Here is a 72,089-nt window from a genome sequence, read left to right as displayed (position 1 = left end):
ATAATAATATGACATGTTCTAATGTGATACATATCATTATTGGTACTGACTTTGATACCCATTAAATCATTATAAAAACACATTGTTTTATTATTTATAAAAGAATTTGAAAAGCCATATTTGCCACTATTTACAAAGCTAATTTTGCATTTATAAATGACAGATATGCATATATGTAATAAATTGAATTACAACATAATATTAATATTAAAGTTTAGGTGTTTAAATAATATAATTTGAATAATATTTTTTTAAAATGGAAAACCATTAGACTGGTTGTAGCCACCAAAATAAGGGTGGAATTGATTCAAGCTCAGTTTGGTGTTGGCTTGAGTTTGGATCGAAATCATAATGTTCAATTTAAACTCGTTGGAATTGGTGTATGATATTACTAAAAGATCACTAATAACATGAACAATGTTATCATAAAAGTGAACAAATTTCACTAATGAGATAAAAAATGTTATCGGATGGACAATAAATCGATCTTGAGTTAAACTATTAAACTAGGACTAACTCAAAATCAAATTATTCAATCAAAGTCATGGATTTGACCCAACCTAACCCAACTCAGATTGAATTCACTCCTAGCAAAAGTGCATGTAGGAGTAGTCATTGTAGGCGTTAGTAATTTTTTTCTAGTATTGCTTATGATAACATTGTCAGTGTTTCCATAATTGGTGTTAGCCAATCCCAGCTCAGCCCATTGGGCTAATGGGTCGCGTCGGGCTGGCTTCGGCTTAGCCCATTAGGCTAATGGGTCGGGCCCAATGCCCAAACAGTAATGGGCCTTCGGGTTGGGTCAGCCCATTGAAATATAAAGGCCCAAGGCCTGGCCCATATAATAACGGGTTTTAATTGGGTCGGGCCGGGCTTTAATCGGGTTGGGCTTTAACCGTGCCGGCCCGACCCATTTAATCAATTTTTTAAAAATTTTTTAACATAAATTTTTTTCAATTATTAAAACCGATAATAGTATCTCAAATATTTTATTTATAATCTCTCACTTGTAGTGGAGGAATACCATGGTTATATGATGAAAAATATTATAAATTGATAACATAGTACAAATAAATTAATTTACATACGGTATAAATTATAAAACATAAATAAAATATATCTACTATATAACATTTATCTACTCATCTTCTATATTTAAATCTCTGAATTTTTTAAAGATAAATAATTATTATTTGTGAATTTAGATATTTTATAATATTTTGTAATGATAAAATTAAAATAAAAATGAAATTGTAAATATAAAGAATTATTATTTACGAATTTAGATATTTTTCGAAAGAGAGTTAATGAGATTAAAAATATAATGAAATAATTGAAATTGAGAGAGTAAAAGATTTATAAATAAAAGTGAAAATAAAAGAAAATAGAATAGATTTATTTAAACAAATAAATTAATTAAAAAAAAATTATACAACGGCCAATCTGCCCTTCTGCCAAGTGGCAGAAGCAGAAATCTGCTTCTGCCGCAAGGCAGCAGAAGCAAATTTTCTGCTTCTGCTGCCTTTTACTTATGTCGCCTAGAAAAAAAAATATTTTATAAATAGTGCGGGGCCGAGCTAACCCATGGCCCTAATATTAAAGCCCTAAGCCCCGCCCGATAGGCCCATGGGTTTGACCCGATACTCTACAATGCCGAGCCGGGCTTTATCGTGCCCAGGTTTTTTTTCGTGCTTCCGGCTGGGAGGCCCGACCCAATTGACGTATCTAATTGAATGCCTCATTTTACACTTAATCTATTAATTAAAGGGTTAACACAAATCTAGGTTGCAAATACGACCAAAATTCTTAGTGATTGATTCAACATAATCTATTAGACTTAAATGAAAAGGTCAGAGTTGATTATTTTTAATATTAACGAAGCAAATTTTATACCGTTAGATTATCATGAATAAATTATCTTTTATTTGTGCGAAGAAATGATATTACAACAGTTTAACCCTAAATTAAATATCAAAACTCTAATGGAATACATATATATAACCGAGAGCACAAGTAAATTATAGATTTTTTCAGGCGAAATGTATTTCCCACCTAAGGTTTGATGAAATGACAAATTTTCATCCTTAAGTTTTTAAAATTCAAATTTCCACCCATTATCCATTTTTATTAGTGAATCTATTTGGTTTCTTTTTTGGAAATGATTGTTTTACTCTTTTAAAACTAAAAAATATCAAAACTTTAACAAATTTTAAAATGTTGTAGTTTGACTAATTCTTTAAAGACATAATTATCATTTTTTAAATTATTAAAGGGCATATAAAAATAAAACATTTAAAAAACATCCTCAAAAAATTTCTAAAAATCTCCTAAAAATTTTATCAACAATATCCCTAAATTTTTCAAAAATTACAGTTGTCAACAAATTTTTGAAAAAGTAAAATAGAAAAATAAGGAAAATAAAAATAAAAAGAATAAAGGGAAAAAGAGAATAGAAAAAATAAGAGAAAAAATAGAAATTATAAAAATCTATATATATTGATATTCTTGTTCTTTCATTTAACAAAATTTAATTTCGGAATTGGATGATAGGTTAGAATTTGGTTTTTTGAAACCTAAATGGTTAAATTTTGTTATTTCATCAAAGCTTGGATGTAGATATATCAAATGACCAGTCCAGGACAAAGTACTAAAAATGGCTCGACTCGCACTATAGTGAATCATGGGCCAGCCACGACTTTTCACTTTAAATTTTTAAAAAAATGGACTTTTATAAGTTTTTTGGGCTACAACTATAGCCTATAGCCAAGGCCCAGCCCGAGGCCTCAACGACTACTGGCTTGGCCAGTAGTCATTGAGGTTTGAATTTTTTTTATTTTTTTATATAAATTCATCTCCCCCACTCTCTAAACCACATACATCCAACCTAATTTCTCATTCTCTCTCTACATTCTCTTCTTTCAATCCATTTTGCACTCAACATTTTCTTTATTCAGTTTTAATATATCAATTTCAATCTCAATTTCTCTCTACATTCTATTCATTCAATTTTCGTATTAATTTTTTTTTGTCTTTGATTTAAACAAAATTTTAAATAAATATTTAAATTTACTAATATAAATTTTCTGTTAAAATAAGACAATTGAAGATCATAAATTACAAGTCAATTCTTCAAATCATATTTTGTTTGTACTTTCAAATAATATAAAATCATTTTATATTACTAATTATTATATTTAATTAAAAGAAATTATTTATTTTATCGATTTCATCATAATAGACGTATTTTTTATAACTATATCTTCGTGTCTTATCCTACACTTGAGTTAAAACAATTATATTTCATACACTCCACTAGCAAGAAGAACCGACTAACTCACATATTTGGTCTTTAGACAGTATCACTTGTAATTTTTGCTATATCTGTTATTGCTATTATTCTTCTAATGTTTATTAACAAAATAATTTCTTTTTTGTCTTTTTCTTTAAAATATTATCATAATGAAAAAACTTAATCTGATCTAAACAGAAAAATTTGTGTGAGCAATTGAGACGACTTGACTTTTATAGACTCAATTCATTGGGAATGAGACCAATGTAAACACTGTAGTTGAGACCATGTAAGTTCTATGTTACATGATCTCGTTACAATATTTACACTACACCCATTCCTGATCAATTGATTTTATAAAAGTAAATTCGTCTCAATTATTTGAACACTTTTGTTGTTTAGAATATATTAAAATTTTCATTATCAAAATATTTTAAAGAAAAATAATAATTAGCAAAATTATAACATCAAAATAGGAACTAAGTTGTTAATAGATATTAACATAATGGTGATAGTAGCAGGTATAGAACAAATGTGAAAGTTATTGTTGGGCGACCATTCACACGAGTTATTTGATTCTTCTTAATGGTTGAGCATATGAAAAATAATTGTCCATCTCCGGCTCCATTGCCAACGACCTCTCCCTCTTAAAGTTTCATCTCTTTCCAACGGTCTCTCTCCACTCAGTTGGATGCTCAATCCGTGTCCAATGAAGTGTGGGAGACCTCGGGAGATGAAGACGAAGATCTCGTCTTCGTCTGGGAAAATGAAGAGCTTCATCTTCCTGACGAAGCTCTTTGTCTCGCGTCATCTCCCACGTTTTATTGGATGTTGACAGACATCCGATTGAGTAGAGAGAGAGGCTACTGGCAATGACACTGAAGATCTAGAAACTAAACCCTAAGGGGAACTATCATTTTTTAAAACTTGGGTTAGGGGAAAACTTTTAGTTTTTAAAGTTTAAGGGGAAAAAAGAGATAAATTTTAAGAGGTTAAGATTCCGTTAATTTTAACAACCTATAGGTGGGAACTTTGGGTAGAAACTTGAGATTAGAGGATACTTTGGGTGGGAAATAGTCATTTGGACAAATTAATATATAAACAGGCCAGTTAGACCCTATAAACATAAGGCTAGACTGTGGTTCTTATATATTTATAGGGCTGGTTCGACCTGAAGGCCAACAACTATGTAGGCCTAGGGGCCTCGACATAGCCCCTAGGTCTAGTGGGCTATGTCGAAGCCAACCTAACCCACTATCACCTCTACTTAAACGAAAAATAGTCATTGGACCTTTTTCTAACCTTTTTTCTTATTAGAGTAGTGTTATATGCATAAAAAACGATGTATCATCATGTGATTGAAAAATTTAAAATTAGAAATAAAGCAACACTATCATATAACAACATGCCATTTTTTGTGCAAATAGTTTTATTATTTTTATCAATACTATTTGCTAGCTGAACAAATTCAATGTGTAAAATCTTTAAAGCAAACAATCACTCTAGGCATGTATATTGTGTCTTATAGACAAAAAATTCGCCAGTTCTGACAATAGGTTACTTATTTAGTTATTTATCTAAACTTTGGGATATTAATTAAAATAAGCAGCGGCTTTCCCGCCTAAACGTTTTTTGGCAACAATTCTTACTTTTTACCTTTTTAAGCAAATTGTATTTTTCATTCCAAAAATACCCCTCATTTAATTTCTCAACGTTTACCATAGCATTTCGCTGATTAATTACTTACATTTCACGATACGCATTAAGATTAAGTTTTTTGTAATAAATAAAATCTATAGATTAAAAACCAGATTAATTTTTTATAAAATAATTGATTGTTATATATCGAAAATAATGGATATATCGAAAACGGTGCGTTTTCTTCTCAAATAGATTGTGTGAAGGGGTGCGGGTGCTGGAATGGGTGCGAGAATTTGGAAAGGGATGCGGGAAGGGGTGCGGAAGTTTGGAAAAGGGTGCGGAAATCTGGAAAGTGGTGTAGGAAGGGGCGCGGGTGTGGGAATTTGGAAAGGGGTGTAGGAATCTGGAAAGAGGTGCATGAAGGGAATGGGTGCGAGAATCTAGAAAGGGGTGCATGAAAATATAAATAGGTGCATGAAAATGTAAAAGGGTGCGTGAAAATATAAACGGGTGCGTGAAAATACAAACGAGTGCATAAAATATAAAAATGGTGCATAAATTATAAAAGGAATGCGTGAAAATAATGAACACAAAACGGGTGTGTAAAAATACAAACGGGTGCGTGAAAATACAAACGGATGCGTAAAATATAAAAAGGGTGCGAGAATTATAAAAGGGGTGCGGGAGAAACAAAAAGGGTAAGGGGAAATTATAAAAAAAAGTGCGAGAATATTAATATATAATATATTTATTATATTTATAATATATTATATTATATTAATATATAATATAATATATAATATATTAATATATAATATATTAATATATATTATAAAGGGTGTGGGAGATCCCCCACACCCGCACCCTTTTTGTTTCTCTCGCACCCTTTTTATATTTCTCGCACCCTTTTTATAATTTTCGCACCTTTCTTATATTTTATGCACCCGTTTGTATTTTTACACATCCCTTTCTATTTTCATGCACACGTTTATATTTTTACGCACTTGTTTATATTTTCACATATCCTTTCATATTTTTACGTACCCGTTTTGTGTTTATTATTTTTGACATACCCCTTTTATAATTTCGCACCTGTTTGTATTTTCATGCACCCCTTTACATTTTCACACACCCATTTGTATTTTTACGCACCCGTTCACATTTTCATGCACTCGTTTTGTGTTCATTATTTTGACGCACCCCTTTTATAATTCCCACACCTGTTTGTATTTTCACGCACCCCTTCACATTTTCACACACCCGTTTGTATTTTGACACACCCTTTCACACTTTCACGCACCCGTTTGTATTTTCATGTATCCGTTTGTATTTTTACGCACCCGTTTTGTGTTCATTATTTTCATTCACCCCTTTTACAATTCTCGTACTTGTTTTTATTTTCACGCACCCATTCATATTTTCACACACCCGTTTGTATTTTTACGCACCCTTTCACATTTTCACACACCCGTTTGTATTTTCACGCACCCATTTTGTGTTATTATTTTGACGTACCCTTTTTATAATTCTCCCACCTATTTGTATTTTCACGCACCCGTTCACATTTTCACACACCCGTTTGTATTTTTACGCACCCCTTCACATTTTCACACACCCGTTTGTATTTTCATGCATCCGTTTGTATTTTTATGCATCCGTTTTGTGTTCATTATTTTCACACACCCCTCTTATAATTCCTGTATTTGTTTGTATTTTCACGCATCCCTTCACATTTTCACACACCCGTTTGTATTTTTATGTACCCTTTCACATGTTCACACACCCATTCACATTTTCACACACCTGTTTGTATTTTCATGCACCCTTTTCACATTTTCACGCTCCCATTTTGTGTTTATTATTTTGACGCACCCTTTTTATAATTCCCGCACCCCTTTTATAATTCCCGCACCTGTTTGTATTTTCACGCACCCCTTCGCATTTCCACACACCTGTTTGTATTTTTATGCATCTCTTTCACATTTTCACGCACTCGTTTGTATTTTTACGCACCCATTTTGTGTTCATTATTTTCATGCACCTCTTTTATAATTCCCACAGTTGTTTGTATTTTCACGCACCCCTTCACATTTTCATACACCCGTTTGTATTTTCACGCACCCCTTCACATTTTCACGCACCCATTTTGTATTTATTATTTTGATGCACCCTTTTTATAATTCTCGCACCCCTTTTATAATTTTCACACCTTTTTATATTTTCACGCACCCCTTCACATTTTCACGCACCCTTTCACATTTTCACGCACCTGTTTTATGTTCATTATTTTCACGCACCCCTTTTATAATTCCTGCACCTATTTGTATTTTCACGCACCCCTTCACATTTTTACATACCCGTTTATATTTTCATGCACCCCTTCACATTTTCACGCATCCGTTTGTATTTTTACGCACTCGTTTTGTGTTCATTATTTTCACGCACCCGTTTATATTTTCACGCACCTCTTTACATTTTCGCACACTAATTTGTATTTTCACGCACCCGTTTATATTTTCATTCACGTCTTCTCGTACCCGTTTGTATTTTCTTATAAAAGTATATAAGAATCAATTATTTTATAAAAATTAATTTGTTTTTCATTTGTAGATTTTATTTATTACAAAAAATTTAATCTTAATACGTATCGTCTAAAATGTAAGCAATTAATCGGTGAAAAGCTATGATAAACGCTGAGAAATTAAATGAAGGTTATTTTTGAAATAAAAGTATAATTTGCTTAAAAAGGTAAAAAGTAAGAATTACTAACGAAAAAAGTTTACGTGACAAACCGGTTGCCTATTTTAATTAATTTCCCCTAAACTTTCATATCTTCTTCATGTATAATTTGGCTTACAGAATATACAACATAACTAATCAGCAAAACTCTAATCACACCAAACTCTAACATAATCATAATTTAACTAATTATAATTACTAGTACCTTAACACACACTCAAATCAACACTAATTATAAGATTTTCACACTAATCAAATCAATCTTCCTTAACCCACAATCAATACGGCCTCTCACCAACATAATTCCCAGGCGGATCATAATTACAAGTCATAAACACATCCCCATCGTCGCAAACAACACGAGCACTCCCAATTCTTCGCGTATTCCTTCACACAATTTGCGTATAATGGCCGCACATTTCCCCGGCCTGGCAGCTGTTGGTGGCGTACGAATAATATACGACAGAAATTCTTAATGATTAATTCAACATAATCTAATGGACTTAGATAAAACGGTTAGAGTTGATTGCTTTTAATATTAACTAAGCAAATTTTATGCCATTAGATTATCACACCAGACACAGCAAAAAAGGCAAAAGAAATAAATTATCTTCAATTTGTGTGAAGAAATTGTGTTACAACAGTTTAACCCTAAATTAAATATCTCTAATGGAATACATATAATTAAGAGCACAAGCAAAATATAGATTTTTTAAAGCCAAATGACTATTTCCCACCCAAGGTTTGATGAAATCACAAATCCCCACCCTTAAGTTGCAAAAAGTCAATATCCACCCATCATCCACTATCGTTAGTGAGTTTGTTTTGTTTTGTTACAAATGATTATTTTACCCTTTTAAAACTAAAAAATATCAAAATTTTAATCAACTTTAAAATATTATAATTCGACTATTTTTTTATAGATACAACTATCATTTTATAACTATTAAGAGACATATTAAAATTAAAAATTTTTAAAAACATCCTCAAACTTTCTTAAATTTATAAAAATCTCCTAAAAATTTCATCAACTTCCCTAAATTTTTAAACGTTATAGTTCACCCCAAACTTTTAAAAGGTAAAATAGAAAAATTTGAGGGAAACTCAAAATGAAAAGATTACAAAGAAAAAGAAAATAAAAAAATAAGAGAAAAAATAGAAATTAGAAAAATCTGTGTATACTAATCTCTTGCCCTTTCACTTAACGAAATTCAATAATGAAAGTGGATAACATGTGAAAATTTGGTTTTTTAAAACTTAAAGGGTTAGAAATTTTCATTTCTTCAAACCTTGGATGGGAAATATGTTAGTGTATGCCCTAGAAACCATTTGTGCTATCGGTTTCAGAGCCATCGTAATCTTATCTGTACATTTATGTGAATTATTAATAAAAAAAAGTAGTCTTTTTGTTCATATGTATAAGTTATTTCCTTTATTTGCGATGTTAAAAAGTATATATGTGAACTGTATGAATGACTCATTTAATATACAAACTGAGTCGTCGAATTATTCTCTGCCAACGTGACACAACTTGGCCAACTATATCACATAGTAAGTATATCGAATATCTTTGTTGAATGTTATGAGATGATATTAGTATGAGTGACTATGATGGGCATGTTATTATGGTATTGGTATGGGTTAATAGTTAAAGAACTGTTTTTCAAGCATGACTAAATAACAATAAGTCACACTGTTATTAAATCATAGTCAATGACTTATCATAAGATCGTACTAGTGTATGAAGTAATCATTTAACCTGAGACATCATGGTCAGATTCGATACAGATACGTGTGATTCATATAGTTTACACATACGGGGTTAACCACATATTGTAAGATAAGTTATAATGGTCATGTGTTATTTGTATGTGGAGAAGAATGATAGTCAAGATATGATCCATTGACTCGAAAAGTATTGGATTCTGAATATCTATTGATTTAATCCAAATTTAAGTTCTAAAGTGAACATCGATAAATATTGGAAGTCTAATCTCTGGCCAGAGTATAATGTAAGTCATACGAAAGATGTTCGTTATGATATGTTCTGAATATTTAAATCAATAATTCGTAAAGAATCAAAATTAAGACTTTGACAATTTATGAGTCTGAAATTGATCTAGATTAGACAACAAAAAGATATTACTTACATGAAATATACGATCGAAGAAATTAGGTTTGATGGAGTATTATTTCATCGTGATTTAGGAGCTATGACATATTACCAGATGTTTACCACAGTCATTGAGTTTTCGGTGCTCTTTCAGGTAGTCCAAAAAAGGACTCATGACTATGCTATGATAAATCTAAAGGGTCGCACCAATAAATCAAGCTTTTGAAATGAAGGATTAATTATCCAAGGATGGCTAGTACCTTCCGAAGGATAATGAAAATAATATAAAATGTTATATGGGTGTATAAATAACATTTTAAAAGTTAAGATATTAATGAAATGAAATTAAGGTGGCTAAGGTATATATTTGATATACATGTATGGTAAGACTTCAAATTATGAATTCATTAGGCCAAATAAGAATTTTGAAATTGCAAAATAGGTCATCATTATATAAAGTGCATTTTAGTTTATTTTGAACTAACATAACCATTATTGCACTTTACTTTCTCTCACAAAACAAATTAAAAGCTCTCCGCTCTCTTTAAGATTTGGCTTAGAAGGTGCACTCCTTTGAAGGTTCTCTAAATGAGGAGCTTAATATATCATCTTATATTCCTATAGAAGATAAAGGAGTAGGTAAAAGTTTCATCATTTTTTATATGTCTTAATCATGTTTTGATTGTTGTTCTACTTACATAAATGATATTCTTTGCATCTTCTTCTTCACGTATCATTTTCAAAATAGTCATTTGACCTTTGTTTTATTAATTCTATTTTCTAGCTGAATGAATTCGACAGCGTGAAAAATCATGAAAGCAAACAATTACACTAGACCCATGTATACTGCGCCTTATAGACAAAGAAGTAGCTAGTTATTTATTTAGTTATTTATCTGAGCTTTCATATCTTCTTCATACATGTTGGCTTACAAAATATACATCATAACTAATCAGCAAAACTCTAATCACACCAAACTCAAACATAATCATACATGAACTAATTATAATTATTAGTACCTTAAGACACACTCAAATTAACACTAATTATAAGATTTTCACACTAATTAAATCAATTAATCTTCCTTAACCCACAATTAATACGGCCTCTCACCAACATAATTCCCCGGCGGATCATAATTACAAGTCATAAACACATCCCCATTGTCGCAAACAACACGAGCACACCCAATTCTTCGCGTATTCCTCCACACAATTTGTGTATAATGGCCGCACATTTCCCCGGCCTGGCAGCTGTTGGTGGCGTACGAATAATATTTCTCTTCCCCAGACCATACAGAAACGGCGTCGCTTGGCGTCCACGTTGAGCCGCTGCCCCAAAAGATGTTCTCGCCCAGCTTGAAATTGTCTTCCGGGAAGGAGTGTTGCAGCTTGCAATCTGCTTTTCTTTGGCCCGCCCACCACCTGGCGTACTTCTCGAGCTCGAAATCCCACATCAGAGGGAGCTCCCACTTTCTGGCTCTCACTAAATTGTGGGCGAACAGGAACTGGAGGGCCTCGCCGATGCAGCCCCAGCAGAGTTGCTTCGACACTTTGTAGATGGTGGCGTTGTCCGGTGGTTTTGCATGGGGAGTTTGTGGTGTGGGAGATGATTTTGCTAATGAGAGAAACAAAGCGAGGATGAAGAGGAAGAGGAGTTGGGGTTTCATTTTTTTCGTTTTTTCAGTTTTTGTTGGTGGAGAATGGAGCAAGAACGAGAGACAATTATAGTGGTGGCTTGGCTCTGGTTTTGTGGCACGAAATTTGAAGGATCTGTTGTTTATGTAAGTCCAAGAAGAATTTGATGGCTTGGCTTCATTTGAGAAGAAGAAACAAAAACTGCATTATTGAAAGACAATCATGGGTGTATCACGGGACATTTTTGTGCCTGTTTAATCACATTACATTTCTCATTTATAAAAATTTATCAATTTGATTTACTATTGACGTGACCTTAAATATAAAAATGGTAAAATTCGTTGGCCTAATTGATAAGGCCAATAATTGTTACTATTTTGATTTATAATTCCCTTGTGTTGTGTGGAAATTTGATTTAATCTAATGGAATTGCTTATCTTTTTGCTTTTAGGAAGCTTTGAGCAATTTTGGAATAAATAGGGCCAAAAAGAGGAAAAACTGGAGCAGATATATTAAACTGGAAATTTCGTAATGCAGACTAGGCGTGGGCACGTGAAAAATGAGAGCAGAATCCGGAAAGCAGATCTGAACGTCCAGATTTGTTGCAAGAGTCCAGAAAATATTAAGATTTGCTTCCAAGGAAAGGGATAATCACCAGCTGGAAAAGAGGATTAATTGAGCTAAATAAGGAATGATATTTTTGGAAAAAGGATTTATATTAAAAATACATATCTTTTCCTTTCTTTTTGGGAAGATATGGATCACTTTGCTTGATTGGATTAGGAGATTAGGATTGATTTCAATTTCCAGATTTTTAGTAGGAAGATAATATATATAAACTCTTATTTTTATTTGAGAAGGATCATCCATTGTATTGAGAGAATTAGAGAGAAAAACATGTTCTACAGTGGCTGAGTAATTTATCTTGGTTGAAGGGATCTGAAACCATGGAACTACAATGATTGTGAGATTTATTTTCGTTTTTTAATGCATCTTTTAATTATTTGAGTATTGGTTATCTTTCTGAATTATTTTCCATGATTGTGTTGGTTGATTTCTAATATGCGCAATTAGTTTATCAATTAATATAATCTATTGCTAGTTTAGGTGCTGAATCCGTAATTGTTCAATCCACCTAATCGAAGTGGCAACTAGGTTTATCGTTTGCTGCGTCAGAAACTTTAAATCCTAGGAAAATAATCAACTAGATTAAATGCAACGTCGTACGTTTGTGTTGTCTTGCTTCGTTGGTCTTTCTAATTCGTAATGCTATTGTTTAATTAAATTCGAGATCGTATCCGAATTATTAATCAATAAGGGTTAATTGGAATACATGTTTTTGGTTAACTAATCGTAAGGAATGACAGGTTAATTCAATACCACAACGAATATTCAATTAATTAATTTGATATTTTGTTTCGATGATCAATCGTAGTTCCAATGGTGGATGTGACCGAAGACCAAGGTTTGTTAAATCAATTTATTCCTTTTAGATTACTTTTCTGAATTTTTATTTATTGTTTTCCATTATAATTTGCATTCAGTTCAAAACCCCCTTTTTATTTATTTGTTTCGATTTATTTGTGACGACATACTAATCAAAGCTCTTCGAGGGATCGATCCCTACTTTCCTTTACTACATTTTTGTTACAGGAATTTAGGATTTAATTTGGGTGTCAACGACAGCACGTACCAAATTTTGGCGCCGTTGCCGGGGAGTTTTTAATTTGTATGTTCGTTACGCGATCTTTGAAACAAGCTAGTTTACAATTTGATCCAGAAATTGAAAAGACTGCAAAAGGGCTGAGAAAAGAAGCGAAAAGGAGACTGCAAGCACACAAATCAGTTCACGAAACAGAGGAAAACATGGCTGAAAATCAGACTTTACGAGAGCTTGCTGCTCCACATTTAAATCAACAACCACACTGCATTACTTTTCCAAATTTAGATGTTAATACCACCTTCGAATTAAAATCTGGACTAATTCATCTTTTACCTATTTTTCGTGGTTCCGCAGGTGAAGATCCTCATAAACATTTAAAGGAATTTCATGTGGTGTGCACCGGAATGAAACCGAATGGAGTAACCGAAGAACAAATCAAGATGAGGGCTTTTCCGTTTTCTTTGAAAGATGATGCGCAAGATTGGTTGTATTATCTACCTGCTGGAAGTATCACTACTTGGCATGAGATGAAAAGATTATTTCTGCAGAAATTTTTTCCAGCATCAAGAGCAGCCAGCATAAGGAAAGAAATTTGTGGCATTAGGCAGCATACTGGAGAGTCTTTATACGAATATTGGGAGCGTTTTAAAAAACTTTGTGCAAGCTGTCCACATCACCAAATTAGTGACCAGCTGCTTATTCAATATTTCTACGAAGGACTTCTATCGAATGAGAGAAATATGATTGATGCAGCAAGTGGTGGAGCATTGGCTGACAAAACACCTGAAGCAGCCCGAAATTTAATTGCAAATATGGCGTCGAATTCACAACAATTTGGAAATAGATTAGACCATTCGTCTCGGCACGTCAATGAGGTAAATGTATCTTCTCTTGAAAGACGACTTGATGATCTAACTACTCTTGTACGTCAAATGGCTGTAGGAAAAACAGAGATAGCGAAAGTTTGCGGAATCTGTTCGGTAGGAGGACATCCAACTGATATGTGCCCAACACTTCAGGAGGACTGCTCTGAACATGCTAATGCAGTGGGCGGATTTTTAGGACAGCAGCAGCGAAATCATAATTTTAATCCCTATTCGAATACTTACAATTCAGGTTGGAGAGATCATCCTAATTTTCGTTATGGAAATGCACATGTGGATCAGCCTTCAAATAATTTTCAGCCATACCAACAGCATTATATTCCTAGACAGCAGCAACCAACTCAAAATTCTAATTCAGGTACATCTCTTGAAGATATTGTTAAAAGTTTGGCTACTAACACTATGAAATTTCAGCAGGAAACCAGAACCAGCATTCAAAATCTGGAAAATCAAATGAGCCAGATGGCTACTGCAATCAATAGACTGGAAGCACAAAATTCAAGCAAACTGCCGTCACAAACTGTGATGAACCCAAAGGAGAATGTTAGTGCCATAATGTTTAGGAGTGGAAAGGAGCTGAAGATGCCAATTAAAGCACAACCTGCACCAGCACAACCAACAGAAAATAGAGAAAAATTGGCAGCAGAAAATAATTCTTTCGAAAAGGTAGCGACAGGTAAATATCCTTCTTTCAGCGAATACAAACCTGTTCCTCCTTTTCCTGAAGCTTTAAAACTGAAATGCGAAAGCAATGCGGATTTATATGAGACCTTTCGAGAGTGTGAAGTCAATATTCCACTGTTTGATGCAATAAAACAAGTGCCTCGATATGCTAAATTTTTGAAAGAGCTGTGTACATTGAAAAGAAAGCAAAAACTCAAAAGGTATGAAAAAATCAAGGTAGGAGAAAATGTTTCAGCCATAATTCGCAAAAATCTTCCTGAAAAATGCAAAGATCCAGGTATGTTTTGCATCCCTTGCACCATAGGAGGAACAAAAATTGAAAAAGCCATGTTAGATTTAGGAGCATCTATTAATGTAATGCCATATTCCATTTATTCTGCTCTTAATCTTGGACCTTTAGAAAAAACTGGCACAGTTATTCAGTTGGCTGATAAATCAAATGTATATCCCAAGGGGTTAATGGAAGATGTTCTTGTTCAGGTTAATGATAAATTAATTTTTCCAGCTGATTTTTATGTTCTTGACATGGAAAATAATGACCAATCTGCACCTATTTTGCTAGGAAGACCCTTTCTGAAAACAGCTAAAACGAAAATTGATGTTCACAAAGGCACATTGACCATGGAGTTTGATGGTGAAGCTGTCCAATTTAATATTTATGATGCTATGAAATATTCTGATGTGGATTTTCCTGTGTATTCAGTTGATTTAATTGATTCTCTAGCGCAGGATATACTTGATGGTGATGATAAGTTAAAGGTGGCTAACCATAAAAATATATTGAAAGAAAGAGATGAATTTAAATTAATTTCAGATGTGCAGAATGCAGGGACAGAGATGAATGAGCTCAGAGAGCTGAAAAATACAGGTAATTTATTTTATATTGAGCTGCCAGTGCCTAATGAAAAATCGTTGCCTTCTATTTTGCAGGTACCAGAGCTGGAGCTGAAATCTCTTCCAAATCACCTTAAATATGTGTACCTAGGAGATGGGAAAACCTTACCAGTGATCATTTCCAGCAAGTTAAATGAGCAGCAAGAAGAGAAACTAGTGCAAATTCCGAAAAAGCTAGAGATTCAAAGCGCAGCGATATCAAAAGTATTTCAAGTTAATGGCCATAGACTCAAACTGTTTTACAAAGGAGTGCCAGCTGAAAACATCAGAAAAGTGGAGTTGAAAGATCCTGGATAAATAAATGAAGGCATTACGTCGAGCCGACGACTGTAAACAAAGGCGCTACTTGGGAGGCAACCCAAGCTTTCAATCTTATTTTGATTAATGCTGCAATTTTAATTTTCTAGACATTTGCTTTTAATTTTGGTTTATGTTTTCCAATTTTAGTTTTAAATTTTAGTTTATAATTTTTAGATATTTAATTAGCAATTATTTTATGATTTTTGCTTAGGTTTATTTTAATTTATTTTCATGTTACTGTTCAATCGTCTTCTTCCTCCTGCAGGTTCTAGTGAGCTGTCTGTAAATGTTCATGGGGGAGAAATCTGCATTTTGGTATTCTGGAACTAGGTCATGTGCTTCCGTCAAAAGTCTAGCTTCTGCTTTGCTATTTTCTTAAATTCAAGGGGGTCATATGATTTAGTGTAATTATAAGGCTGGGTTTATATGCTTCCAGAGACCATATTTGCCAAACCTACGCCTCACAATTTCTTTCCAACTAAAATAAAAACCTAGCAGCCCCTTTTCCTCATTCTGCAACGCCATGGTCAGAACCCGTTCACAAGCATCAAAGAGCAGCAAAAACCCACCTATCGGAGGCCTCCTACACCAGAGCTGTTATCAAAATCTGAAGAATCCTCCATCAATTGCAACTCTCCAAAAATTTGAACTACTGTTCATCCTTTTCCACAAAACCAGAGAAGTTTCCCCTTCCTTTTTCTTTTAAATTTCAGTTTTTATTATTATTCTGTTTATTTAAACATTGAGGACAATGTTTGGTTTAAGTGTGGGGGACGGTTTATTTGTGTTTTATTTTTCTGCTGTTTATTTTTCTGTTGTGTACTATTCTGTCCTTCAGTTTTATTTTATTTTTTTTCTGCTCTGTTTTGTTTACTTGTTCTGTTCTTCTCTGCTCTAGTCTTCTCTGTTCTGTTTTGTTTCTCTGTCAGTTTTTTTTTTTTTTTTTCTGTCTTCTTTGTGTTATGCTTATTCTGTTATGCCTAAATTTTTTTGTTTTGTTTTGTCTATGTTGCTGCTCCTTGCTGGATAGAGTTTGATTTTTATTTTTATGGCAGCTGGTGTATCCTTCCCTGTTTTTAATCAGCTAAACAGTCCATTAATCTCACTTTGAATGAATTAATTTGTATGCATGCCTTAGAATTTAGCCGATTCAATAGGAGAGCGGTGTACACTGATTTGTTAGATTAATTAGGGGTGTGCATTTAAACAAATTTTGATAATTAAGTGCTTGAGTGTGTTTGAAGTTAAGGTGAATTTAATTAACCCGTGAGTTTTGAGCCGAAAAAGATTGAACCATTCATATCAATCTATGTTTTCTTTGATGAGTGATATTCTTCCATGTGAATATATCTCTAGAACTTGCTTTGAACCGTTTTGAGACCACATTGGTATGTGCATGCATGAAAATGATAAAGGCATTCTTGTTTAAAACCTTTAGCTTAAAAAACCAACCTATTTTAATTTCCCTAGTTAGCCCCTTGAGCCTTACAAAACCCTTGATTCTTTGTGCTAAAACCATATTACAAACCCAAGCCTTCAAGTAAAAAATCCTCACCCAACCATGAAAATTAGCAGGGTATTTAAACTAAAAATTTGTTCCTGGGTAAATTTGCTATCTTGAAGAATTTTAAGTGTGGGGGAAAAGGGGACTTAAATTCTCTTAGTTATTGCCTTATGTTGTTATTGTTACTGCCCTATGTTGCTAGCTTTATTGTCAATTCTCTTAGTTATGCAAGAAAACAAAAAAAAAAAAAAAAGAAAAGAAAAAAGAGAAAAACAAATGCTGGAAAAGAAAACAGAAAAGAAAAAAAAAAAGGGAAAAGAAAACAAAAAAAAAAAAAAAAAGTTGAAAAAGAGAGAAGAAAAAAGGCAATAGCAAGTGGCAAAGAAATGTGGTGAATGTGGTGGCTTTAGCTTTACATTTTTGTTCCCCTTGTGTGTTTAAATGTTTTGTTAATATTCATGGTTTTAACCTTTTGTATCCATTAATCCTCACCTTTACCCAAAGCCCCATTACAACCTAAAATAAAGTCCTTTTGATTTATGCATGTATATAATCTAAGTGGTGGAGATTTGGTGCATGAGCAAGCTTATGGTAGAATGTTTGCATTGGAAGAATTTGAGCGAAACACCGAACCATTAAACACATGAGTGATATGAGTGATAACCGTGAGGATGATTCACCAAAGCTGCATACATGCTTTAGAATGTGATTATCTTGATTTGTCTTTATGCATACTTCCTTGTAAAGTTTGATAATGATGTGTGTTGATGCTTGAATCTTGGTTGGTTTGAATTTTAAGGTATGCACACTTTTTGGTATCGTGAGAAAAGAGATTGATGGAACATTTTTGTGTTTGTTTTGTTTTGTTTTTGTTTTACTCGAGGACGAGCAAAAGATAAGTGTGGGGGAATTTGATAAGGCCAATAATTGTTACTATTTTGATTTATAATTCCCTTGTGTTGTGTGGAAATTTGATTTAATCTAATGGAATTGCTTATCTTTTTGCTTTTAGGAAGCTTTGAGCAATTTTGGAATAAATAGGGCCAAAAAGAGGAAAAACTGGAGCAGATATATTAAACTGGAAATTTCGTAATGCAGACTAGGCGTGGGCACGTGAAAAATGAGAGCAGAATCCGGAAAGCAGATCTGAACGTCCAGATTTGTTGCAAGAGTCCAGAAAATATTAAGATTTGCTTCCAAGGAAAGGGATAATCACCAGCTGGAAAAGAGGATTAATTGAGCTAAATAAGGAATGATATTTTTGGAAAAAGGATTTATATTAAAAATACATATCTTTTCCTTTCTTTTTGGGAAGATATGGATCACTTTGCTTGATTGGATTAGGAGATTAGGATTGATTTCAATTTCCAGATTTTTAGTAGGAAGATAATATATATAAACTCTTATTTTTATTTGAGAAGGATCATCCATTGTATTGAGAGAATTAGAGAGAAAAACATGTTCTACAGTGGCTGAGTAATTTATCTTGGTTGAAGGGATCTGAAACCATGGAACTACAATGATTGTGAGATTTATTTTCGTTTTTTAATGCATCTTTTAATTATTTGAGTATTGGTTATCTTTCTGAATTATTTTCCATGATTGTGTTGGTTGATTTCTAATATGCGCAATTAGTTTATCAATTAATATAATCTATTGCTAGTTTAGGTGCTGAATCCGTAATTGTTCAATCCACCTAATCGAAGTGGCAACTAGGTTTATCGTTTGCTGCGTCAGAAACTTTAAATCCTAGGAAAATAATCAACTAGATTAAATGCAACGTCGTACGTTTGTGTTGTCTTGCTTCGTTGGTCTTTCTAATTCGTAATGCTATTGTTTAATTAAATTCGAGATCGTATCCGAATTATTAATCAATAAGGGTTAATTGGAATACATGTTTTTGGTTAACTAATCGTAAGGAATGACAGGTTAATTCAATACCACAACGAATATTCAATTAATTAATTTGATATTTTGTTTCGATGATCAATCGTAGTTCCAATGGTGGATGTGACCGAAGACCAAGGTTTGTTAAATCAATTTATTCCTTTTAGATTACTTTTCTGAATTTTTATTTATTGTTTTCCATTATAATTTGCATTCAGTTCAAAACCCCCTTTTTATTTATTTGTTTCGATTTATTTGTGACGACATACTAATCAAAGCTCTTCGAGGGATCGATCCCTACTTTCCTTTACTACATTTTTGTTACAGGAATTTAGGATTTAATTTGGGTGTCAACGACAGCACGTACCACTAATGCAACGGGTAATCAAACCTTAAAATACACATCAAAATGAAACAATGTCTTGAGAGCTACTTGTGGATCAGTTTGTGTTGAATTAGATTAGAATTGATTGTTGTGGAATTAAGTTTAAGGTCACTGTTGTTTACTTCCTTGAGTTTATAAATTTGTTGTTTGTCTTGAGTATATAAACACTTTAAAATTTAAAATCTAACACTTATAAATTTATAAAGATAATTGATAAATATATAAATTATGATATTTAACTAATTATGTAAGTGGAGATCAAATTCTCGCTTTCACTCTCGAACTTCACATAAAAACTCATTTGTGGTTAGATGGTATTCATCATCTTAAAGACCTTCTAATCCAACATTAGAAAACAAAACTTACAAACAGGTGTTGATGTCAAGACTTTCAAGAAATGTTATGTATACCTAATTTTAAATATCTAATGAAATATTTAAATAATGTATTATCATACAATTATATATTTTTAAATTAAAGATAAAAGAACACTTAACTATATAATAATACATTATCTGAATGCTTAATTAAATATTAAAATCTAAATTCATATAAGTTTATTGGAATAAGTAGCATATGATGGTTTAGTGGGGCGGAGATTTGTGCATGGCGAAATCAAAGAAAGAAGAGAATCTCGTGAGCTGGTTTTGTGACTTTCATGTTGCGCCCGTGAACTCTATGTTGTTGGTATTAGCGGACAATGGTGTCCGCCATTGATCATTCCACAGAATATGAAGAACATTAAACTGGCATCAATAATTATTTGACATGTGTCTATCCAAAGTTTGGATCTTCCGGTTCCATAATTTTCAGTTCACATTCACAGGGTGTTTTCTCAATCATTGTACCAACTTTTTCAATTAAATTACAAACTGTGGAGTAGATCGCTTCTGGAATAGTCTTAGTTTGTCCACATATATTTATTTATAATTCGAAGGGGGTCAAATTGATTTCAAACAAAATCGAATGTGAAAGTACCACTAGAGTTTTGAAAAAAGTTGGCTTTGAATGGCTTGAGGATGATTAATTAATTTTAAATAACCTCCAAACTAGGAAATAGATAACTATTTTAGATTAGTGCAAGACTTGATCCAGACTAAGCCCTAACAAGCTCCAGTTTTAGATTAATATGTTGAAATTTGAATTCACTTTAAAAATGATTTAATTTTACTATCGCTCTAAGTTGACTTAAATTTAAATATTCAAATCAATTTAAACATGGTTCTTTTATGCAAAAAAAACTCAATTATTGGCTCAAACTCAACTTGTTCACTTTATAGAAGTATCTAGTGTGTCCCTTCCCAAATAGGAAAGAGATTTCTTGAAAAGAATGAAGTCGAGGATGACTAAAATCTCTACAATTGAGAAAGAAGATAGATATATTTTTAACTTGTTTCCTCCTCGACCCGTCTTTTTTCTAGTTCATTCTCTCCTTTGGATATCCCTTTAAACCCTTATATATTGAATTACTCTTAAAAATTTTGAATTATTACAAATATATCATTATATTTAATAAATATTTCATTATTTTTCTTCTAAAAATAAGAAAGGGAAAGAGACAGAGAAGGGAAAGGGAGAGAAATTTTAATCCCACAGAGAAAAAGAGGATTCCTCATTATCTTCATATCAAAGATAGAGCAAGGATGAAGAAATGTTTGCCTACGGGTAGGATGATGAAGACTAGAATTAGGGTATTCATCCCCTACCTAAACCATTGTCATCCTTAGTTCAATCCGAATTTGAATTTGAGGTAGAAAAGATCATATAGAATCCAATCATACCTTGAACTTATGCAAGAGCTATTGACATTGATTCTTGAGTTTTGTTGAACAAAATATGATACCATGAGATTGAATGCAATAAATATAACAAATTACTTATTTTTGTGATCACATTGAACTTTTTTTTTTTTTTTGGTTACTAGAAATCTTATTTGATAGTATTTGACTATCGAATCGATAAATTTAAAAAAAAAAAATTAGCTTAATAACCCGCTGCCAAGGCTTTTCACTTTAGTACTATTACATCAGAAAAATATTGGTGTGTATACTCAAATCAATATGTGGGAGACCGACTGAACTTTTTTTAGTTTATAAATGCTATAATTCGAAATGAATCAACTCTTTGCAAAAATGATTGGCGCCAATGACACAAAGACAAAGATTCGTCAATCTATCAGTTTGCATTAAGAGAGAGTTATTTAATTATTAATTTATTTAATTTTGGGCTTTCACAGCCCAGTATTTTATTGTGTTTGGAAAGATCAGAATCCCGGGATTAAAAATCCAAATGCTGACAAATGTTGTACTGTTTCATTTATCAAAGAGCAGGCCCCATGAAAAGATCAGACAAGCCCAGTTTCTCTGTGAAAGTTCTGTGCCTCAGCATGAGCCATTTATGAAATTGAGAAAAATAACATGAGTTTGCAAACAATTTTATCTGTTTCTCCATTTTCTATTTTTGGATCAGAAACATGATTGATGCTGTAATTCTTACAATTAATTACCTTCACAAGGATTTTACAAAGATGATAAAGCTAGTTAGAAGTTTAGTAATGTGTTAAAATTACTCAATAAGGATAGACCTAAAATTTCAGTATAAATTAAAATTTTCAAAGCTAATATTTTATTTGTATAAATGGGGTCAAAATGTAATAATAAGTATTTTATTGAAAAAAAATTCGTGTGGTCTCCAATAGAGGTGGGCAAAAAAATCAAACCTAAGCTCAAATAAAACTCAAATAGGTCCATAGGGTGGGCCAAGTGATCCAAACCTAAGAAGAGGGTGAACGGATCTAAATAGGGTTGAGTCTCTTAATCTTGAGCCTTAGGATGGGTTGGGTTTAATGATAAATATTAAAAGATAATAAAATATTGTAATGGGTGGTGTTTTTCCACCATGTGAGAGAAAATTCTCATGAGAATACATTAAACAAAGATGGTTTAAGAGCCTTAGACAATTGACTTTGGGAGACAAGATTTTCCTATATAAAGAAGCTCTCCCCAACATTGCAATGTACATATATTCCTCCTTTAATGCAAATCATTCACTTTGCTTATTCTTCTTCCCTCTTGTTATTATCTTTCTCTTCTAACTTTTATTTCTTTGCTTTTTTTTTTTAAATAAATGTTTATAACATGTTATTAGCACCACCTAATAAGATATATTTTAATATTACTAATATTTAAATTATGTTGTTGTCATGTTTGTGTAATGTAAACATAGATATCCCAAATATGATATTATTTTGTTTGTAAAATATAAACCATAGTTGATTTAATTATTATTATTATTATGTCTAATTTTTCCATTATATTTATTTTTACATTTGTGAAAAAAGAACTGTAGTTATGTTGATTTTTATAATTGTTTCACATTTATAAATGTAAATTGTAATTGTATCTCATTTGCAAACTGAAGTTTGCAAAGTCATGAATATGGACCCAAAATTTTAAATATCATTTAAATATTTATTTTTATTATAGTAATTATATTTTATTTGCAACCTAAAGTTTGCAAAATCATGAGAATATATATTTATATATGTGCGCTTGAAGTTCCAAATTTCATCAAAATATTTATTTGTTTTGTAATAACTAAATCTTATTTACAACCTGAAGTTTGCATAAATTGTGAAAAAAAACATGGACTTGAAATCTGTGATATTATTATAATTAAAGTTTTAAATATTATAATATTCTAAATATTAAATACAAAATTAAGAGTTTTGTAAATATGAGATAATATCTAAATCCAAAATCTCAAAAATTAATCCTAATATTTTCTTTATAAAATAAGAAATTTTGTAAATATAAGATAATATTTGAACCTAAAGTTTCTAAAATTGGATGAATAAAATTAAATGATCCAAAACTTTTTATGTTTTCTTATGACCATCTAGGTCACCTATAATCTATTATGATGTGTAGGATTATTGAAAATTCATATAGACATGCACTAGATAATCGCAAGATTTTCTTGTCTAGTAACAAATTCTACATTGTCTATTCCCAAGGGAAATTAGTAGTTATACCATCTTCTTCTAAAGTTGGAGTTGAATCTTTATCATTCCCACAAAGATTCAAGGGGACATATGTGGATCAATTCATCCACCAAGTGAGCCACATGTTTATTTATTACCCACTCGAAATATTTATAGCACCCATATGTAATTCTAAGGGTATTTTAGTCCTTTTCTTTCTAATTTTGGATTTGATGATTTCTTGAATTTCAGTGGTACAAGCCTATGTATATAAATATACATAACCATTTATAGTCAATAGAAAGTTAAACTTTTGGATCAAATCATGATTGCAAAAAAAATGGAAGTTGCCTTAGTTATGCAACTAGACACGTAGTCGTGTATGATCTATACACGTTCGTGTGTCACATCCAAAATTAAAATAAAAATGTGATCAACCTTAATTCTCTCACATGCTTTTATTACCAATCGATCAAAAATGAGAGAGAGGGTGAGAGAAGAGTCTATGGTCACTTGAACAGTTGTCGTTGATCACCAAAAGTAACCAATTTTGAGAGGAGAGCATTGATAAACATAGGAAGACAAGTAAGTGGAGCGAATTCCCTTGTTGAATATGAAATCCTTGAAGTTCATTTGGTATATCCATGATCCAAAGTTAATTAAGCATGAACAAAATGTGTTAAATAATGTATGTGACTATATAATCCATTATGAGAAACTGTATGAATAATTAGTCTCTTGAATGTGTGAATATTATGTGTTTTGGCATGATAGATCAATAAGGTCATAAATGTTGTGTGTATACTAATTACATGGTATGATTTTCAATAAGTAAACTATTTAGGGGACTTAGAGATTCTTTGCATCGGCTTATAGTTATGTTTGAACAAATGTTTATGCAACTGGAACAATGTAGAAACAAGGATGCGATTTCTAGATCGCGACACACGACTATGTATTGTTCTAAAAATTTTAAAAGTTTGCAGACCCTATGCTCGTTCTGAGGGAAGAGATGCACAACTGTGTGGTATGGGACACACTCCTGTGTATGACTTTCTAAAAGTGGATAATATGCTTTAGAAGACACATGGCTCATACACGTGGATCCAAGTGTGCAGGAGTGTGCCTAAGCCACCTTCACATGTGCACCTACTTTATAAATGATCATGTGTTGAGTGTCACATGCCCATATATATAAGCAAGAGACACATGAGCATGGGCAGAGAAGCACACGATTGTGTACACCTAAAAGAAGTGAAAAGACAATGATACCTCTAGGCTATGTGCATAAGAAGGAAGAGTTATATAAAAAAAATAACGAGCTAATAGAGGATAAAAACTTCAATAAGGACATAGATGAGGTGTTCAATTATGTAAATGATAACACAAACTCAAATTGAGTTAAATTCGAGTCGAAAATTCAACAACCTTAAGGTTAGTATCACACAATTAGATAGTCACTAGCTATGTGCATAAATAACAATATTTGTGAGAGCAATAGGGTTGGATACCCATAAGATACATTATGCACTAGCACTATGGTGTATAACCATCCAATTCAGTTTAGATGTGCATGGTAAGGGTATAATTTTTATATATTCCTCATATGATCATGGGATGTACCACATATGTACCTGAGGTAGAAGTTATCTCTAGATAGTTAGTCAATAGTTTCGATCAGATTATATGGTAAGGGAATAAGTTACTAGCAAAGATTTTTTTGTATGATTAGGGTGTTCTAATTAGATAGCACAATAGGTTATTTGGTATGTGCACAAGACATTATAGTAGCTTTCACCAAGGCATCAGATATGCCAATTCCAGCTTGGGTCTTTGCAACTTTTATGGATGATCCATGTTAGGGCATCGAGGTACTATAGTGTGATAATAGTTAGCTTACAAACGAAATGCGAGTTTTATCATTAGATGATTTAATAGACATGGATGTTGAAAGGTCTCTGTTTACTGAATTTTACTCACGCGTTTTCTTTTGTATATTTTACAGGTAAAGGTGAGTAGCGAGACAGGCAAGGATCCAATGGTCTAACGAGCAGTTACATAAAAAGAAAAACATTTATGTCATTCTAATATTGGCAGACATATTTATTTTTGTTATTATTATCATTATTTTCAGACACATTGATTTACTCATGATTTACACTGTTATTTTATAACAAAGATTTTCAAATGGTTATTATTTTATGAGTTTGATTAATAAAGTGGTTACTTTTGTTACATCACGTTTTTGTATGCTTTATAATTATGATCGTGTATTAAAGTTTTCAATTAGTCTAGCTATGCTCATCTTTTTTGGTATATTCCTATCAGGGGTGTGTAATCGCTCGTGCAGCATCAACCGCCCCCGTATGCCTATCACTGTAAGTTGGGTAATTACATCACATAGTAGGCATACTGAATGTCTCTGTTGAATGCCATAAGATTATATTAGTGTGATTGATAATGATAGTCATATCATTAAGATATTAGTATGAATTAATAGATAAAGAACTGTTTTTTAAATACAATTAACAACGATAAGTTGCATGGTTATTAAATCGTAATCAATGACATGTCTTGTGATTATGCTAGTATACAAAGTACTTCTTTGACTTGAGACATTATAGTCAGATCTGATATGGATGCGCATGATTCATGTAGTGCATAAGTATGGGACTAACCATATTTCATACAAAAAACCATATTGGTCATGTATTATTTGTATATGGAGACGAATGATGATCAAAATGAGATCTATTGACTCGAAAAGTATTAGGTTCTAAATATTATTTGACTTGGATTTGAATTCCGGAACAAACGTCAATAATATTAGAAATTGAAATCTTTGCTCAAAGTGTAATGTAAGTTATATGAAAGGATATTCGTGATGATGTGTTCCAAATATTTTAATTGACAATTTGTATATAATCAAAATTAAGGCTTTGATGATCTATGAGTATAAAATTGATATGAATCGGACAACGAAAGGACATCACCTACACAAAACATATGATTAGAGGTATTAAGTTCGATAGAGTATTTCTTCATCATGGTTTAGGGTTATGGCACATTGTCAGATATTTACTATAGTCGTTGAGTTTTCGGATGCACTTTCAGATCATTTGAAAAGGGACTCATGGATATTCCATGTGAACCTAAAGGGTTGCACCAATAAACCAAGCTTTCAAAAATGAGAATTGGTTATCTGGGGTTGGCTAGTACCTTCCGAAGGATAATAAAAATCATATAAAATATCGGGTGTAAAGATAACATTTTAAAAGTTAAGATGCTAGTGAGATGAAATTAGGGTAGCTAAGATATATAATTGAATACATGCATAGCAAAACTCAAATTAAGAATTTGATGGGCCAAAATAGAATGTTGAAATTGCATATTAAGCCACCATTATAAAAGATGGTTTTTAGTTCATTTTGAGCTAGCTAATATCACTTTTAAGCCTTTATTTCTCTTACCAAAGAAAAAACTCTCCTTTCTCTCTAAAACTCTAGGCCAAGAGAGGATTTTTGGTTAGTGGTGCAATCTTTTGGAGGTCTTGCAAGTGGAAGACTTTATCCATCATCCTATATCCATATATGAGGCACAAAAGTAGGTAAAATGGATTAACCTTCTTTCATATTCTTCATACATGTTTTTATTCTTGTTTTCTTCTGCATACATGTTGGTTTTGCATCTTTTTTTTCTTCATTTACTCTTTCATATGCTACATTACATGTTGTAAAGTTAATTTGGGTGCAACCTTCTTCTTATCATCAATATTCTTTTTTACAATTGGGTTTTAATCACCAACTTTTTCTTATCATCAATATTCTCTTTTACAATTGGTTCTTACTCACCAACCTAATCTATTTCATTTGGAAATATTTGGTTACATTGTATTTGTTCCCATTATATCTCCTTAACACACAAAAATGAGACCTTATCGTTATTTGAGAATTTATATTGGATATAATTTACCATTTATTATAACGTATTTGAACCTATTAACAAGTAATCTTTTTACTATAAGTTTTGTAGATTGTCACTTTAATAAGATAACATTTCTAACTTTAAGGGAAAAAATACCTCATAAAGTTAGGCATGAACTTACTTAGCACTTACCTATCATGTCTCATCTTGATCTTTGCATATCCAAAAGCGAAACTAAAGTGTAGGGCATAGTGTATTTACAAATTGTTGCCAACTAAATGTCTAATACATTTACAGATATGACAAAAGTGACAAAATCACATGTAACAACTATCAACACATTAATAAGAATTAATGTGACTCTTGAATAGTCCATTCAAATTATGACTAATCAATCTACGATATGCTAAAAGCATGATAGATTTGTTGGATCAAAGGACATTATCCCTTGAAAACGAAAGATAAAGAATCAAACAAATATCAATCATAATAATTCTAAAATGATTGAAAAATTCACACTTGTTAATATTTTTCCAAAAAAGATTATGGTACCTAAAAAGATCAAGGCCCCTTAAATGGAACAAACTTCTGAAATACAAGAAATTAAGAATATATAAACCGCTATAAATTATGCTTATATAAGAGATATGTAGAGCTGTGAAATGGTTAACATTAATGATGTATTGTCATGCATAGTAGCTAGAATTATGAATGATGATAAGTTTGAACCATGCACCGTGGACAAGTGCAAACAATGATATGATTGGTCTAAGTGGAAAGAAGTAATTCGAGCAGAAATAGTCTCACTTGCAAACGTCAAGTATTTGGGCTTGTAGTCCCAACACCTATGAACATATAACCTATTGAATAAAAATAGATATTTGTGAAAAAAATAAATGAGAAAAATGAGATTGCTAAATATAAAGCAAGACTTGTAGCTTATGACTTTTTCTAAAGGCTAGACATAGACTTCAATGAAACATATGCAACTGTGGTAGATATAATTATATTCAGACATTTGATCAGCTTAACACTCTCAGAATGATTAGATATACATCTAATAAACTTAGTTACCACTTATTTGTATGAAAACTTGAATACTAAGATCCATATGAAACTCCTTAAAGGATTTAAATTATCTAAAGCAAAAAAGGTCAATTTAAAAGGCATGTACTTAATGAAGTTGCAAAGATCATTGTATAGATTAAAACAATATGAAAGAATGTGGTACAATCATCTCATGAATATTTGAAACAAAAAGGTTATGTGAATGACCCTATATGTCAATGTGTCTTTATAAAAAGGTTAGAATCAAGATTTACCATTGTAACAGTTTATACTGATGACATGAATTTAATTAGGACTCTTAAATAACTTTAAAAAATTATTGAATATCTAAAAAGGAAATTCATATGAAAGATTTAGGAAAAACAAAATACTATCTTAGCTTGCAAATAAGCACAATTCAAATAGAATATTTGTCCATCAATTAGTGCATATTGAAAATTTACTAAAATGTTTTAATATAGATAAAGCTCATCCTTTGAGCATTTTAATGGTTGTTTGATCTCTTGATGTAAAAAATGACTCATTTTATCCTAAAGAATAAGATGAAAAAATACTCAATCTTAAGGTATCTTATCTTAGCATCATTGGTGCCCTATAATATTTAGCCCGATGCACTTGACTAGATATATTTTTCACAGTTAATTTATTAGTTTGATTTAGCTTTGCACCAAACCGTCACCACTAGAATGAAATCAAGCATATATATTGTTACTTATATGGAACTATAGATTTGAGATTATTTTATTTTGTCAAATCCTTTAAAAATCCTATTTTGGTTAGATATGCAGATGTCAATCATCTTTTTTACCCTTATAAAGCGTATTCGCAAATAATGACACAATAATATCATGATGCTTCACCAAACAGATTTAGGTTGCAACATTTTCAAATCATTCAAAGATTATAGCTCTCTATGAAACCAATTGAGAATGCATATGATTACGATCTATCATCCATCACATCCAAAATACATGCAATCTTTCATTTACAATAGACAATCCTTTCATATTATATGAAGACAATGTAATAAATATTGCCCAAATTAAAGGTAGATACATTAAAGGAGTCAGAACAAAAAATATTTCACCAAAGTTTTTTTATACTCATGAGCTCCAATAGAGTCGAAAGATTGATGTCAAACAAATATGATCTAGTGACAACCTTGTAGATTTATTCACCAAGACATTACTAATATCAGTATTTGAAAAGTTAGTGTAAAAGATCAATATGCAAAGGCTCAGTAAACAATCAAATTAATTCAACTACAAATAGAGGGAGCAATCATTAGAAGAAGTAATAACACATTGGACAAAATATGCAGTGTACTCTTTTTTTCTTGACTAGGTTTTTTCTTATTAGGTTTTCCTAGTAAGATTTGTAATGAGACAGTTTAAACACATTCAATCTCAGTTTATAAGAAATTATATAATTACATTCCTCTACTTTAGTTTTTATCTCACTAAGTTTTTCTTTAGCAAAGTTAACATAATTATTTATAAGCAGTAAAAATCCAAAGAGGAGTGTTATGAATGGTGTTTTTTCATCACTTGAGAGAAAACTCGCCATAAGAATACATTAAATGAAGATGGGCTAAAAACCTTAGGCAATTGACTTTAATAGGCAACATTTATTGTTTGGTAGAGAAATTTTCCTATATAAAGAAACTCTCCCCCCACATTGCAATGTACAAATATTCCTCCTTTAATGCACACTATACACTTGCTTATTCTTCTTTTGTGTTGTTATTATCTTTCTCTTCTCACTTTCATTTCTTTGCTTTTTTATAAATATTTACAACAAATATTATATTTTTGTCATCAACCAATTTTTTAAAAATATATATTATTTCCTTCAACGGTCAAATTTGAAAAAAAAAAAAGTTAATATAAAAAGGCTAAAAGACTTATTTGCACTCAAGGTTTAGTCTATTCTTATACTCGTATACACTAAATTTAAAAAACCTAAATACTAATCTATAGGTTTTTAAAATTAGCAAAATTCATTAATTTTAGAGGTAAAATTGTCATTTATTTAGTAATATTAAAAAAATAAAAATTTATCTTCTTTTTCCCTTTGAACCTTAAAAACTAATAATTTTCTCTAAACTTAAGTTTTGAAGAGTTATATTTTCCCCTTTCAGGTTTCAATTTTTCAATGACAATTTTTTTTTGCAGACGACTACCTTTTCTGATGCTCTCCCGACGATGTCTTTTCTTTCTTGTCATCTCTTGCAACGCCTTGATCAATTGCGATTCATTTAGATGGTGAACAATTCATCTAGATATGAATCATCCAAACAAAGATGATTCATTTGAATGAATCATTTGCCATACAAACAAATCACAATTGAGTAAGGTATCAAGAGAGATGACCAATAAGGAAAGATAATGCTGGAGAGAGAGAAACATTATAGGGAGAGTGTTGGAGAAGGCAACCTTTGGGAGAACATGTAACTTTTCAAAACTTAAGCTAAGGGGAAAATTGTTAGTTTTTACTATTTATGGGTAGGGCTGGATTCGAGCTGAGTCAAGCTCGACTCGCAGCCAGCTCGAGCTTGGCTTGGTTCATATATGGGCTGCTCGAGTTCGGTTCGAGCTCTACTCGAGCTCGACTAAGGCTAGCTTATTTCGGACTCGAGTTCGGCTCGGTTTAGCTTATTTTTTGTTATCAAAACAACATCGTTTTTAATATATATTGGTCAAAACAACGTCGTTTTGTATAAAAAATTTTTTAAAAAAATCTACCGAGCTAGCTCGAGCTTGATCGAGCTCAGCCAAGCCCAGCTCATTTCAGGCTCGACCGAGCCGAGCTCAAGCTAGCTCGGCTTGAGTCCAACCCTATTTATGGGAAAAAATGAGATAATTTTTTTTTTAATATTACTGATTAAATGACAATTTTAGTCCTAAAATTAAAAAATTTTGTTAACTTTAACAACTCAAAGATGAGTATTTGGGTTTTTAAAACTTAATAAGTGAGAGTTTGAAAATAGACTAAACCTTAGGTAGGAATAAGTCTTTTGGCCATATAAAAATTACAAAATGTAGATTTTGATCCCAAGACTAATCCAAACCTTGTATTCGGAGACAAAACTTTGGCTAGGTTTTGTCATCAAGACTTGAACCCTTTAATGAACTAAGGCCTAAGGCCTGAGTGGGGTTAATTTGACCTTTATTTGTCAAGATCTGGTCACCAATTATCATACCCCAATAATTAGAGGCAAGTAGGTGGATTGGGTTGACATGCTAGACTCGATGAAAAACCCAAGGATGGCATAGTTGGGCATGCCTAGAAAGTGTGAACATAGGTCACAAGCAAAGCTACATATACAGGGTGCATAGGTTTGGTAATGCATGTGTAGGGGAGTGTAGGTGCAAGATAGAAAACATGGGGGGAATGCTAGATAACATGCACATGTAGGAAACAAGTGTCCAAGTAGGTAGCATATGGACATGACCATTAAGACACACTGAGCATAAGACAAGTACGTAGGTTACACAATAACTTAAATTGGGGCATGCATGGGAAAGATATAGACTCTAAGCAATAGCGTGTAAGGCACGAGAAGAAACATAAGTATAGAGGCACTAAACAACAAGTAGTGCGCGTATATGCAAAACTAAGTATGCGTAAGTGCAACACATATGCTTGATAAGTGGGTAATCATATTGTTGCAACAATTCCTTGAAGAGGATAAGTGAGCCAAAGGATTTACGTGATCAAGGAAATAAAGAGCATGGCATGAGCAGGTGATTCGACATATAGGCACATCAATGTAAGATTAGATAGAGATAGAAGGCTGGTTAGAAAAGCACAAGCAAAGTGTGTTGGACATCAAGCATAAGCTCAAGGACTTATGCATGATAAACACCTGAAGGTCGATATGTGGTTGGCTACAAAATGGTTAGGGAGAAGTAATTGGCTAATAAGGGAGTTATTTGGGTAATAGTTAAATGTCCAAAAATTGTCTATCTTATATTGAAAATTAGTAATAACAATTGCTTAAGTTGTAACTGTTATATAGTTTATATATAAGTGATAAATGTGCTCATTTGTAGGTGTCATTATAGGGCTAAGTGTACAAGTGTGTACTAGTGTATGCCTAAGTACGTGAGTAGGTTTTAGTCAGTATTTTGTAATTTTTACATATTTTATTTGAGTGAAATAAATATTATAATTTATTCCTTATACCTTGTGTTTGATATTTATTTGATGGGTTTACCATTTAGTTTGAGTTTGGGTATTGTTTCTGAGATCATTAAGAAAGTTGATTATTGGACTAATAACAACATTTGACAAGGTGTAAGTTGTTGAACCTAGTAGAGGACTTGGCTACATCATGTGGGGCACAAATTTGACTAATTTGACTAACTTTGCCTAGGAAAAGTTACTCTCATGACAACTAGTATTAGAGCCGATTAAAAGCATATTTAAAGACAACTAAAAAGTAAACCAGGTTAGTAACTATGGCTTATGGAAATTTTACTCTAAATGAGCGCATTTCTAAGCTTGAACTTCTGTTAGGAACTCCTGTTAGGAACTTCTTTTGAGAATTTTGAACATAGGAATACTCTTATATCTTGGGGTGAATATCAAATATTGAGGTTGATATTGTGGAGATTAAGTGCTCAATGGTGGAAGAATTAGACATGTTGCGTTAGGAAAATTACGCTTGGATTTGGAAATGATAGTATTGAATTAAGGGAACCCATGCTTTGAAAATCCCAAAACCAAAGCCATTCCATGGGAATTTGAGTGCTAAGGACTTGGAAAATTTTATATAGGATATAGAATAATACTTCGCAATCATGCACATAGTTTATGCAAAGAAATTGGCAATGGCTATGAAGTATCTAATCGAGGATACGGAACTCTGATGGTGCACACGGTCTAGAAAGGATGAAAATGTTTGGACAACAAAGATAAAGATGTGAGAATATCTGAAAAAGGAATTGAAGGAGCAATTCTTACCACACAACACAGTTTAGGTTACACTCTATGTACTAAAACGATTAAGGCAAATAGGGTCAATGTGTAAATATGTGAAAGAGTTCAATTTACTGTTGTTGGATATACACAATATGTTAGAGGATGAAAAACTATTTAATTTCATGTTAGGTTGTAAAACTGGGCACCAACTTAACTAAGGAGGCAAAATATGTGAGATCAGTCAAGTGCAATTATCGCCATTAATAGGTTACTCGACTATAAAGACTATAGTGATAGGATGACACCAAAGTCCAAGCAACTAGTGATGGATGAAAAGAATATAGGCAAGTTTAAGAAGCATGCAAAAGATGGTCGGGTTTATGATTATAAGAAGTGCAAGTCTAATGAGCAGACTATTTTCCAACAGGGTGACAGTTCTAAGAGGACAAAAGGATTCTTCATTTGTGATGGTCCATATCGAAAAGTTGAGGGTTTGAAGAAGGAGCGATTGAATGCCATTTTAGTTAAGGAAAGGTCAAAATAACAAATAGAGGAAATTGTTATCATTAACAATTTTCCAACTATTGAACACAATTTTAATGCAAGAAAATATCGGTAATAGTGTTACTACCGTAACGTAACTTATGCATGTTGAGATGAAAGTGAATGGGTTAGACATTGTGGCTATGGTGGACACTAGTGCCACATATACCTTTATATCTGCAAGGGTGGTGCATGATTATGGGTTGAAAGTGAGCAAGTGTCTAAACTACTTAAAGACAATTACAACAAAATTACAAGCTGTAAATGACATTGCTTATAGAGTTGTAGTGATAGTGGAACGCTACACTTGCAAGGTAATCATTCTAGTCATTAACCTGGATAAGTATAATATGATTTTTGGTGTTAATTTTTGCAAGAAAGCCAAGCTAACACTAATGCCACATATTGATAGGTGATATTATGCAAAAGAGACACTAAAAAATTCACATTGTTCTATCATGTGTTGGATAAAGAAGGCAAAGATTTAAAAACTAAGTTAAATGTTATAGAGGTTAATGCATGTTACTTGAATTCATTAGCTATTGAACTCGAGCAAGACTTATGGGAAGATATTCTTTTAGTGGTACATATCTAGGTGAATAAGAACAAAGTTAGTGGGGAACTCTTGTATAATAGGCAACAACTTGAGGCTATCATTATATATTTGAAGGATCATGAGTTAGGTTATTTTAAGGAAAAGTAGTTTTTGATAATGTTGCTCTGTTTGAATGAATAGAGGCACACGCTGAGGGGTGAACGATTTTAGGTAATTATTGAGCAGGTTGGGAATAACTTATTTACTAGACAAAGGTTATTAAAACTAGGGCATTATTATTAGTTGTAGATGCTTCAGGTGTTTAATTTTGCATGAGCACATATTGGTGACATAAATCTATATTGGGATAGAAGTGAAAAGATACGTGACCTTTCAACAATGACATTAAGTACTATAGGTGGGGGAGGTTTGTCACACCCTTGATAATTTGAGGCAAATAGTTGTGTTAGGTTGGCATGTTGGACTCGACGAAAGACCAAAAGATGGCATGGCTAGAGATAGTGTGAACGTAGGGCAAAAGCAAAGGTACATGTGCAAGGTGCATGGCCTCGATGGTCCATGGGCAGAGGAGCATGGGTGTAAGACAGAAAACACATAAGGAATGCTACATAACGTGAGGGTGTAGGAAACAAGTACGCGAGTAGGTAGCGTATGGACATGACCATTAAGATGCATGGTAACATGAGAGAGGTATGTGAGGTGACACACCAATTTAGACTGAGGCATGCACGGGAAGGACATTGGCATAGTAATGGCATGTGTAGGGCATGAGAAGAAATAGAAACATAAGGGCACCAAGCAACGAGTAAGACATGTAGAGGCGCAATGCTTAGTTAAAAGTGCGTAAGGGCGTGTGGATGCAAAATTAGGTGTACGTGAGGATGGCAAACATGCCTGATAAGCGGACAATCATATTGTTGCAACAATGACTTAAACAAGACAAGGTAAGCCAAGGGGTTCAAGTGATCAAGGAAATTAAAAGCATGGCACAAGTAGGTGACTCGACATACAGATATATCGATGTAGGTGCATGCGAGTGAGACTAGACCAAGATAGAAGATTGGTCAAAATAGCATAAGTAGAGTGTGCTGGACATGAAACATAAGTGTAGGGACTTATGCATGATAAGCGCTAAAGGCCAATATGTGGTTAGCTAAGAAAGGGTTTGTAAGAAGTAGTTGGTTGATAGGGGAGTCATTTAGGCAGCAAGTAAATGTCCAGAAATTACCTATGCTATATTTAAAATTTGTAATAACAACTGCCCAAGTTGTAATTGTTATTTTGTCTATATAAAGGTGGGAGATGGGCTCATTTATGGGTGCCATTGTAGGGTTAAATGTGTTAGGTGTTCAATTGTGTGCTTATGTATACTTAAGAACATGAGTAGGTTTTAATGAGTATTGTAATTTGTACTTGTTTCATTTGAGCGAAATAAAAGTTATAATTTATTCCTTATACCTTGTGTTTGACGTTTACTTGATAGGTTTAACCTTTGGTTTGAGTTTCGAGTGTTGTTTCTAAAATCACTGAGAAGGCTAATTGCTAGACTAGTGACATTTGACAAAGTGCAAGTTGCTAAACCAAGTACAGGACTTGGTTGCATCACGTTGGGCCTAAAATTTGACTAACTTTGCTTAGGAAAACTGACCCTTGTGACACTAACCACCACTCACTATTAATACATTTATCTTTATTAATTGATTTATTTATATTCAAATATTACTTTTAATATGTATTTATTTAATTAAGTACTTAAAATTAGATATATGTAATTTTATTATTCCAACCACTTATAATGGTGTGCTCGAATGCTTAAGTGTATAGTTTGCCTTGGCAAATACAAGGATTGCATTTCCTTGTGATCACATATAAGAAAGTATTTTGCATTTTCAATATGCATACTTATTTTGAGTACATAAATAAGTACACATTTAATACATGTTATTATGTGATTAGATGATTTTAAATTATAGGGAAAGTAATACTTATGTACTTATTTGTGTATTCAAGGTGGGTATGCATAGTATTGCTCACGATTTATTTATATAAGATTTATTTATATATTTAGAATTACTAAAAATTACAATAACAATTACTCAAACAAACTAAGGCCAAAAGACTATTTCTCACCAGAGTTTTAACCTAATCTCAAAAGTACATCTACGATAATTAAAAAACTCTGACACCTTATAACGTAGCTATTGTTACATTTTTTTGTTAAAAGTAAAAATAAAATCATTATTTTATCATTAATATTAAAAAATATAAAATTCATTATTTTTTTCAAATTAGGTTTTAAAAACAAATAACTTCACCCCCCCATCCAAAATTTTTTAACTTTAAAAAGTAACATTTCTTCCCCCCCAAAACCTAGGGTTTATTTTCAACGGCTCTTCGGCCACCGGTGGTCTCCTTTAAACTCAAACTCGTCGTCGTCCCTCCCAAGAGCATCTTGTCATCTGAAATCATCTAGATCAGATGAATCCAAACAATTTTTCTAGATGAGGAAGGCGATGCCTTCATTGTCCAGCTCTAGATCATCTTCTCCAACTTCAGATCATCCAGATCGATGATGCTTCTCAATGAAGCGTCATCTAGATTATGATGTTTCGTGTGGATGATGAAATGTCGTCTTTGGTTTTTTGGATGATGGATGACAATTCGTCATGTAGGCATTGTCTTGTTATCGTTCTAGCCACCGTTGGTTCACTAGATTAGTTGGTTGGAAATAATTTTCAAACCTTTAAAGAGAAATGATAACTTTTAGAACTGAAAATTATGACGAAATTATTAATTTTTTAAAATATAAAAAAGTGATTTAAATTTTTAGGATATGTCTCTAACAGTAACTGAAGTTAGCTTTTGAATAAATTCTCAGATTTTCAAACTACTAAGGGTGTGTTTTTTTATTTTTGGATAAAATCCTTTATCCCACAAACGACCTGAAAACAGCTGTTTCTATTGGCTCCTTTCTCAGTGTTCCTTTTTCAACTCTGTTAACGGCCAATCCTAATAATAATAATAATTCTCCTCCCCTTCACATATCCTCTTCACTTTTTCGCAATCATTTCCTCCGCATGATCGCCTCCACTTCTCCTCTCCACCAAACCACGTCGATCTTCCTGTTTAATCTCAATCTCAGCCGTCCCTTCGATCACCTTTCCAAACCTACACTGACTGCTTCCTCCTCCTCTCCGTTGTCGCTTTCGGTGGATCGGAGTCGGAGTAACGGTAACATGGAGTGGCTTCGGGGGATGAGCAGCGGCTGCGTCAAGGATCGCCGGAGAGAAGACCTTAAAGTGGAGCCTGATAGCGGCGGCGAAAATGTCTTCAGTGCCGCCGCCGATAAGCAGCCTCCAGAACATCTTATTGTTATGGTTAATGGACTAGTTGGCAGGTTCCACTAATTCAAGTTTTTATTCTTTTGGTGAATTAAGTAGTTTATTTTAAAATCTTGACTATTTTTTTTCTAAATTTGATTAAATCCAATATAATGTTGTATATATATATTGCTTATCTTGTAGTGCGGCGGATTGGAGATATGCTGCTGGGCAGTTTGTGAAGAAGATTCCAGATAAAGTGATCGTGCACCGTGAGTGACTTTCATCTCTTGTGTTCGGTTAGTGTACATATTAAGAAGACTGTATGAGTTGAATAGTACATAAAGATTATATATGTGTGTGTGTGTTAAAACGAGTTGGTCGGCAATTTTTAGGAAAATTTTATACACTATTTTAAGACTATAGGATAGAATTTGCCTAAAAAATTGCCTATAGTCATATGTAATATTCAAGAAATGTGGTTGGAAAATTTATAGGAAAATTGCCTATATAAAACAAATTATTGGGCGGTTGCAATGAATCTAGCATGCAGTTTATGCAAGAAACGTGGTTTATACAGATGTATGTGGAATTTGCAGCTTAAGTGGTGTACTAGAAATTCTTGCCTTTATGCTCAATAATTTGGTCAAGCTCTGTCTATATATTCATGTTAGCAACACGAGTTTAGTTGTGCTTATCTAGTCATTGATCAAGTTTAGAATTCATTTTTAGTACTGTTGGTTTGTGTTGGAAAATTTTTTCAGTAGACATTTTATATATGATGCTGGATGTATTTCATGCTTAGCTATCTGTGGACTCTTTCTGTTTTTATTTCAGTTGATTTGGAAACATAATTCTTTCTGATTAAGTATTCTCTGAGCAGGCAGTGAATGCAATTCTTCAAAATTGACTTTTGATGGTGTTGATCTAATGGGTGAAAGGCTAGTTGACGAGGTATTCGGTAATAACAGTTTGATCTTTCAACTTTTGAAGGATGCAATGTTGAACTCCTATGCAGTACAATTACTTAGAATTGTTTGTTTTCGTGAATTAGTCATTAGGGATACCCTTTATGTTATATTTCATGCAAATTTTGAGTTCTTCATCAATATCTAATGCAGGTAAGGCGTGTAGTTAGCCATAGGCCTGAGGTACAAAAGATCTCCTTTGTGGCTCATTCTTTAGGGGGTCTCATTGCTAGATATGCAATTGGGAGGCTATATGAAAATTCTCCTAAATTAGACCCCACAATTATTTCTGGGAATTCCCCAAGTGAAGAGGAGAAAAAATATTCAATGCAACAGTTTGAGCAGCCTTGCGAAGCTAGAATTGCTGGATTGCAACCCATGAACTTCATCACATTTGCAACACCACATCTTGGTTCAAGGGGAAATAAACAGGTCAACTATGCTTTTTTTTACGTGCTATCCATGAATAATGCTTCTGTTTTATGTTTTCAGTTTTTGTTTCATTAAGGGTTTGACTTGTTGATCATAATGTGTTTGACTTGCGACTATAAAATATGCTTAAATTGATAAAGGCAAAGAATACTTAGCACTTCTTGTAACAAGAAAATCTTTGATAACTGATTGGGGAAAATGACTGTTCTTTTGTGAGACATAGTTCACTTTTTCACTTCTTTGGGCTCTGGTGACTTCTGAACTGGGAAGCAGTTGTCTTTGATTTTAAGATGCCTTTTTGCCTTTATTTTTTGGATGTTTTTCTGCTATTTTTAGAATCAGCACTCTTTTAGAGAAAATTTTTATTGTTGGACTATCATACTATGAGTACTTTTCTATTTTGATGGTGGACAACTTGTTCATCTTTGTGTCACTTTTTACAGTCAATAAAGTTGATCTCTGTCTTTTTAAAAAGAAAGAATAAGTATCCATTCTCTGGATACTTATATCATGAAAAGTGAAACTGTATGTTTGACATTTCCTTATTGCCACAGCTGCCATTTCTCTGCGGTCTGCCGTTTCTTGAGAGAAGAGTGTCTCAAACAGCTCATTTGGTTGCTGGGAGGACTGGAAAGCATCTCTTCCTAAATGATGGGGATAATGAAAAACCTCCCCTTCTCCTTCAAATGGTTAAGGATTCGGATGATTTAAAATTCATGTGAGTGTTAATTTATCTATAATTTTTTTTGTTTCAATTTCCAATCAGTAATAATAGATATCTTTGTATTATTCATATAAACACTTTGTGATGTGTAGATCAGCTTTACGTGCATTTAAGCGTCGCGTGGCCTATGCGAATGCTAATTATGATCGTATCCTTGTTGAATAGATAAATTATATAAGTTCTTTTCTTGATCTTTTATGTAAAATCATGCTTACCTTCACTAATCTTGAAGATATGGTTGGGTGGCGAACATCATCAATCCGGCGTCAACATGAACTCCCAAAGGTTAGTTTTGTTTTTCTTATTTGCATTTTCACTTCAAAAGTCTGCTTGGTTTCTAATAGGAAAAAAAGCATTACATATACATTCATTGAAATGTTACTCTAAGCAAAACCATGCCCTTTCTTTCTTCCTCTTCATTTTCAGTCCAGTCTTCTCATGACTGATGAAAAATATCCTCATATTGTTCACATTGAGCGAGCAACTGCGGATAACAATAAAGCATTGTCTGTTGATGGAGAGAAACCGATTGACTTGGAAGGTATGTTAAATTTCTTTAGGCTATCTATCTGGTTAATCTTTTATTAGGATAAAGCAAAATGTCAAAATTGCAGCCCCTGCTGACCCTACAGTTTTTGTGAAGTGTGAAGCAATGACCTTTTGGCCATGTAGGTACCCATGAGGGGATCTGACCCTAGACTTTGTAAGAGAAATTTAACCATTCAATTAATTCCTCATGGGTAACCAGTAGTTGCTATTTCACACACCAGTTTCCCATTATAATGTTGGATCTTCCTGTACATGACGGTTCCACTTGAATTAATTTTTTTAGTCTGTTAATATGTTTCAATAAAAAAAGCTTTGGCTTCTTTCGGGTGTCTAGATTTTTCATTTTGACAAAAGAAATTATAAAAACTATATGGTACCTTATACCTGAAATTAAAGATTTTGTTTTAAATTATTGATAACCATAGCCATTACTTTCTCCAATCAGTCTTTTGGTCCAATTGAATTTCAATTTTTAAGAAATGGGAAATCAATTGAACTCCTGTGCTTTTAATTAGAAGTATTTTGATGGCTTTGATACATAGAAAGTTATCTCTGAAATATCACTGGTATCCAAACACCGGGGTGTGGTATCAGATCTAGGATTGAAGTCATTGACATGAAACAACCTGTAAACATACACACATATGGACATGAGATACCAAGTGAAATCTTATAAGCCAAAAACATAGACTGGATTCAATGCGTAGTTTTTAATTTCAATGAAGTTTTTAATATAATGTTTGACCTTTTTGCACATAACTGCTGTCACTCTTTTTCAAATAATATTTCACTAATCATGCTATTGTCTATATGATGAACATTGTATTTTTATGTGAAGAAATGTTGCAATAAAAAATTTTTCGAATTTGCTCTATGTTTCTTGTTGACTGGATGATTTTTGTTGATCTATCATGGTATCTCCTGTGGCTGTAGTGTGAATTTATGAGCATAAGATTTTTTTTTTTTTTTTCTTGGATAGTTGGAGAAAAGAAATATCTCTATTATAGGAATATTGCTAAACAGATTTTATTTTTGGATGCAATTAATTCTCATATTTCATTTATTTATTTATTTTATTTGCTGCTGCCTGTTCTGCAATTAGAGATTACCATGCCATGTTTTGTTGTCATGTTGTGCTTCTTTCTTACATCTATTCTACAATCATTGTATTTGATCTTTATATTCCTTTCAACTTTGTTTTATTGTATTCTTCTTAACAATTTAAGTTTTTCATCTTAATTTGGTTACTATAAGCGTTCTATTTGTAATTGTAGAGGAGATGATTAGAGGCCTCACTCAAGTACCTTGGGAGCGTGTGGATGTTAGCTTTCGCAAAAGCAGGCAGCGGTACATTGCTCATACCACCATTCAGGCAAGTTCCATTTCCAGTTGGCTTTTCTACTCACTCCATGCATTTTCCCCCTACTTAAATACAGTTTTCTGAATCTGACAATTGGACAACCTGCCTTTGAAAATATAACAATTAAATCATAATAATTGTCACTATGTACAAATTATTTAACAGAGCTAAAATGTTGTTGATAATTTAAAATGGCATTAGAGCTTGACCAAGTAATCTTGTGTTGAAATCCTTCTGTTGTATTAACTAAATTTTTATTAGTTGTGTTTGTTGTAAGTTGCAGCCTTGTAGGTTGAGTGGTAATTTGAAATGACATCAAGCTTGACCTGGCAGTCGTATTAATCCTCCCATTTATTTACTTACATCGTGGTGTTGTTATGCTTCATGTTATGCTTGTCGTTGTGTTCAATTCATTTACCTTACACTTCGGAGGATGATGTTAGAGTTTAAATACTATTCTGTTGGATATTTTTATAACTACATAAAGTTGCGATTGGGTGGCAGCTTAACCTCCTTGAAGGTGAAAATTTCAACTTGCATGATATGCTTAGGAATTTAGTGGAACATGTGTAAAGATTTCCCAGGAATTAGACGTCCACTTTTGTGTAGATGTAACTTGCTATATAGTTTAGAGGTGATATCTGTTTTCTTTAAGCAATCTCATAGGATTCAACTGGTAATTGCAGTCAAAACACGGCAAAACACACAAACGGAAAGCAATTGGTTTTGGAAAATCTTATCATATTTATCAACTCAAGGAGAATCCCTCTATTTACACTCAATTGCTACAACCAGATGAATAGAGAGAACAAAATTGAAATGGAAAATTGGATAATTCCAGCAATTTGAGGGGCTGGAGACCTTCCTAGCACCAAGCCACCTAAGCAATATCCCTCACTAACTAATCAGCCCCCCTTCCAAATAAATCCCCTCTCTCATATCTCTCTTTCTTCCAATCAGCTACTACCACATTGCCCAATCACCTTTCTCTGAATACAAAACAGTTTCAGTCCTTTTCTTCTGTTTGTGCTACTCTATTCCTCCTAATATAGGCCTTGTCTAAAACAATCTGTTATAAAAAAATATAACCACTAATTTCTGTCTTCTTTCATTCTGAGGATAAAATAATATTTTTCTTGTTCTGATGGTTTGTGTTTTTTGGTCTTTACAAAGTTAGAGTCTGCCAATTAATGGTAACTGACTCAATGTTTTGCTGTTGTAGGTTTCTCATTTTTGTAATTTGCATGTGTATTCAGGTGAAAAGCTATTGGTTGAATTCAGACGGTGCTGATGTGGTCTTCCATATGATAGATAACTTCCTTCTGTAGTCGTTTGCAAGTTTGGAGTCCTATGATAGATATCATCAGGGTCCCAATGTGGTTTGTTTACTTCATTCCGTGTATAATATCATTGTCAAGCATGAAGATGCTGCTGTGTACATTTTTGTGTTATTGTAGGGCCATAATGATTCTGCAGAGTACCTCTGTTTTGTTTATTTTATTTTTTTTTCATATCTTATGTACATTAATCTATTTTATAAAATGGAACTTGATTTTTCCATATATTGTGTTTAGTGCTTATATTTAGTGAAATTTGATATCTCATATGTTGCTAAATTTAAACAACTCAATTGGTGTTTTGTTATATCTAACAACTGTTCTAATGAATGCTTGATGAGTGAAAAAAGACCATCATCACAGCATATGGTTTAAAAATATATGATAATCCTGAGCTTACGATGGTTCTGATTTCCATTGATTTCTAATTATATAGACAGATGACAATTGTTATTGATACTCCATATCCGGAACTTAGGAATCAGTGAGGATGAGTCTAAATTCGCTTGTCAACTGCTTTACTGCTTAAGATTTAGCAATTCATGTCTAATCAAAATCTCCCTCGAGATTTAAGGTTTAACTTTCTAAATTTCAGGTGAAGATGGCAATATGGGAGACCCCGAAGTTTGTATAAGGTAAGGCATTCCTAAGCTAATTGATTTCCTCTTATCTCTCACCTCCTTTGCCTTTTAGTAAGTCTAATGAAAGGTGAAAATGTTAGGAATTTGACTGGCTTTTTCCTCAAATTCTCTGATCCGGGCATGATGGTTTTGGTTGTAAAGATGAAATGAATTACTGCCTCTTTCTGTCATTATGTTTGGTCATGCTATATTTATATCCTTTTCTCCCTGTATTTTTTATAATCTGGTTTTTTATCTTTGTGGCAAAAGAGAAGGTAATGCTACTCATAATCTATGACCATGCTTCAGCTCATTTTATGCAGTAAATCCATCTCTCGTTTAGTGCATCATTGACTGGCTGGGAGCTCGATTCTTGCTTTGTAACTTATTCAACAAATGGTCACACCTATTTGTGTGAGGGCATACATAAAAACATATAAATTGTTTCTGGCTAAAAGTGGTTAAGCTTATAAGTATACCGGATGAATAGAAAGCAAAGGACCTGATTGGGCCAGAGAGAGGATATGATTTTATCCTGGTTTTATTCTTAGGAACAAGTGGAACAGGGGAATTTGGTGCTACTTAATTGGATTCCCCCAATCCATATTAATGTTCATAAAATTTTGGAAGATAAACAGGCTTCAAACCGTTCTAAATTTCCAATGAGGTAGGTAGATGATATATATATTTTTTGGTAAGTAAATGTATGAATTAACAGGTAGATGATATTTGTTGGTGCAAAAAAATCTATGGAGTGGGGTGAATTTCATAAATCCGTCTTATCGGATTGACCAATGGATGTACAGTTAATGAAGTTTTACGCAGCTTATGTTATCTCTTTAAAAAAATTTATATTAAGTATCAAAATGATTTATATTGTTCTTTGCCTTAAATAAGTATAGACTTGTAGTAGATTATTAATATCTTTACACTTTATATAGATCTTTGAGAAGATCTGGTGAATGATTCAATTTTCTATCACTATAGTTAAATATGTTAAATTAATTTTATAATGCCAGAGTTGTACAATGAGTTTGAACAGCTTGTCATCGCTCTTATTGTTTGTTTGGAATATATGTGCCTATACTTAATTTCCATAAATTAATTTCCAGTTTCTTCAAGATTGAGTCATATTTTTTAGATCTAATAAACAAATATGTTGACCTGTAGATGAGGTTTTAATTAGTTTACTGTTTCAGGAAGGGAAAATAGGAAATGCATGGATCAACTAGTGCTCCTGTGAATTAAATAATAGGAGAATATGGCTATTTTAATGCTTTAATTACTTAGATGGCTTCAAAACAGTTGGCATTGAGATGCAAAGTTCATGTTTTCGACACCTGATGCAGGGATTGTTTATTTGAAATTTGATTTGAGACTTGATTCGGCTTTAGAGAAAAAGCAAATAAATTCTATTTCTGTCTGACTGCCAGGAAATATTCCTTTCCTCATAATGAATACATACTATACACAAAAGGGAAAATGTGCTGAAACAGGAAAACAAAATATGCTGAAACAGTTTTTGAAGTGAGATACTTTTGGTATCTCTTTACATATCATTTATTTTTCAGCGAAAAAAAAAAAAAAAAGAAAAACTTCAATCTGTAATTTACATCTTGGAGAAGGAAGGTGAAAAAGAATGACGAGAAATACATCTGAAGTGAGCTAGTAGTCTTGTGAGATTTTGTTGACTTTGTTTGGATGCCAGCATAGGTGGTACCACCCTTAAGACGATGAATAACCTCGGTTGTCTTTATTGTGTACATAGTTTTTGTCTTCAGAGCTGCATATTGGAAAACAGTTTATGAGGCTGCAGTTAATTATATGCTATATTTACCGTTGCAAATTTGGTTTCGGATTTACCATTCTATGTTCTGTGTACTTCTGCTGGTGACACGGACTTCCTTAGAATCTTGCACTTGAGGTGATGCATCAGAATTCTCTGTTAGCAGACTCGATAAACTTTTGCAGAACTGATCATTAATAATCATAGGTCAGTAAAAATTTATTCATTCACAGATATGATCAACTCTTGGAGAAATCTTCATACCTCTTTGTAAACTCTTAACTCTCCGGCAGATTTTGATATTTCTATGACACAATTAGTTGGAGCAACCTCAATAACCTGACATTTGACAGATACAGTGGTAAGGCTCTGTTCTATTTATCTTGCTGTAAGAGAATATAACAATTGTTTACCTCTGCTGATAGGTCATAATATGATCTTGAACACCTAGTCATCTTCTGGTCCAGTTTCGGATGCATTTTTATCTGAAATGGTCGGGTAAAAAGTAAGTAGTTGCACAGGAACAGAAATGTCTTTATTCAGTAAGAAATAGGAATAGAAATAGATTTTACCTTGAATTTGTTCATCCTCTCAATTGACAGACTAACATCCATTGCTGCAGCCTCTATTTTTTTAAAGGTTTCTGTGACTGGAAGCTTAGACCCAAGCCTTGTTGTTGTCTTCATGTCATCCTGAGCCAAAAGGTTTTGCTAAGATTATACACAATAAAACCAATGAAGATTTGTAGGAAAATAAATTTTTAGGTTCTGATTTTGTAAACATGCCTGTCCTTCAAAGAGACCTGATAAATCTAGATCATGTGACATCGCTATCAACTGAAAAGCGTTTATAAAGCTTGGTGATTTGGGCATCTTAGACTCTGAATCATTCTCCTGCTCAAAGAATTTCAGTCATTTAGATAAAGTTACCCTTGTCTCGATAATTTCAGAAATCTAGATAAAATTATGAAACCGTCTAGCTACCAAATAGAGGGCTTACCTCAATTGAATCAAAAGCAGCATTAACGTCATCCAAGTAGATTTTATCATCTGATTGATATCCACAAGAAGGTTCATAATCCGTTTGAAACCATGAATCTTCAGTGATCTCTAGCAATGTTATTCGCTGTAGTGGTTTAGGAAGAAATTAAAATGGTGTTTACTCTAGTTAAAAAAGTTCACATAGAATTAGTTTGTTTTGGTAGTATACCATCTTTGGATTTGGATTTAGTATCCTTGAGATTAGATTCTTTTGACCCTCTGTAAACCAACGAGGAAATTTGTATTCTGCTCTGGCTATCTTTATACAGAAATAGATATCAGTAGAGATGAATGTTTGGATGAATAACAAGTCACATTCTATGCATAATGGCATACCTTTCTATACAGAACCATTAAGTTCCGATCATCAAATGGTAGATAACCAGCTAGTAGTTCAAAAAGGATTACTCCACATGACCAAACATCAGCAGCTGCTCCATCATAACCCTTGTTTGCGAGCAGCTATTCACGAGAAGATGTTGAACCATCGGTCATGAGGTTGAAGCAATTCAGGTATGGTTTTATGTTTAACAAGGTTTAATTATTATTTTTCTGTTTGCATTGCACTTTTCTTACCTCCGGTGCTACATAGCATGGGGAGCCACAGGCTGTTGTTAGTATGTCTCCTGGCTGTAAATAATTAGATTTTCAGCCACTTATTAGTGAAAACATCACCGGTTTAGTTTAATAATACATGAATTTCAGGAAACTAGAAAATAATGTTTTTACCTTCCGCAATGCACTAAGTCCAAAATCAGATACTTTGAGATTTCCTTGACTCTCCAGAAGCAAGTTATCTGGCTGTAGAAATTTAGCAAGATTATCATTTGTCAATACCAACCCTTACGGAGAGAATGTCTGGTAGAGAAAATTAGTTATATGAACCTTTAGATCTCTATGATAAACTCCTCTGTTATGGCAATAGTCAACTGCATCAATCAGCTGTTGGAAAATTTTTCTTGCCTCTGGTTCATTCAGCTTCTTGACATAAGACTATTTAGAGCATCAAAGATTAAAAATGTCATTAGAAATCATCTCTTGAATAGAGTGTGTGAATCGGATTTTCAATTTGATGATTCTTACCAACTTGTCTGAGAGTTGTCCTCCTGATACATATTCCATTACTATATAAATCTTCTTCTTTGTGCCAATTACCTGTATCAAACCCAATTTAGGCATAAGAAGGGAAGATTTCAGGGATAATCAAGAATTATTATTAATCTGAAAGCATAAAACATACCTCATATATACGAACAATATTGGGATGATGCAAAAGCTTCATTGTGGTTATCTCTCTTTGTACCTGTAGGTTGAATTTTGACCTGTTAGAAGCAATCATTTTTCTCTACAAGGGGCCGGAAAAGAACAATAAAAAAGAAGAATGAAAAAAGACAAGGTTGAGAAATTCGCCTGACACTTGAGATCAGTTTCCAAGACCATATGTTTATCAATGATCTTGATTGCAACATGTTGTCCATTCGTGGTGTCTACTCCGAGCTTCACCTTCGCAAAAGTACCCTCTCCGATTGTTCGTCCAAGATTGTACTTCCCTATGTAGTTAGCATGCCCCATCCTTCAAGATTAACAAACTCTAAATCTCAGGTTCTTCTTCTTATTGTTTTTGTTGCTGCGTTCTTCTTTGTCTTCTTTGAACAACGAAACTAATTCTGCTTTTCTAAACACCTTGCAAATGCTCTTTATATCCTTTTTGCAATAAATCTCTGTCAAAATTTGCCCCGATCAGGTTACTCTGGGTTGACATCTTGTGGCTTGTCTGTGCAACCGCCATACATACGGTTCTCATGTTTATAAGAGTGAAAACAAGATCTATTGTTTTGTGTGGGTAACATTTTGCAACCATGTGTATATATATACACAAAATATATGAATTTCTTTAAAGGGCTTTATTAAGCAGTTTTCTGTGTCGTCTATCCTTTGCAGATATGGAAACGATGACCAGTTGGCTCTTTGGCTAGTTGGTGAGCGAGGGAGTTTTAGTTTTGAATGGAAGTTGGATGCGGTACCGAAGAAACGGTCATTTAAGTGAGAGTCTAGTACATCTCGACCCCCGAGGTTTTTAAAATCACCACCTTCCCCCAGGCAGCAAAACTAACAATTTACCCCTTCTTATCTTTAATATGTTATTCCTATGAATTAATTAATATATGAGTAATATTATATGTATTTAATTTTAAGTATCTAATTGAGTGTTCAATTATCATATTATATGTATTTTATCTTTAATTTAAAATAATATCTAGTTATATAATTATTTAGTATCTAAGTATTCATTTTGATATTCAAAATTGAGTGTATATAATGTTATTGCTAATTTATTTTATATTTAATCTGCAATATCAAATAAGGGAAACCCTGATGGGATACTGACAGAAGGGGGGTAAATTGTTAGTTTTGATGCTTTATGAGAGAAAATTCTTTAATGAAATTTCAAGGGGGAAATTGATATGCGCCGTTTGATTTGGGTTCCACATAATCCGATCGAATACTGCCACGTCTGCTCACGCGGCTAGGCCTCTGGCTTTTTTATTTTATAAATTTGCCGTTATTGATTGGCCCACATTTTCATCCAATGGATACCATTAATAACAAACAAATAATAGTACTGGGAGTGTTACCAGAATCAATAATGTGAATCTTGATTTATCAGGTGGGGCATTACAACTTGTAAAGTGATAGTTAGGGTTTGAGTTTTTATTATGTTTGTGAAATCTTGATTTATTTGGTATAGTGATTTTAGATTCAATTATTATGTCTTAAGTTTATCTATCTAATAAATACAGACAGACTTTCGATTATCAAAAAATAATAATATGTATAATTTTAAGTATAAATAATAATATATTATTTTATAATTAAATAATTTTAAATAAAATGTTAAATAATGTTTAACTATATTATAACATGTTATTATTTATTTATAAATTATTTGTATATATAATTTTATTGTAATAATAATAACATCTGATTTTCACAAGTTTGGCCGGTGTTCCTTTTTTTCCTTTCTAATAATAGTAATAGCTGCCACATAAATATGAGCTCTATCCCCACCAGACAAACAAAAGAAATTCAGAAGATTATAAAGAAAAATTTAAGGCTCCTTTGATATAACATTTTTAGTTTTTGAAAACAAGGAACAACAAACTCTACAAAAATGCATTTATTTAAAATGTAAAAATGTAGTTCATATTCTGATTTTTTAATGTTATTTTTGGATTACAAATATACAGGATCATTTTGTATTTTTCCCTATTTTTATAAAATAGAAGTATTTTTTTTTGTTAACTTTTTTTTTTGGATTACAAATATACAGGATCATTTTGTATTTTTGTTACAGCTCTACATGAGCAAGCAGGGAGGATTTGACCATGTGATTTACATGGATCTAAAAGAAGAATTGACCAAACTATCTAGTTTGCCATCGGTTCTCACATCGCATTCATATTATTTATTTATTTAATTTTGTGTCAGTCGATTTAATTATTGTGCCTTGGAAAGTCCATTGCATAGGCCTTTGATATGGATGTGGGTAGCTGCAATTACTTTATCGATGAGCAACTGGTCTTACCGCACCAGCTACCACAGAGTGTTGGTTCCACTTATAAACCACTGCAATTATATAAGATACTCTAGTTTTACCGCATTCATTGACTTTCGGTTTTGGAGTACTATACACTTCCAAGAACAATTTTTTTTTTTTCCCTAAATTTTGAATAGGATTAATTTTGCATCTCTCTTATATGTCTCTTGTCTTTCGGGTTTGTTTATACTCTTGCCTGATGCATGCATGTGTAAACATTATATGTATGCTTATCTAGCAGTTTATGTTATTAAATTATATTTATATTGTGTTAATTCATATTTTAAATTAAAAACTCTTAACCCTAATTTGACACGAATTAAAAATGTATCAAAAATTTTCATTCTAATCTAATTTGAATTAACCCTAATTATATAATAAATCATATCATCTCAATATACAATCATTTAACTTGTTTAACATAAAACAACATATTTTGCCATAAAACAAAATGTTTTGACGTGAAATGTCATATTTTATCAAAGCAAAATTCTTCTATTATAGCTTAAAAGTCTGTTTATTGGGTCATCATCTGCTCATAAAGATTTTAAATAAAGCACATATAAATAATAAAAAAATGTAAACATATAAATGTATCAATGAGCATTAAGAAAAGGGAAATTAAATCAATTAGACCAAACAATAGGAGCCTAAGTGAAATTGCCTCAAAAGTTAAAAATTAAGTAAAAATGCTCTATTTAACTATAATGACCAAAATGCTCTTGTATATAAACAAAAAAAAAATTTATATCTCCACCTATTTTCCCTTGAATTCACTATTAAAATTTAGATTGAGGAAATCTAGAGTCTCCCACGGTTCAATGTCTGTTCCAACTCTTGAAATTTTTTTGACATTTTTTGTATTTTTCAACAACGAAAATGGAAAAGAAAGTTTATTATCCCTACTCTTGTTTAAATCATTTTATTGTTATGATTATTTCAATTTAATGAAGATTTTGAGCACTAAATGTTTAGGGTATCAGTTTTGAATAATGCATAAAATATGTTAATTTTTACTTGTTTTGGTTGAATTTTTTTAGGGATATTGTGTTATAGAGTGTGTAGATTCAATTTTTGTTTAAATTGGAGATTGAAAGGACAATATTTTGCCAGCAAATGGCTTAGTTTGGTCAATGATCCACCCAAGGGTGAATAAAATCTCCCTTGGGTTGGAACAAGCTAGGTGGGAGGGGGAGAATGCAATTTTTGAAATAGTAAGGACCCGGGAGAGGGGTATTTTGAACAGTAATCCTAGGGGGTGTTCTAGGGAACCCAAGGGAATTCAGGGGGTATTTTTGAAATAGTCATCCACCTCGATGCATCAATGTTTGGCCTCCCAATTGTATTTCATGGTATAATTGTTTTGTGTGTAAAAAATGTGGTAAAATTGTGTAGGCAGGCCAAAATGTGACCCTTTTTTCCTATTTAGGAGGTTTTTATCAATAATTTTCAGTTAGGCATTTTCTCTGGCTCTTGTGTATAAATAGTCATCAAGTTTACAACTTAAAGCACATGTAACACCACTTAAGCAATAGAACTCTTGAAACTCTCTGCGTTCTTTATGTGTTACTTCCATACTTAGCTCCAACTATCATCATATATCACTTCAGTTGCATACGTGAGATGAGGAGACTAACTTTAACTCTGGGGATTAAGGAGTGTCGTAAAAGTAACTGTGGCTTGTGACATCAGACTTGTGAACCTGTGTGTGGAATGAGTCTGTTCATATGTGTGCATTGAATATTATGATCACTTAAAATTGAGACTTTTGATGTGAAAACGCCATACCCTCATCTAAAGGTCATAAAATTTGAACCAAGGTATGAAACAATTAATTGCAGTTGCTTTCTATCTCTTGACTTTCACCCTTAATGAGAATGTACCTACACCCACACCCACACCCACACCCATACCCTTTCGCCTTATAACCATACTAATTAAAAAACTATGGTTCTCTTTCAAAGTTCAGCACTGGCACGTTGTGCACAAGTCATTACTTGCGCAAGCATCTAAAATATGTTTCATCTGTTCAAAGATTAGTATATTTGGTTGGGTACCAAAACCCTCTAAAAATTGCATTTTAAATTGGTACACATTATATGTGCATTACTCTTTTTTATTTCATTTATAGTCAAACATGTGTTCATATGCTATTTATTACATGAAAAGAAAATTGTCAATCTTGTGAGGGAAAAAAAGCATATGACTAGAGGCGTACACGATCCGATTTGAAAGTTTTTTCAAATCAAACTGAATAAAATGATTTAAATTTTTTCCAAACCAAACCAAATAATTTTAAATTTTAAATCAACTCAAATTAAAAAAATACAGTTTAGTTTTGTTTGGATTACAGTTTGAATCGATTAAAATTATTCACTTATAAATATATATTATTTAATAAATATGAAATATATATACAATAAACATCTAAAAAAATGATAAAATAAATATTAAAAACAAGTTATACACTTAATTACATACTAAAAAATTCTATCAAATATAGATCTATATATGTATTTTAAAAAAATATGGTTTACAATTTGGTTCATTTTAAAAAATCGTTTAAACTATAACCCAAACTAAAAAAATAGTTTGAAAATTTTCTAACTCAAATTAAACAATTTTACAAACAAACCAAATTAAACCATAATTTTTAAATAATTCAATTTGATTTTACTATGTAAACTGAACTGTACACAATATATATATATATATTATTAAATTTTTATGTCATATCAATTTAGATTTTATGTCAAATATCTAAACCCTAATTTAATTTGAAATAAAATCATATCAAAATTTTTTAATTGTAAATCGAACTAAAATATTTTCGAATTGATCCATCTACCCTAATTAATACAAACTATATAACAAGTAAACTCATAGCAAAACATAATATGTAACAACACGATTTGTTATAAAACAATATATTTTATCAAATATCAAGGAATAATACAATTTGTTACAAAATAATATACAAAAAGATATTTTGACTCGAAACGACATTTTATCAAAACAAAATTATGCAATTTCAAGTTAATGCTAAGAATTTGTTTATTGTCTTTTTATACGATCAATTGTAAAGATAAAAAACAAATAGAATATCATAACAAAAAACACAAATAAGTCTACAACTTCAACTTTAAAATAATATAATTAATAATTAATGAGATTAATAACTACTTATCAAAGATTTAAGAAATTTAATTTTTAATTTATATGATGAATGTGACATATTATAAATATTAAAATCATTAATAAATATATAAATATGACATACCAAACATAACAAGTTTAAATCTATAATACTTATAATGCACCAACAAATAAAATAAATTACAAATAGTTTTTTACAAGTCTATCAAAAAGAATTATCAAATTAAAATAAATGTCTTTGGGGGATGTAAATTTGGTGTATGATAGTGCAATGCCGATTTTTTTTGTTGATTTGATTTAAAGAAAAGTAATTTTGTACATTGAAACTTTTTGTCAAATTAAGAAAATAAAAGATACCAAAGATTTTTTATTATTATAATGTTATATAATATTTTATTTAAAATTTTTATATTATTTCGGATTGATTTGAAATGGGTTCGTATTAATTCAAACACAATCCAATTTTTTTAAAATTAATTCAAGTCTAATCCGAACTAATTTTTATGTCAAAAATCATGACATTAACCTAATTATTTTGTTTTTTATTATATTAAATTAATAGATTATATCAAATTTTGTCCCTTTAACAATAATTTTTTTATTAAATTTCGAATCCTTTGAAGACTTGTTGCGCATCCCTGTAGCGATCTTCGGATTTATTGATTTAATTTAAAATATAAAGATATTTAATAAACTAATTAAATTTTTTTATCTTAATTTACTGATTGTAATAAACTAGTTAACAAGCAAATGGGGTTTTATTGTTTTGTGTTTTTTTCATAGAGATATTTTTTGCGATAATTTTTTTACTTTCTACCCCAACATAACAAAGTACACAAAGATAAGTCCTTTGTTTAAAACAATTATTGGAAGTAGCTAGAGCTAGTGTTAATTACTTGTAAAACTAGTTGAAAAACAGGCTGTTGGATTTGAATTTTTGTAAATTTAAATGTCTTTGTGTAATTATGGTAAGCAAGCAAAGGTGAGATTTATTAATTGAATAATAATATAATTATAAAGGAATTATATAAATTTATACATATTTGATTGAATGAATTCAACATTGGAAGAAAAATAAATAATTATATCATTTAAACATAAATTATAATCTCAATTTGTTAGATAAATTAATGAGATTTATTTGTTAATGTAATTTTATTTTTATTGGATTACGGTCCTAAGTTGTTAATGTTATGAATTAAATAATAATAAAATTATGTATATCTAATTCTGAGAAATTAATTAGATATTTAAATAAGAGTAATATTATATATATAATTCTATATACAAATAACGATATATCATTATATGATTGAATAGTTAAAAATTAAAAATAAACTAATATCTAATAATATGATGATACATCATTATTTATATATAAAATTATACACAAAAGTTATATAAATAATTTTATTATTTAAATAATGTATTATTATATGATTGAATAATTTTAGATTAAAAATAAAATAATATTAATCACGTAATAAAACTTATCTAGATAATTAATATATTTTCAAAATTAAATGTACATAACTTTTGTGAGTTTCACATAGCTAAATTCCAACTTAATTCAAGTTGTAGTAGCCAGATTTTAATTAGAACTTGTGAGTTTCACATAGCCAAATGAGTAATTAATCATAACCACCCAAAAAAAAAAAAATTATTATTCAATTCTACAGCTCATGCAGTGGCTCTGCATTACTAAATTTTGAAATAATTTCACGACAAAATTGCCGACAATGGATGCAAGTTAGTACTCCTGTAGCTAAAGCGTCTCAATTTTTTGTTTGTTTTCTCTGCGGACTTTTCAAAATTTATCAGCCTACATACCTTCACCTATTCAAACTATGGGTCCAATTTTTTATTTTAATTTTTAAATTCATTTTATTATAAGAAAGGTCGTTTTATTATAAAAATTTTTTAAATTTAATTTTTAAAAAAAATCTCAAATCGTATCAAATCAAAATGTGCACATCTTTAATTATACAATTGATTATATAAAACGATCATAAACAAATGATTATTATTAACTTGAAATAGAGTAATTTTATTTTGTTAAAATGTCATTTTGTATTAAAATATTTTATGAGTATTTTAATTTGATAAGTATGTGTTTTTATATATTATTTTATAATAAACTGTGTTATTTCTAGATATTTGATAAAGTGTATTGTTTCACTATAAATAATATAATTAACTATAGTGTTTTGACACGATTTTATTTGTTATATAGTTGTGTTATTTTAGATCGTGTTAGGTCAATGTAAAAATATTTTGGTTTAATTTAGGGTTAAAAAATTTTTATACAATTTTATTTTGAATCAAGTTAGGGTTTAAGGTCTTCAATTCAAAATCTGAATTAACATAATATAAATAAGATCCGATTATACGAATTATTAGATGTAAATTTTATAGCTTAGTTCGAAAGTGTTTAATTTTTTTAAATTACAGTTTATTAAAAAAAAAACACAAATTGTTAGAACATTGGGATTCGACAATTACAAATATAATATAATTTTATACTAAAATTGGAATTTCCTCTAAAAAATAATTAATTAATTATCTAGAAATAGCAATAATTAAAAAAATAAAAAAAGATATTCACTTGCCTGAACTGGTAGTTCATATCTCCCATGTTATTGGGCCACAAATAAATTTAAATTAAATTCCATAATTTTGAAAAATTTATGTCTCCTGATCTATCGCTATTTTGCTTCACATGTGGTCAGATAAGATATATATTTTTTTTTTAATTATAACTTTTCTCATTTATTTATTTGTTTGTTTGGATTTATCCCATTTTTATATGATTATAATAACATAACATGATTATGATGTTCTATTTATAACAATGGTATATTTAATTATAGAATAATCATAAACATAAATATATCAATTATAATATTTTAATAATGTAATGTTATTTAGTAGTGGTAATTTTCAATATAACTCATTAATATAATACAAGATGATACGGAAAATATATGGTTAGAGTTGAGTTTTTGATATAAAATTTGTTTCAGATTAATCGACACAACTAAAAGATTCACACAAAAGAAACTAATACAATCTGAAGCAATTCGAATATTTTAAAAAAATGTTACTTTAATAGAATTTATTAGAGATAAATTATAGAAATATTAAAAGATAATATCAGTAGCAATTAAAATTTTTATAGATTGTAATTAGTTGTGTTTTTGTATAATTATAATTACTCATATTATTTTTTTATTTAAATATTTTATTTTTTATTAAGTAGTAAAAATTTGATTTAATTTGTCAAATTATTGTTGTGTTTTAAAAGTTTGAATATGTAAATTTTTAAACTATTTATCAATAAAACAAATATTATAATTTTATCGTTCAAATAATATATTATTATGTGATTACATAATTTTAAATTAAAAATAATATCAATCACATAATAAAAATCATCTAGATAATTATTATATAATCAATATTAAATTAAATGTACATAAAATTACCATCGCAATTCAAGTTGTAATAAGCAGATTTCAATTAGAACTTGTGAGCTTCACATGGCTAAATGAATAATTAATTAGCTCATAATTAATCATAACCAGCACAAAAAAACAATTAATTATTATTCAATTCTACAGCTCATGCGGTGGCCCTACACTGCTAAATTTTGAAATAATTTCTCAACAAGTCTCTCAACTTCTTTTAGCTAAAGCGTCTCCATATTTTGTTTGTTTTTTCTGTGGACTTTTCAAAATTTATCAACCTATTTACCTTCACCTACTCAAACTATGGGTCCAATTTTTTATTTTAATTTTTAAATTCATTTTATTATAAGAAAGGTCACAAGACTATTTTTCATCAAAGGCTTCAAAAGACAACAAATTTACACCCTTCAAAATTTACAAGGTCAAATTTTCATTCATCATTCACTAGTAAATTTGTTTTTTTTTTTTTAAATGATTATTTTACTATTTTATTAAAATTACAAATCTATCACTAACATTTAATATAAAAATTTAATTATCAATAGATCCTTATTAGATCAAAATTTGGTCAATTAATTAAAACAAACTAATTTTATATGGTTAAACAATATTAGCCACAATTCAATGAATTATATGGGTATATTCAAGACTTCTATGAATATATGCTTATTCTCATTTCCAATCTTAGAAATCTTAGAACTTTTTGGTAGAATTAAAGTAAAAATGATAGGAGTGTTTAATCCTACATTATTATTTTGTTAATACTTGTTTTATAATTAATTTTTTATTTAATAATGTTTTATTTACTTCAAATGAATATTATTACGAAAGATTAATTTGATTTTAATTTGTCAAAAAATTGATCAAAACCGAATATCAGTGTGTTTTGGGTAGAGTAGGCATAATAGATTTAGAACATATCTTTATTAATTATTTTTATATCTAAATGTAGTATTTAAAAATTTCAATCTTTTTTTTAGGATTGAATTAAAACAACCTTCATAACATTTTTCAAAATTTAATCATGTCATTTCAATGATTTTTTAATTGTGTGATCTCGTTTCTCTTTTTTTTTTTTTTAAGTATATATGAAAAACCGAAACCAGAACCTCTAAGAAACAAAGGGATTCTCAAATCAAGAAACCAAAGTGAGCCTCAAAACAATTTTTTGCCACACATTTTATTACTTAAATATTTATACTATAAAATCTAGCATAATATCTAGAGTATCCTTATATTTAATCATAAAAACACAATTCTTAGCCAATCTTTGAATACCAAATAGCAAATATTTTGCAAAACAATAAAACTATGTGTACTCATTTTGGATACACAAATGTATACACATTTATATGTGTCATCATGTGATTGGATTATTTTGAATTAAGAATAAAATAATAACCAATCATATGATGACACATATGAGTGTGTATACATTTGTGTACCCAAAGTGGGTACATATAGTATTGCTCTTTGCAAAAATCTTACATAGAATTCATTCTAATCTAGGTCAATATTGATCCATGTCTCTTATATTATGTATTTTTTCATAATTAAAAACTAAATAATATATAGTAGACAAACTCTATAATTTATGGGAAATGAGAATTTATTCTTTAATGTTGTTATTTATCAGTTAAATTAGTTAGAATATTGATAATACAACTAGAAAAATAAAACTTGATTAAGGGAAGTGATTGTTTATGATGTGTTAGGTGTGAAAATCAGGCAGAAAATATACCTGAAGAAAATCGATAGGTAAGAGATATTTTCTAGGGTATGCGATATCTCCTAGGATAGGAAAGATCTCCTATCATTCCTTCTAGACCTCCAATTTAATTTAATAATTTAAATCCCTAATTAAAATTAATTGTGAATTTAAATTATTAAAGATATCTCCTATCCCACAAGATATCATCTATCCATTGATTTTCTTCAGATACTTTTTCTATGTGATTTTCAACCCAAATACATTGTAAACAATCATTCCAGCTAATACATTTTTATTTTTCTGATTGTACTATCAATACTCTAACTAATTTCTTGTAAAGTTACCTATTAAATTTTCTATAATGATGGAGTTTAAAAAAAAATATATATATATATATATATAAAACTAAGACACCTATACAAAATACAAATGCATTCACAATAATATATCTTGTAAATACTTAATTGAATACTTAAAATTAAATTTATATAGTTTTATTTTAATATTAAATAAACAAAATACTAAGAATAGATATAATTGGATACCATGTCTACATAATATTTTTGTCATTATATAGGAATATTATATTTTTAGAGATGAGCAACTAGGGTTAATTTTATTAGACTTGCCAAAATTTGAAATGACCTATTAATCTGATATGATACAGTACAAAAAAAATAAGGTTAGGGTTATGATTTTTAACACAAAAGTAGTTCAATTCGAGTTCTAGTTGACCTTTAAAAAATTGGGTTGGGCTAGGGTTGACACAAAGCTAACTTAAATTAACTAGAACATTTTAAACAATATATTGCATAACATCATAACAGTAAAAAATTTATAATATCTTTTATCTTTTTCATTTGATTGAAAGAGTTTCAATCCACAAAATTTTTATTTGAATTTATTATGTTTAATGTGTTATATATTTGTTAATAGTTTTAATATTTATGATAGTCATATTCATCGCATGGATTGAAAATTAAATTTAAATATTTAATAAGTGGTTGTTAATCTCGTTGGTTATCAATTACATTATTTTAAAGTTGAAGTTATAAACTTATTTGAATTCTTGATTATAATATTCTATTATTTTATCCCCTATTAGAGGTGTGTATAATTTAGTTCAAATCGTAAAACTTGATTGAACTATTTAAAAATTATGGTTTAGTTTGTAAAATTATTTGATTTTGGTTGATAAATTTTTTAAAAATAGTTTTTAGTTTGTGTTATGGTATAAGGGATTTTCAAATCAAATCAACCTGTAAATACATATATATAATTATATTTGATAAATTTTTTAATAAACAATTATGTGGACAACTTTTTTTAATATTTATTTTACATATTAATATTATGTTTTAGAAAACTATAATTCAATTAATTTTATAAAATAATATATTATTTATAAATGAATGGTTTTAATAGATTCAAATAGTAATCTAAACCAGACTAAACCTTATTTTTTCAGTTTAAGTTGAAACCTAATATGGTTTGGTTTCGTTTGAAAATTTTTCAAAATGTTTTTTTAATTTGATATGAAAAAGCTCTCAAATCGCATCAAATCAGATTGTGTACACCCTTAATTCTACAATTGATCATAAAAACGATAATAAACAAATAATTACTGTTAACTTAAATAGAGTAATTTTGTTTTGACAGAATATCGTTTTATGTTAAAATATTTTTTATGTATTTTAATTTGGTAAGTATGTGTTTTTATATATTATTTTATAACAAATTGTGTTATTTCTTAATATTTAACAAAATGTATTGTTTCGCTATAAATCATATCATTACCTGTAATGTTTAGACATGACTTTACTTGTTACATAATTTAGGTTATTTTGGGTAGAGTTAAGTTAATATGAAAATATTTTGGTTCGGTTTAAAATTGAAAAATTTTGATATGATTTTATTTTGAGTCGAGTTAGGGATTAAGATTTTCAATTTGAAACTTAAATTAATATGATACAATTATAATTTGATGATATAAATGATGAGGTCTATATTTTATAGCTTAGTTTGAAAGTGTTTAATTTTTTTTAAACTATAGTTTATTACAAAAAAACACAAATCGTTAGAACACTGGGATTCGACAATTACAAATATAATATAATTTTATACTAAAACTGGAATTTCCCGTAAAAAATAATTAATTAATTATCTAGAAATAGCAATAATTAAAAAAATAAAAAAAGATATTCACTTGCCGGAACTGGTAGTTCATATCTCCCATGCTAATTAAAAAAATAAAAAAAGAAATAGCCACTAATAAATTTAAATTAAATTTCATAATTTTGAAAAATTTATGTTTCCTGAACTATCGCTATTTTGCTTCACATTTATTTATTTGTTTCTTTGTTTGTTTGGATTTATCCCATTTTTATATGATTATAATAATATAACATGACTATGATGTTCTATTTATAATAATGATATATTTAATTATTGAATAATCATAAATATAAATATATCAATTATAATATATTAATAATGTAATTTTATCTAGAGTTGGTAATATTCAACATGTGCCTTAATATAATATAACACAACTCGAAAAATATCAGATTAGAGTTATATTCTTTACACGAAATTTATTTAGGGTTAATACAACACAATTCGAAATTATTAGGGTTAACACGAAAATAATCTAGTACAACTGGAAGTGACTAGAATATTTAAAAAAATATTACTTTAATAGAATTGATTAGACATAAAGTATAAAAATGTTGAAAGATAATATCAGTAGCAATTGAATTTTTTGTAGATTGTAATTATTTGTATTTTTGTATAATTAGAATTACTCATATTATTTTTTATTTTTATTTAACTATTTATTTTATTATTAAGTAGTAAGAATTTGATTTGGTTTATCAAATTATTGATGTATTTTAAAAGTCTTAGTATGTAAATTTTAAGATCATTTGTCAATAAAACAAAATATTATATTGTGTGTTTTATTAATAGTATGTTAGGGTAATTTGGTAAAAAAATTAATACGATAAAAACATTTTGAAGAGTGAAAATAATAAATAATTTTTGGTCAGTTTGGGTTGAGTCAGGCTAACTTGAATATTAGGGTTAAAAAATTTCAATACAATTTTAATTTAAATTGAGTTAAAATTAAAGGTTTCTAACATAAACCTCTAATTAACACAATACGAATAAGGCCTAATGACACAAATCCCCATATCTAATTTTATCACATTTTTATATGATTATTTTACTAATTATTCGAATAATAATCATAATTATATTAAATATATAAAATTTGAATAGCGTATTGCCAATAATTCTTATTATTATAATCAAATAATTATAAACCATGTAAAGCATGCTTTTATATTCAGAATTTTTTCTTAATTTATATTTAACGGTTAATAAAAATAGAAAATAAATCTCATAAAGATATATGTATCATGAGATTTATAAAACCTATAAGAGAATCCCAATTCTAAATGGTTACTGTCATTGTCATCTAAACTAAGAGTTTTTTCCTTCTATTTTTTTAATTCGACAAATAATTATTTCTTTTTTTTATTTTAAACGAAAATCATAAATATATTAACCCTAAAGTTAAATTTATTATATAAAAAGACTGAAACAATATAAATAATAAAAATAAAAGGTGATAAGATGATTAAAAACTTGTGTAAATTTATAGAAACATTAATTTTAAAGGATCTAAACTTTTTTAATTTCTAAATGCATTCAAAAGATTAAGCCAACCCTTGATTCTACTAAATTTGTTTTTTTTTTTTAATTCAAATTCCAAATGCATATTAAACATAAAAAAAAAAAAATTATTTCTATCTCTATCAAATATTAAATTTGGCTTTCCAAAATAAGTAAAAAATAATCAATTAATTAATTTTGATAAGAACTTGACAAAGGATATGTGACAATTAATTGGACCGAATTTTTTGTTTTTATTTAATTCTAACTTTGTTTGATCAAGACTTTAAAAATATTCTAGAAATTATTAAAGTGTTGAATTAAAACAACCTTCATAATACTTTTCAGATTTTAATCATGCAATTTCTAAATTAAATACTCTTTGAAACTAAAATTTGAAAGTAACAAAAATTCATAAAACATAAATATGAAAAATTATACAAAGTGGGTGTATTTAATAATTTTAAAAGCTTTCTAAATGCATTCAAAAGATTAAACCAACTCTTGATTCTACTAAATTTAATATATTTTTTAAAATTTAAATTTCAAATGCATAAGAAACATCAAAAAATAATTTCATTTCTATCTCTAGCAAATATCAAATTTGGCTTTCCAGAATAAGTTAGAAATAATCAATTAATTAATTTTGATAAGATCTTGTCAAAGGATAAGTGACAAATAATTGGACCGAAGCTTTTGTTTTTATTTGATTGTAACTTTGTTTGATCAAGACTTGAAAAATATTCTAAGCATTATTAACTATTTTAATATGATTTCTTGAGAAGATTAAAAGTTATTATCTTATTATACACTTATTTATAGGAAGAGTAGTTTTTCAAGTTTCAACATAGATTTTATAACTTCAAAAGGTTATTTTCATGAATCTCTTGAATTTCATATGAAGTCATTATTTTATTTAAGAGGGTTAAAAATCATAGTAATATTTACAAGGAAAAAAAAAGTTAAATGCGATTGATCACATAGAAAAATTTATAATAAAAACCGCCAATGAAACTATATGCATCTAATTTTGAATATTTAATTAGATACTAAAATAATGTATTATACTTAATCTTAATTCAAAATTTCATTTCTCCTGTTACTTTTTTATGTTAATCATTATGTATTTAAGTGTTATTTTATCTTTTTTATTGTTACATGATCTAATCTTTATTTTATCCGGAAAAGCCATCTTTTTCTCAACAACGAAAAAAATCCATGAGATAATAAACTATTAGTTCTAAATCATCTGTGATGATTAATCAACAATTTGAAGTGTTTTTCTTGCGTATTATTAATAAATTGATGTTCAGATATAGATGTAGGAGAATTAGTTTGGAAAGTAAAAAGTCCATAGGACATCTCTTTATATGCAAAATAGTCTCAATGTGAAAACATGTAGACAAAGGGCTAACCTTTATCCAATTATATAATAATATATGAGTTAAATATCTAATTAAGTACTTAAAATTAAGTATATATAGTATTGCTTTGAAAATGTTACTTCCAATAAACTTATTGTAGGATTATGAGTCTTTATTTAAACTTTTGTAATCTTTCTAAACTTATTGTATGTATAAATTAGGTCTTTTTAACAATATTTTGATCCAGATTTTAAGTAAACGTTAAGAATTTTCATAATCAATAAAACTATATGTACCTATTTTGGGTACACAAATATATACACATTTATATGTGTCATCATGTGATTGATAATTTTGAATTGAGAATAAAACAATAACCAATCATATGATGACACATATGAGTGTGTATATATTTGTGTACTCAAAGTAGGTACACATAGTATTACTCTTTCATAATATGTTATGCATTAAAAGAGAATAAAAATTATTATTTGGCCCAAAAAACTTTGCCAAAAGGCCAGAAAAAGAGAAATATGAGCCTTAAACACTTGAATAATACTATTTCACGTTGGCATTTAACACCAAATTGAGAGCGACCAAATTTTTGATGAAATATAATTATGAATTCCAACCATATGGTCAACCACCACGTGTATCATAAATTACCTTTCATTTTAAAAATAAATATAGTGTTTTTTTTTTTTCTTTCTTGATTTTTTTTTTTCCATTTGGAATGTGCTGTCAATTTCAATTATTTAACGCGATTGTTGCATTGCCATGCAATGTACACTTTATTAATCAATCACAAAGAAATTTATTAACCGGCGATCTCTTGCATTAATCCAACCATTGCATCAAGATATGTCAATAGACTAAGCCAAGTTGTGCCATGTTGAGCTTGGCTTGGCACATCGGGTTGATAGATCATGTCAGGCCAAAATCCACTACAATGCAAGTCTTGTGGGTCAAGTTGACCTGTCATATATTGATGGCTCATATTTTAGCAAACCATGTCACGTTGGACCCTTAATGGGTCAACCTATTAATGTAATAATAAAATTTTTTATTAAATAATTAAATAATTGAATAAAATTAATTTATATTCACTTTTAAATTAAATAAAACCAAAGACATTATCTTGAAAATTTTATTAATAATCATTCATTTGTTATAGAGGAATATCGTGGTTATATGATTAAAAATATAAAAAATAATACAATTTTATTTATTTATACAATATAAAAATACGTGTTTTAATCCTTATTAATATAATTTCTATTTATCTTCAACATTTAAATTCTTAAAATCTTCAAATATATCCTCTATTATCTTGTTCTTTAATTTGAATTTAACAATTACTCAATATTTTATACACATTATCGCCTGTAACACCCACAAATACGTTTTAAAGGTAAGATAGTCTTTTTGAATGAGTTGACATAATTTGAAAGTCAAAATATGAGTTCTGAGTGATACATGACCATGTATAATAAGTTAATTTCGTGTGTCATTGCCATATCGGCTAGATAAGATTGATTATATGTAAATTCAAAATTAAGTGACACACAACCGTGTGCCTTAAACACACGCCCGTATATGTGTAACGCATTTTCAGTTTATATATGACATGTCATTACGTTTTTGGGATTATTATCTCAAAATCCCTAAATACACGATTTCTCCATAAATTAAGTGTGAGAAAAAGCCTGATCATCTGGCTTTCGTTTGGCAACTCTAGTGATGCTTCTCGTCAACCCAATTGATGACAATTATAGAAAAAAGAAGGTCTGTTTGAACACTGTTTTTTGCGGAGTTAAGGTAAGTAGGCACGCTCTCTTTTGCTCCTTGTTGAGTTACAGTTCAATTAAGTATGAAATTACATGATTTTGTTATGATCTTTATGGTTATTAAGATATGTTATAGGAGTGTGACACTCTTATTGTGATGTTGTTGCCTTAATTGATAAGTTAAGGTGATTTATATGTGCGTGTACTTATATATGTTATGTAAATAACTGTCGATTTGATAATGGTTCTGTTATTAAGGAAATTGTATGCCTTGTGAGTGTAAAATAGTTAGAAATACAATTAAGTACGGGGAAATCAGAGGGGAAAAGTTGTTGTGTATTAAAATTTTGTTATAAAAAGCTTGATGATTTGAGTTTGTGGTTTAGTTTATGATTCTTAAGCTTTTGGTCGTGTGTTATTTAAGTTGTATTGATGTCGTAGTCATAACATGCATGCCAAGGGAGTGGCTAGATAGCATTCTAGTGATTGAAATCAAATTAAAGATCAAAATTAAGGCACTCAGTGTGATTTTTGGGTTTCCCACATGGTTGTGTGGTATGGGACACACGATCATGCGTGTGATCCCCAAAATTCAAGCCAGGTTTTCATGGCATTCTGACTACTATAGGATGTTATTGACCAGCTAGTGGTTAACTAGGACACATGGACTTCCCATGTGTCACAATAGCACGATCATGTGTTGGGTGAAATGACTAGAGAACCCTTAAGAAATAGTGCAATTGAGGAGAGTTCGAAAAAGGAAATTAAAATATATAGTTGAAGAGGCACACGCTCACATGTGTAGGAAAATTAACACATAGGGAAATGCCATGAGGAGTAGTCATGTGCTTAGGAAAAAAGATACACAACCTTATGTGTCTATAAACACACACTTGTGTGTATACAACAAAATAGAGAAAAAAGAAAAAGAATTAGGTGAGAATTTAACGGTCATCCTAAGTAATAGTATAGAAAGCTTGGGTATGTAGTAGTATCTCATGTGCCTAAGAGTTCAATCATAGTGAAACACGAGATATACTGTTAAGTCGAAGGGAGAACGAGCTAAGTTAAGTAAAGGCTTCAAATGCATGCATGCTAGACATCGTAGGATTGTTTTGATGGGACACCATGAGTATACAGTCACTACACCATCTACAGTAGGATATCAAACCTGTAATAAGGTACCTACTTGCAATAGAGCCTAGTTAAAATATAGTTGGTGTAGTGAAATAGAAAGATAGCTCACATGGCCAAGGTGTTTCACTTACAATTTTAGATTCATATGTTTCAACTGAATTTGGTACGGTTACACTAGATAGGAATCTAAGGAAGTGGTTTTTTAGTGACCGAGAGGGATATAGTTCAATTTGAGAGTTACAACATACATCTTAGATAGTTCCTAGCATATGTCTCTAGATAATTGAAAGATTTCAAAACCAAATACCCCACTGATGACTTAGAGTTAGTAGCATAGTGTTTGCCCTTAAGATTTGGAGACACTAGAGAGAGATTTAGTCAGACATGGATTGAAAACATATTAAGTTAGTAATTTAGGCTCTAGCCATATTAAAGATCAAATCCATGTTAGTGAAGGAAATCAAGATAGCTCAACTATAGGATAATTAGTGTAAGTAGAAGATTCAAAGAATTCACGATGGACTTGAGTCAGATTTTTAAGAGATAGATAATGTCCTCAAGTTCAGAGACAGAGTGCTTATTCCTTTAATGAATGAGTTAAGGCAGAGAATTCTTTTAGAAGCTCACAATTCTCTTTACACGACTCATCTTAGGGGTGTAAAGATGTATTAAGATTTAAAGAGGAGTTTCTGATAGCCCAACATGAAGAAAAATATGGGTTAGTATGTGGCCAAGTGTTTCACCTATCAAAAGATTAAGGTTGAACACTAAATACTGTCAAGATTGCTTCAACCTTTAAATGTACCCGAGTGAAAGTAGGAGCATATTTTCATAAACTTCATTATTGGATTCTCGAGAGTTCGGAATGGAATTAATGCACTTTAGGTAATAGTAGACAGGTTGACTAAGGCAACGCATTTCCTACCTATTAAGGGCACTAACCCTATAAATCAACTAAGAAAATTATATGTACAAGAGATCATTAGACTATCTGGTATGCCCAAACCGATAATATCAAATAAAGACATGAGGTCTGAGTTTGCATAGATCATTGGTCACTAATTTGGTCTTTAGTATAGTTTATCACCTGTAGACAGATGGTCAGATAGAGAAGACTAACCAAGTGTTAGAGGACATATTGAGAGCTTGTTGTTTGGACCATAGGGTAAGTTGGGTTGAGATGCTACCTCTAGTAAAGTTCAACTATACTAACAATTATTAAGTGATGATTCAGATGGTACCCTATGAAGCACTTTACAATAGGAGGGGTCATTCTCCTCTATACTAGAATGAATTGGGTGAAAGAGATGCCTTAGTACAATTACTTAGACTAAAGCTAACCTAGAAAATGATTAAGGACGTTCAATTGATTAAACAAAGAATGAAATAGGTCTAGGATTGATAGAAGATCTATGTCGATCAAAGACGTTGAAATTTAGGGTTTAGTGGGGGTGACAGAGTTTTCATTAAAGTAGCTTCATTTAAGTATATGATGAGGTTGAAGAGAAATGGTAAGTTAGCTCTTAAGCATATTAGCCCATATGAGAAAGTGGAGAGGGTCGATAAGGTAGCTTATAGGCTTGCATTACCAGCAAACATGAATTGTATTTATGATATATTCTATGTTTTGTTATTACGCAAGTATATTGATGATATTTCGCATGTGTTAAAAACCAAGGAGATTCAATTATTAGAGGATTTAAGTTATGAGGAGAGACCAATTTAGATCTTAGATAGGACAGTCAAACAGTTGAGGAACCAACAAATTTCTTTGGTCAAGGTTTTTTAAAGGAATTACAAGATTGAAGAGGTTACGTGCAGTTAGAATTCCATTAAAGAGGAAAAATTGTAACACCCATAGGTATGTCTCAAAGGTAAGATAGTCTTTTTGCATAAGTTAGCATGATTTGAAAGTCAAAATATGGGTTCTAGTTGAGACACAATCGTGTATAATAAGTTTTTCCTCGTGTGTCATTGCCACATCAACTTAATAAGATTGATTTAATGTAAATTCAAAATTAAGTGACACACCATCGTATGCCTTAAACATATGCCCATGTGTGTGTAATGTGTTTTCAGTTTATATATGACATGTCACTGCATTTTTGGGATTATTATCTTATAATCCCTAAACACATGATTTCTTTGGAAATTGAGTCTATGAGAAAGCTTGATCATCTATTTTTTTTTTTACAGCTTCGATAATGCTTCTTGACAATCTGATTAATGACAATTCTAGAGAGAAAAAGGTTTATTCAAACACTGTTCTACGGAGTTAAGGTAACTAGGCACAATTTCCTCAGCTTCTTGTTAAGTTACAATGCAATTAAGCATGAAATCACATATTTTGTTATGATCTTTATGATTATTAAGATATGTTATAGGAGAGTGACACTCTTATTGCGATGTTGTTGCCTTAATTGATATGTTAAAGTGATCTATATGTGTGTGTACACATATATGTTATGTAAATAACTGTCGGCTTGATAATGCTTCTGTTATTAACGAAATTGTATGCCTTGTAAGTGTAAAATCATTAAAAATACAATTAAGTATGGGGAAATTAGAGAGGATGAGTCATTATATATTAAAATTTTGTTATAAAAGCTTGATGATTTGAGTATGTAGTTTAGTTTATGATTTCTAAGCTTTTGGTAGTGTGTTATTTGAGTTGTATTGATGTCTTGGTCATAATACGCATGCCATGGGACTAATTAAGTAGCGTTTGAGTGATTGGAATCGAATTAGAGATCAAAATTAGGGCACTCGTGTGATTTTTGGGTTTGCCACATGACCATGTTGTATAAGACACATACCTATGTGTGCAATCCTTAGAATTCAAGATGTGTTTTCACAATGTTGGAAACAATTATGCCTGTCAAAATTAACATTCTGTGAAATTTATAAACTGGAAATTGTGTACCCGATTATGCATTCTGGTTTTCAAATGATTTAAATATGTTTTGAGACATTGACGTGAGTTGGGTCCACGATCTCATTTGCCCACGTACTACTTTTCTTTGGAAGACATGATCTTTCTGTGTTTTGGTTTCTAAGGACAAGAAGAAGATAATTCTCTCTACAAAAATAAAATGCGTAATCTTTTTCTGTTGGGGAGGTAGTTTGGACATTTAAATAAGAGTCTAATTGTCACCACACAAACTACCTTTTGGCAATTAAGCAAACCGGGTTAAGTTAGCCTGTCATGGATAAATCCAAACCCAATATCTCCCACTCATACATGATGAAAAACTTGAACCAAATACTTATCCACAGAAATCTTATACAGGAGTATATTTTATCTTTGTAAATGTGTCATGCGGCCTCGTGAGCAACTTATACTTGGGAGCTAAATACTATACATCTGTTAGAAATAACATAGTTGCTTCCACCTGAATAAAACATAATAAAACGTTAGGCTTGGAGCACCCAAAACTAACTTGATAACACGAACTCCCTTTAACCATTCATTTATCATTATGTTATTTTCTTATATATCTATGATCAAGTCCAGTCTTCTATATAGGTAACATGATCGGCCAACCAATAGACATATATAATATCTCAGTCTTCCTCTTCTACTCGAAATTCTCAATTTAAACTTAGTTATTTTTCTAGTCATGTTTCATAGACCGAATCATGTGTAGAAATAGGTGTCAAGCTAAGACAACAACATTAAGAGTAAACATCGAACAACAACAAAGAGTCAAAGGTACCAATATAGGGTAATCCTTATAAAGTCTCACACAGTGAGGAAGCAAAGATTCATCCTCTCACTACTTCAACTAGTTGTCTAACTTATGCACACATGTTATAATATGTATTTTTTCAAATGTCATTACTAATACTGTACAGATTTTAGTTCAGTTACTACACTCAACACTTAACCTAAGTTCTATGTTTTTAATCATTTTCACACTTGTAGGTATTTTTCACATTAAAACTCATATATGATATTCACAAGTTATTTAGATGTGAGGAATCTAAATCAGTCATTTTAAATGTATCTATCCATAACCTCATTTTGATTGGTCATCAAGACGACATTTTAACTTTGATAGATCTTTCTCGAGAAATTTGTCTCTCATTGGCACGCTCTCTTAGTGCCACTTTTCTCAAGAATAATGTCTTATCTTAACTCACTCTCTCAGCACCAAAGATAATTACTTATGTAAGTGAGCCAATCTCTAACTTGTGTGAAATTATAATTTCGTTTAGTTAGAAACGATGTATATACAGTGAAAATCCAAGAATTTTGACACAAATTCAAATATAGAATGAACTTGAATTCATGGTTTTCGATATTGTGTCACTAGTACAATATATAAGTTCAATAACTTATCAATCACACTCTACGCAATTCAAGAGATTTAACATGTGCAAGATATATAGTTCTTGGAACAAACTTGGTCAAAAGATCAGTGACCATATAATGTGTAAAATTATATCATACGTTCATTTCCCTCTTGGAGATGATGTCTCTTAGAACATTGTGTCTAATGTCGATATGTTTGATTATCCTATAAAACTTAGGATTTTTCATTTCAATAAACAACTATTGCTTTGACAATATCGTCATGTTTACCTAGATTCACAAAGAATCTTCTTAACCAATAGTTTCTTACACAATAACTAAACAAACTATATATTTAGTCTTTAATATGGATAAGACTATGCATGTCTATTTTTTATCGTTCCAAGATATGTGTCTTTTTGAAGTAAGAAAACATAACCATAAATTGATTTATGTTGGTCTAAATTACCTCCCCAACTGGCATTTAAATAGCCAGTCAAATGCAAATTTGATCATTAATCACATAAACAATAATCCGTAGTGCATTTTAGATATATCAATACTCAATAGACAACTTTTTAATGCTCTTTTCAATATTGACTCATATCGACTAGCCATCCTGACAACTAAAACAAATGTCTGGGCATGTACACACCATAGCATACATAATCTGGTGACATTTGAATAGGTAACCATTGACATTTCTCTATGTTTATCTTAAGTTTTAGGACATATCTCTCGGTTCAATAATTCCCCATTTGACACAATAATATCAACAAGTTCATAGTCTACCATATTGAATTGATATTGAATCTTTTGAATATTATACTCTTGTGATAGAGTCAAAAGTTTCTTTGACCAATCCTTTTAGATTTTAATTCCCAATATATAATCTGTTTACCCATATCTTTTAGGTTAAAAATATATACACCTATCCTTTGATGATCATCATTTACTTCAAATCATTTCTAGTTATCTACACATTATCACACACAAAGATAGAATTGTAAATTTGTCATCAAATTTTGTCACATAGATATGGTGGTCATAATTAATCATCTTAAAGTCATGAGATATTAAAGTCCAAGTAACACTATCTGGATAACAGTTTTAAGTCATATAACATTCTTAAAGCTTACACACTC

The 72,089-nt window shown here is 30.7% G+C and overlaps 3 protein-coding genes, 1 long non-coding RNA gene and 1 other non-coding gene across 9 annotated transcripts; 2 read left to right on the top strand and 3 right to left on the bottom strand.

Annotated features, from left to right (window-relative positions):
• Window positions 1-10,635: 10,635 nt before the first annotated feature.
• LOC123194348 (pathogenesis-related protein PR-1) lies at window positions 10,636-11,575 on the bottom strand. Its single transcript, XM_044607529.1, has one exon. It carries the CDS (start codon window positions 11,449-11,451, stop codon window positions 10,879-10,881), a length of 573 nt encoding a protein of 190 aa, XP_044463464.1. The 5' UTR covers window positions 11,452-11,575; the 3' UTR covers window positions 10,636-10,878.
• Window positions 11,576-13,657: 2,082 nt separating this feature from the next.
• On the bottom strand, window positions 13,658-13,764 carry LOC123195360. Its single transcript, XR_006497430.1, has one exon. It is a non-coding gene; the product is annotated as a small nucleolar RNA R71 (small nucleolar RNA).
• Window positions 13,765-37,571: 23,807 nt separating this feature from the next.
• LOC123194554 lies at window positions 37,572-44,817 on the top strand. Of its 5 annotated transcripts, none has more exons than XR_006497290.1 (12): window positions 37,572-38,016; window positions 38,144-38,211; window positions 38,823-38,893; window positions 39,061-39,339; window positions 39,894-40,057; window positions 40,156-40,211; window positions 40,296-40,348; window positions 40,490-40,604; window positions 41,887-41,984; window positions 43,229-43,351; window positions 43,905-43,944; window positions 44,253-44,817. XR_006497290.1 is itself a non-coding variant. In XM_044607811.1 (10 exons), the coding sequence occupies exons 1-10, from the start codon at window positions 37,697-37,699 to the stop codon at window positions 43,298-43,300; spliced, it is 1,296 nt and encodes a 431-aa protein (XP_044463746.1). In that variant the 5' UTR covers window positions 37,572-37,696; the 3' UTR covers window positions 43,301-43,532. The 5 variants fall into 5 exon arrangements, 1 of the variants encoding a protein (XP_044463746.1); XR_006497291.1 differs by having other exon boundaries at window positions 44,239-44,817; XR_006497289.1 differs by having other exon boundaries at window positions 44,031-44,817.
• Window positions 44,818-45,318: 501 nt separating this feature from the next.
• LOC123194553 (CBL-interacting serine/threonine-protein kinase 21-like) lies at window positions 45,319-48,585 on the bottom strand. Its single transcript, XM_044607810.1, has 15 exons — window positions 48,166-48,585; window positions 47,996-48,058; window positions 47,839-47,910; window positions 47,641-47,748; window positions 47,485-47,556; window positions 47,332-47,385; window positions 47,092-47,217; window positions 46,925-47,014; window positions 46,715-46,840; window positions 46,501-46,608; window positions 46,288-46,407; window positions 46,129-46,200; window positions 45,980-46,054; window positions 45,793-45,902; window positions 45,319-45,712 (listed from the first exon to the last, which is right to left on the bottom strand). Exons 1-15 carry the CDS (start codon window positions 48,325-48,327, stop codon window positions 45,655-45,657), a joined length of 1,416 nt encoding a protein of 471 aa, XP_044463745.1. The 5' UTR covers window positions 48,328-48,585; the 3' UTR covers window positions 45,319-45,654.
• Window positions 48,492-48,953, top strand: LOC123194555. The gene is made up of 2 exons (XR_006497292.1): window positions 48,492-48,594; window positions 48,697-48,953. It is a non-coding gene; the product is annotated as an uncharacterized LOC123194555 (long non-coding RNA).
• Window positions 48,954-72,089: the final 23,136 nt, after the last annotated feature.

This window comes from Mangifera indica, chromosome 13 (genome assembly GCF_011075055.1).
Source record: "Mangifera indica cultivar Alphonso chromosome 13, CATAS_Mindica_2.1, whole genome shotgun sequence".
In the NCBI taxonomy this organism is placed as follows: domain Eukaryota; kingdom Viridiplantae; phylum Streptophyta; class Magnoliopsida; order Sapindales; family Anacardiaceae; genus Mangifera; species Mangifera indica.
This window is presented reverse-complemented; position numbering and strand designations above follow the sequence as displayed.

Coding starts and splice junctions, on each gene's coding strand:
- LOC123194348 (XM_044607529.1), bottom strand. CDS start 11,451: ATGAAACCCCAACTCCTCTTCCTCTTCATCCTCGCTTTGTTTCTCTCA.
- LOC123194554 (XM_044607811.1), top strand. CDS start 37,697: ATGATCGCCTCCACTTCTCCTCTCCACCAAACCACGTCGATCTTCCTG. Junction 38,894..39,060: donor GTGAAAGGCTAGTTGACGAG/GTATTCGGTAAT, acceptor TATCTAATGCAG/GTAAGGCGTGTAGTTAGCCA. Junction 40,605..41,886: donor GAAACCGATTGACTTGGAAG/GTATGTTAAATT, acceptor TTGTAATTGTAG/AGGAGATGATTAGAGGCCTC.
- LOC123194553 (XM_044607810.1), bottom strand. CDS start 48,327: ATGGGGCATGCTAACTACATAGGGAAGTACAATCTTGGACGAACAATC. Junction 47,557..47,640: donor TTTATCATAGAGATCTAAAG/GTTCATATAACT, acceptor AAATTTCTACAG/CCAGATAACTTGCTTCTGGA. Junction 46,609..46,714: donor CTGCTTTTGATTCAATTGAG/GTAAGCCCTCTA, acceptor TTCTTTGAGCAG/GAGAATGATTCAGAGTCTAA.